Here is a 72,089-nt window from a genome sequence, read left to right as displayed (position 1 = left end):
ATTTGGAATGAGATAAATAAGTAAAAGAGTGATCGTTCCCCAAAACTAATGAGGATTGGAAGTGCTGAGTTTGAAGGCTTTTGTATGTCTGACCTCAAGGAACAATGGAGGGACTGATGCCGGGAATATTGGCTCAACAGCCATCATGGATAGGTATTGGATGCTGATGTTTATGTCCAACCCATGTTACATATATTATTATATTATACATAAGCTAAACATGTTCCTTGTACTACATGTGGAGCATTTCCAGCTTACCTCAGTATTTGGTAAAGCTCTTCTAGTAGGGTGGTGGTATTCTTTTATACCCTCATGGTCTTTATACGATGTAATTTTTATTAAAGTTTTATCAATAAGAAAGGAAGTATGAACATATCAATCAGGAAGTAAACAAGAGAGAAGAAATTACAAACATCCCATCAATTGGCAAGGAACAACACAACATTTATTTTTGTTTCTTCCGCGCTCTACTTTTGATAGGCTTTTGTCCTCCACAGCAGGTCAATCTATATTTTTTCCTACGTCTTCTAGCATGAGCACGTCTCTTCTTTCTGTGGAATCTTTTGGTAGGTGGTGGTGGTTTTTTGCATTCTTCGACCTGTACTGGTTGGACTCTTTGTACTCTTATGGGGGGCTGTCCTGGCCTTATAATGTATTCCCAGTCATCTATTTCCTCGTTGTTGTCTACAAATAGAGAATCCATAATGAGAAGCGTTTTAGATATTCAGTGTCCTTCACAGCAGATGAATTGATGTTTTTGGATTATTTTGGACATTTGAGGTGGGTTCAATTTCTGCTCTTCATATTGACCATTGTCAGGAGGAGTCTTACAGGTCATATATCACAAGGACAGTCATATATTGGGGTCACACACACAAATTTCTCAGGGTTATTAGTGATTCTTACCAGGATTGGGGATCTGCACTTCAGCTGGCATTATTTTTTTCTCTGGAGCAGCTACAACATAAAATAGAAACCATCAGTAAAGGATAGACATGTGTGTCCATTATATGGGACTCTGGGCTTGTCTTTATGTTTTTTGTCTTCTTTATACTCTGCTCTTTGGTATCAGTAAGTGTCTATTATTATTAGTATTGGCCAATGGAAATGCTTATAGATGTAGCAGAGCTGACTGCATAATCTGGAACATCTGCTCGTGGCACTATAAAGTATTATTACTGATTTTATATAGGACTGCAAGTAAATTCTCTGGATTCTTAGTACTCATAGTGATATTACTAACAAGCCCTGCTACATGTGTAGTACAGGGGGGAGCTATCTCTGTTATCCTAAACGACACCATTTTTATACTTAGAGGGAACCTTCTAATTTCTGGGCTATACTACATATCATATTTGCACCAGAGGTATAACTACAAGGGTGCAGAGGCCACAACCATACTTGGGCCCATTGACAGCAGTGCTATAAGTGACATGTCATAGTTGGGGTGCAATATACACCCGGTGTTAGGGTTATAGTCTTACCCGGCTTCTCAACAATAACACCTTTTAGGTCTTCCTCCTCTTTCAGGTCTTTGTATTTTTTACGTTTGCAGCTGGAATAAGAAGAAAAAAGAAATCATGAAATAAATCATTATGGGGTGAACCTAGAAGCCCTTCCACCCCTCATGTGTTACTATAGAGGGCATAATACAAGGGGCGCTAGATAGCACAGACATGATATGGATCAGATGTCATAGCACAAGCAGATTATTACCCAGGAGTCACATCGCCCCCTGTAGGTCTGACATGATATAACCCTCCACCTTGCACTACATTATCATGATATTACATAACTGCTGTATTGTGGATATGTCATGAGAAGATGCAAGAAACTTACCAAACGTAGATAATGGTGCCAACACTCAAGATTAGGAAGATGCCAACTAGTGGCACAATTGTATATACAAGGACTGGAAGGAAAGAAACAAGATGGTTGACAAGACATCATGTAACCTGAAGACTCCTCATATATATTGCCTCACACTACAGACTCCCTATGATTGTCCTGGTGATAAAACAGGTCTATAATTGTCAAGGCACGTTGGGAGAAGTCCCCAAACAGCCGGAAAGACACAAGTCAGAGATAATGGGGTAGATTTATTGTGCATTATAAAAGGCAGAAAAAGTCAAATTTATTTTTCTCAATGGTTAATTCTGCACTGCACTTTCCTGAAAAGGGGGCATGGTCAGGTTGTACTCGGGGTGAGGGGGCGGGGTTATCACATTTATCATCCTGTACGCTTGAAATCTGACATAAATGACCCAGGAAATCTTTGCCGGTTATGAAGTGTTAGAGATTTCCCCTGCAGGTACGTGGTGGTGCATCACATTTATAAGGGCATGTTCCTTACCGTATATGAAGCGCACCCTCCACTGGCTCAGGGGTTTTAGATATGGGAGATAAACATGTCAATCTTTATAAATCTGTCCCTAGTGAAGGTTTTGGGTGGGATATGTTCTCTACAGTATAATCACCACAACCGGAAATATACAACCAGCACTTACTACACATGTGCATAGGATGATGACTACTCACTTCTCTCCTTGTTGGTATCTGGGCGCAGGGTGGCCGTATAAGTGGTCACTGTCAGAAAGGAATAATACACAAAGGTGAGACGTTATGTTAGACCAAATGCCGACTTAATACACTTATCATGGAAGTGACAGGAGACCCCGCACTGAGCACGGCCCACCCCATAACCCTACACTACTAGAACATACACTGGACCCTCCATGGAGATCAGTAGACTCACACAGGAGGCTCTCCAGGTATAACAGAACTACAACTCCTTACAGTTACTACAACAGGTAACAGCCTATTAAAAAAAATCTGTAGTGGTAGCCAAGCCCTCTACTGTCCCAGGTCCTGTGGCAGCCGCTACCCTGGTAGTTACGCCCCTGCATTCAGGCAGTAATAGGATTATGGTTACATCCAGTTTCTAAACACTTGTACAACTGTAATTAATACTTTTCACTGCTGTGGGTTTGCTACAATACTTACAATGCACACCTCGTCTGCTGCAGAACCTCTTAGAAATAGAGCATTGCATTAGGAGGATAACACACAATAGGGAATTCCTGAACCCCGCTACCCTCCCCCTCACCAAACAGCCATCTGTAAAGCTTCCCAGTTATGAATGTCCATTACTGTACCTGCAGGTCTCATGGTCGCCCTCCCGTCCACGAAACGTGGGTAAATTGTCATCAAAATGAACAGAAAAATATTCATATTCATCAACATTGTCTTCATCTTCAAAACCCTCAGCTTCCTACAGTACATTCCGCATGTTATATAGATGTACAGTACAATGTGATGTCATTGGTTTTATGATGTCGCCAGAATTCTGAAGAATTCCAGACTATGATAATGTCATCTGAGCAAGTGCTGAGTGTATACAGTGATAACATGACTCTATATAATTGTCAGAGTATATTTACATCTATATTCTAATAAAATGGCATCCACTAGTAGTCAGTCATTTATTACAAGGATATAAGGAAGATGAAAAATTAATCCCAACTATATATGTATATATACCAGTATGGTCCATATCACTATAAACAAGAAGATGCATAACTTATACCACCTGATTATATATAATTATATACAGGAGATACAAAGGTTAAATCAGCATGGTCCATATCACTATATACAATATGTATAACCTATACCAGCTTTACATATATAAATATATACAGGAGATATGATTATATTTAACCCAATATGACTAAAAAGATGTGCCAAAAAGGCAAATTCCACAACAATGATTTTAATGAAATTTTATATTTTATGAAATGATTATTTATATAAAGATTACACATATATACAAATGAATGGACAAAATATATCCACAGTAATCATATGTAATGGAAATAGCTGAGATAATACATTGTATAACAACAATATGGTAACATACATGAAATTAATATACCCAGTGTTATATGGACTTTGCACCAAATAATATAAAGTACATAACACCAAAAAAAGTTTTCTCAAGTGGTATAACAAATATAAGGTGCAGTGGGAGGATCTAAACTTCCATTAAGTAATAAAAGCCATGTAAAATAGAGATGAGCGAACAGAGAAATGTTTGATATTCGATATTTGTTTTGAATGGCCCCTCAATATTCGACTACTCAATTCCCATTATAGTCTATGGGGAAAAAAGCTTTGTTTCAGGGGAAACTACTATTTGACTCAGGAGAGTCACCGAGTCCACTATGACACCTCAGGAAATGATGACAACACCTCTGGAATGCAACTAGGACAGTGGGGGAAGCATGACTGGGGGCATCTAACAAGCCAAAGACACTGTATTACGCCACTAATAATGTTGGAGCTGACTTTTTTCCCATAGGAATGCATTGACCAGCATTGATTAGCAAAATGCCATACAGTGTACAGCATTCGGCCAATCAATGCTGGTTCTGCCGGAGGAGGCGGAGTCTAAGATCTGTCCACAGCAGTCTCCATTGTGGTCCGATCTCAGATGTAGCAGAGTTCAGTGCACAGCTCTACCACATCTCAGGTATAGCAGATTTGAGCGCACAGCAGGAGCTGACTTTTTCCCATAGGAATGATTTGACCAGCATTGATTGGTCGAATGCCATACAGTGTACAGCATTCAGCTAATCATCGCTGGTTCTGCCGGAGAAGGCGGAGTTTAAGATCGGTCCACAGCAGTCTCCATTGTGGCCCGATCTCAGGTGTATCAGAGTTCAACACACAGGCAGTTCTGCTCCATCTCAGATGTAGCAGAGTTCAGCGCACAGCTCTGCTACATCTCAGATGTAGCATAGCTGTTTGCTAAACTCTGCTACAACTGAGATGTAGCGGAACTGGCTGTGCACTGAACTCTACTACATCTGAGATGTAGCAAAGCTGGCTGTGTGCTGAACCCTGCTACACCTGAGATGTAGCAAAGCTGGCTGTGTGCTGAACTCTGCTACATCTGAGATGTAGCAGAGCTGGCTGTGAGCTGAACTCTGCTACATCTAAGATGTAGCAGAGCTGTACACTGAACTCTGCTACATCTGAGATCGGACCACAATGGAGACTGCTGTGGAGCGATCTTAGACTCCGCCTCCTCACAGACGAGCCTCCAGCAGAACCGGCGTTGATTGTCCAATGCTGTACACTGTATGGCATTCGGCCAATCAATGCTGGTCAATGCATTCCTATGAGAAAAAGGCAGCTTCTGCATGTCCCAAGCTGCCAGGGATCCCGACTAGCATATAATGGGCTGCCATAAGATGTACTTGCAGGTGAAGTTTGAAAGTAATGAGACCTTTTTAGCCAGAGCTAAATTCGAGAGTAAGTTCAATGCAAACACATTGTGGCAGCGCACCATATGCTAGTCGGGATCGCTGGCAGTTTGCGGGAGCTGGCTTTATCCCATAGGAGTTCATTGACCGTACTCTTGCATGTATCTCAGGCTGGCAAGGAAGGTACATAGAGCCCCAAAGAGCTGTTTGAGTAAGATTCCTACCTAAATAAAGGTAATTCCTACCTAACCCTGCCAGTACATCTAACCCTGTCTAGTTCACAGTCTCATATGAACCGAATCTGAAAAACACTATTCATATAAATTGGAGGTCACTTGATTTAGACAGCCAATTACTTTTTCTGATTTTTTTTCAATGCCACGTTTTCCTGCTTCCTATCCCACCTCCCCTGCACAGTTACTGGTGCAAAAAAAGTGCCAGGGAAGGTGGGAGGGGATACAAATTTTTAGTGCATTTGCCATGTGGTATACCAATTCGATCGAACGCCGTTCACTCATCTTTAATGTTAAACCAAGAGAGTCCACAGCATTACACACACCGTAAGCTGAATGAAGTTTCAACTTTTGATGCCTACCCCATGCCCAGAGTCAATGAGTTAGTTGAGAGGTTGGGACATGCCAGGTATTTCACCACCCTCAATTTAACCAAAGGGTACAGGCAGGTGCCGTTCACTAGAAAGGCTAGAAAAAAACCTGCATTTGTCACCCCAGATGGTTTGTTTCAGCATGTGACTATGCCATTTATTTAAAAAGGGCTTCAGCAACCTCTAGAAGTTGATGGAGATTCCCGAAGCTCCATCAAAGGTACGCTTCAGTCTATCTAGATGACATTGTCATCTTTAGCGTGGACTGGGAAAGTCACTTACCAAAAGTTCAAGCCGTACTAGATTCCCTCTGAGCAACCGATTTTACAGCCAACCTTAAGAAGTGTGCTTTGGGACTTGAAATGGCCTATACCTGGGGTATTTAATAGGAAGGTTAACAAAGTTAAGGCCATTCAAAATTGGCCCTTAACCCTAAATAAAAGGCAAGTAAGAGAATTCCTGTTAATAGTTGGCTATTATCGTAGATTCATCCCAAACTTTGCAACCATTGCAGCCCATGGACAGATCTGACGAAGGGAACAAGTTCTGTAATGGTCAAGTGGAATAAAGAGGCTGAGGGGAATTCCAGGTGTTGAAGTCAATTCTCTATGACCAGCTGGTTTTGGTCACACCTGTCTTCAAGAAAAAAATTGTGGTACAGACCGACACCTCTGATGTAGTGTTAGGTGCAGTGCTATCCCATAGGATGGGTGGTGAAGAACACCCAGTCACCTACCTCAGTAGAAAGCTTACAACACCTGAGATAAATTACAGCATTGTAGAGAGGGAGTGCTTGGCTGACACTTTATGCTGGTGACTGATCATTCCCCTCTGACATGGATGCGCCGCGCCAAGAAACGCCAAGTGGTTTCTGACTCTACCAAATATTAGATTCACTGTGGAAAACAGGGCATTCAAGCTGCATGAGAATACTGATACCCTATCCAGGACCCATTTTTTAATGGCTTAGTGTCCGCCCCTACAGGTCCGGGGCACAAAGTCTCCTAGTAACCGATGTGTCTCTTACTAGAACTCTGTGTGGAATTGACCTGGTCTCTAACCTGAGCTGCTGTTAACCTGCGATTTCTGAGGCTGGTGACTTGGATGAACTTATCCTCCGCAGCAGAGATGACTCTTGCTCTTGGTCCTCATGTGAGCCAGTTTCTTTGTAGCACTTGATGTTTTTTTCAACTGCACTTAGGGACACTTTCAAAGTTTTTTTTTTCGGACTGACTGACCTTCATTTCTTAAAGTAATGGCCACTCATTTTTCTTTACTTAGCTGCTTTTTTCTTGCCTTAACACAAATTCTAACAGTCTATTCAGTAGGACTATCAGCTGTGTATCCACCTGACTTCTGCACAACACAACTGATGGTCCCAACCCCATTTATAAGGCAAGAATTCCCACTTATTAAACCTGACAGTGCACACCTGTGAAGTGAAAACCATTTCCAGTGACTACCTATTGAAGCTCATCAAGAGAATGCCAAGAGTGTGCAAAGCAGTAATCAAAGCAAAAGGTGGCTACTTTGAAGAACCTAGAATATAAGACATATTGTCAGTTGTTTCACACTTTTTTGTTAAGTATATAATTTCACATGTGTTAATTCATAGTTTTGATACCTTCAGTGTGAATCTACAATTTTCATAGTCATGAAAATACAGAAAACTCTTTGAATGAGAAGGTGTGTCCAAACTTTTTGTCTGTACTGTATATGCTAGAGGCCCTGCAAAGTAACCGGGTTAACATTAGGCATATACAGTAATAAGAGTAGTAATAATTTAGACATAATGCATCGTTATAACAAAAAAAGAGATCATTCTCTGATGGGTTAAGTTCACGATGGTCGTATTACATATAGGGGTCACAGAGTTAGTTTTTTCCTGTGAAGTCGGGGCATACATTTGTGTACTCACTGGGTCCAATAAAGACAGCAGCACTGCTGTTTTTTTCTGTTCACTATATATCACTGACTTAGCACTACAATATGTACTTGTAAGTGGGGTAGGAGAATATCAAAGATTCTGTCTTGTCCTTGTGATTCCTAGCTGTTTTTGATAGCCTGAACTCAATCTGCTCTTGCTGGTTTACAGAAACCTTTGTTATATAGTTACAATGGTGTTTGATGCACAGAACAGTCATCTGGGTAATATAGAGGAAAGGGTTGGAAGCAAAACCTAGTTATCAATTTTGCAAACTGGGCCAGATGTATCTTTTGTTAGCTGCAACTTTTTGTTCATTTATTTTCTAGCTTCTGGCCACAACTTTTGTAACAGTTTAACTGAGAAGTCGTCATTGGGAATATCAGCTTCAACTTCTAACAATAAAATCCTGGATTTAGCCTTTAGATATAAAACCCTAAAGTATAAAGTGCAATACATTTTGTAATTTAATGTGCATTATGTATTTTAACATGAACCTCATTTGTTTCCAATCTACTGTTGTTTTATGAACCGCTATGCCTCATTCATTATATTTTGGAAAAATATTATTGTAAGTTGCAATCCATAGAAAATTCTGTTTAGGTGAAAATGTTATTTTATCAAGGAACATAGGAGGTATATGATATATAGTTTCTGAATATTTTCTTTAGTATTCTTGCAGGTGTATAAATATAAAAGTCATTCACCGGCCAAATAATTTTCTTCTTGGTAAATTGAAGTTTAGTGTGCCAGAGATACAATTTTTCAAAGGTAAGTTTTCACATACTTTTTTTTTTATTTTGCGCTGAAGCTGAGGTCAAAGTAAACCTAGTGATAAGTCTAGAATACGAGTATGCTCATCTTTAACTATTGTAAATAAAAGTTATAGCAGAGATTTGCTATGTGAATATAATGTCCATAAATACTGACCATTCTCATTTAAGAAATAGACTTTCTAGTTCCAGCTCCTACTTCACAAAAGTATGAAGTTTGCAAACATTCTTACACTATTTCTTCTTCTCATATGTTCTATTGGCTATCTTTATATGTATTCCATTGGTATATGTTTGCCTCTCCATTTTTGCTAAAACTGGATCTTTAGTAGTTTTCATTGAAAGAATAGCTATGTAAAGCATTCTGTGTAACTCCACTGGTCCGTGGCCACCATCACCTTACTCTTCCTGGCAGTCACAACCACTGGGATACTCACAAACACAATTGTGCTACATCTTCTTCCCCACTATCACTCACATCCTCCTTCCTTTTACATTCTTTGCTCCTTCTTAAATGGTCAATGTGCATACTGGATTGTTTTGTCTCTGTCCAACCCTCCTGCTTATAAATAGTAGCTTCCACTGGAAGGTCCAAGAGCAATTCAGGATTGTTTCTTGCCAGTTCCTGTGATGTATACCTGAGTGGCATCTTGATTGTTTACCTGTATTTTACACTGGCTTCATACCTGACTCTGTTCTTGCTACCTGATTTCTGTTCTGCTTATTATGTTTAACCCATCATGTTCCTGACCTCCAAACTTGTGCAACAACAACTTTGCCTGGATCACTAACTTTGAACATATTCTGTCAGTCCTGAACTCAGACATCACTTCTGCCTTATTCCTAAGTGTTAAGCACCAGTGACTATCAACTCTTCTTGGCCAACCCATAACTACACTGGCACTACTCCAGGTGGTAATGAGTTAGTGGTCCCTGGAGTAAATGTGCATTTGCTGCTGCAGGAGATGTACTGCCTGTCATCACAGGTCCTAGGTTTCTTCTTATCAGTGCTTATGAAGGTATGCTGGTTCACTAAACTGTCTTAAGAGTAGGTGTCCCTTTCCTCATTGCAAGTAAATTGTTAAGCTCTCCTGGGTTTAATGGCCTTGCTAGTTGTTGCCACCTCAAGGAAGCCCTTACCATCAAGCTGATCTCCACTCCTACATGCTTTTTTCTCCTCCGACAGAGTAAGGGCATTGTCCTTAAATAGGATCTTTAGTAGCCTGACATCAAGAAGAACACAACTTCGTATTGTCTACAAGGAATTATTACAAGATCTAGTTCCATAAAATTGTAGAACACTGACAACATTATGGCCTGCACTAAATAAAGTAAAATGAGCATGTGTAAAACACATCCTTCAACTAAAGGGTAAAAGCCAGGGGACTACTACTTGGGAGTAGCCCAAACTTAAACCAGTTAGGTGACATTGTGGTTTAATTTAAACAATAAATACAAGGTAAACGGTTTATTTTAGGAAAGGTTTACACAGCATTTTTTGTGTCTGTGGATGCAACTCACAGGTTGCCAGGGGCATAACTACCAGGGTAGCAGCGGTAGTGGCTGCCACAGGGCCCGGGCCATTAGGGGATTCGGCGACAGCCGCTACTGCTGCGGTTTTTAACTTTTTTTAATAGGACGTTACCGTCTGGAGTTACTCCAGCCAGTAACGGGCCCTACTTACTTACCGACCCTGGTAGGGGTCGGGATCGGTAAGTGACACCACGGGCCCCACAAGCATCGGAGGCCCAGGAGAGGAAAGGAACATAAAAAAAGCAGTGTTATTTATCTCTCTGGGCAGGCTTCGGGCCTACTTGTGTGACATCCCTGACATCACAAGACCGGGACTTGCGTCCATATGCATTGCGACGCAACACCCGCATTCATATGATATCCTCCTGGAAGTCATTGAAGATGGCCAACAGTGGCAGAAAGTACAGCGGAGCCGGAGATAGATAAGTAACAGTGTTTTTTATGTTTTTATCCCTCCTGGGTCTCCGATTATTATATTCTTGGGTCTGAAAAGACTCCAGAGTATAATAATTGTTTATGGGTGCCCACAATGGAGCATAATACTGTCTGCAGGGGTCACTATGGGGCATAATACTGTGTGCAGGGGTCACTATCGGGCATAATACTGTGTGCAGGGACCACTATGGGGAATAATACTGTGTGCAGGAGCCACTATGGGTATAATACTGTGTGCAGGGGCCACTATGGAGCATAATACTGTGTGCAGGGACCACTATGGGTACAATACTGTGTGCAGGGGCCACTATGGGGCATAATACTGTGTGCAGGGACCACTATGGGGAATAATACTGTGTGCAGGAGCCACTATGGGTATAATACTGTGTGCAGGGGCCACTATGGAGCATAATACTGTGTACAGGGACCACTATGGGTACAATACTGTGTGCAGGGGCCACTATGGGGCATAATACTGTGTGCAGGGACCACTATGGGGAATAATACTGTGTGCAGGAGCCACTATGGGTATAATACTGTGTGCAGGGGCCACTATGGAGCATAATACTGTGTGCAGGGACCACTATGGGTACAATACTGTGTGCAGGGGCCACTATGGAGCATAATACTGTGTGTAGCATCCACTATGGGGCATAACAGTATGCGCAGAAATGCGGGCGGGGGGTGATCATTTGGTCAAGGTCTTCGGCGTTGGTAAGTTGGAGGGGGGGGGGGGTCAAGTTAAAAGTTTGCCACAGGGCCCTGCCATTCTTAGTTACGCCATGCAGGTTGCTATGACCATGACACTACAGTTGCACTTTTTGAGTCACAAAACAATCCCATTTACTTTTGTTATACTGATATAGTGTAGCATAATGATGCGTGGTTGACATGTGCTGGGGCCTAAAACGCTGCATAGCTCTAACCTAAGAAATATGTCTTGCTGCAAAACATAAAAGAATTATCCTATTAACTTATAGATGTGGTTATAGAAAAATAAACCAACATGATGCCAGTAGGTAAGCAAGGTTGAAGCAACTAACTGTAATAATTTTAGAGAGCTAGGCTCAAAGCTGAAGGGAAGGACCCCCAAGGTTGTAATCTTTGGATTGCTGCCTGTGCCATGCACTACACAGGAAAGGCAATGGGACGTTAAATGCATGGCTCAAATCTTGGTGCTGGAAAGAAGGGTTTGGTTTCCTACAGCACTGGACTGCCTTTTCACTGGGGTACAAGCTGATTTCCACAGATAATTTGCACCTTAATGGAATGGGGTCTGTTGTGCTGGGGGAGAGAATTCTAGCAGGGGTGGCCAAGCTTTTAAACTAGGAAAGTGGCGGGAGGAACACCTCCCCAGTACTCATCTATGGACCAGTACTATGAGGAGAGGGAGGAGGCGTTCCTCCCTGCTCTCACAGTACAGGGCTATAGGCGCTGCTGTGAGGAAGGGCGTAACTGACTGTCAGGAACGCTCTCCTGATGGTGAAGAGCGGTACCGGTACTGATAGCTCTTCACCTGGAGCACAAATTGTGAAAGCTGACAGTGCGCTGAATTCAGTATATAAAACCATATATAAATATATAACACCAGTGGCGTAACTACTGCCATAGCAGCAGAGGCAGCTGCCACAGGTCCCGGGACATTAGGGGCCCGGTGACGGCCGCTACCGCTACGGTTTTTTATTTTTTCTTAATAGGCCATTATCGGTTGGAGTTACTCCAGCCGGTAACAGACCCTATTTAGTTACCGATCCTGGCAGGGCCGGGATCGGTAAGTGACAACACAGGCCCCACAGACCCCCCAGACACCCACAGGCCCCCCAGACCCCCGAGTATAATGATCGGGGGCCTGGGAGAGGTAAGAAACATAAAAAACACTGCTACTTACCTCTCCACGATCCAGGCAGGCTTCAGGCCTAGTCGTCTGACATCTCATGACCCTGGCCTGCATCCTGGGTCATATGACGTCTGGCGTCATTGAAGATGAACTACAGCGGAGGCCGACAGCATAGGAGCTGGGAGATAGGTGAGCAACAGAGTTTTTTTTATTGTTTTTCTCCCCCTGGGTCTCCGATTATTATACTCTGGGGTCTGAAAAGACCCCAGAGTATAATAATTGTTTATGGGTGTCCACAATGGGGCATAATACTGTATGAAGGGGCCACTATTGGGGTACAATACTGTGTGCAGGGGCCACTAAGGGACATAATACTGTGTTCAGGGGCCACTAAGGGGACATAATACTGTGTACTGGGGCCACTAAGGGACATAATACCGTGTGCAGGTTCCACTATGGGGTATAATACTGTGTGCAGGGGCTACTATGGGGCATAATAGAGTGCGCAGGAATGGTCAGGGGGGGGGATGTCAAAAGTTCACCACGGGGCCCCGCCATTCCTAGTTACGCCACTGCATGAAGTGCAGTAGTGTACTTTGAGATCTCTGTCCCATCCCATAGCTTTTTAGGGTGATTTTTAGGCACCACACAGGGGTAAAACAAGAATTAAGAAGCTGCACAAGCACCTATTAACTCCTCCGGCTTCAGAATTGCCAATCTCTTTTAGCTACTACAGGAGGCCACTCAGACTTCCTCTCAGTTCATCTTCTTCTCGTCAGGAGTGTCACATGTCATCTCCCAGTGGCCTTATTAAGAGGCCTGCACTTCTGCAGCCTATAGAATGTGGATCGTAGACCCCCGTTGAGTGCCCATTGCTTGCCCATTCCACCTCCCCTGAATTTTACATACCTGATGACCTTCTAATACATCAGCCCTACAAAGGACGCACAGCAACCACTACACCTCATCATGGCCTAATTTGTGGCTTTTGTTCGTGAGGGATGTGCCCCTTACACCATGAAATGGCAATAGTGACTTTCCCTCAGGCCTAACTTAACACTTCCTCTCAAGATCAACATGGGTAGAATCTCTCTTCTTCTGTCATGTTTGAAATTAAAAAGGCTTGCAACCTTAAGGCTAAAGCCTCATGGGAAGATCAGAAAAATGCAGCAGGGATGCATCAATGGTTATTCCTGCAACTAAACAGAAACTTCGCTGAGTTTTCTTCCGTGGGCTTTATGTTACAGTTATATCTATGGGAAAGCTGCCGACGTTTCCGTAGATATAATTGACATGCTGTGATTTCCAAAACCACAACGGTTTTGGAAATCACAGCATGTTCGCGCTGTGGTTTTTGCTGCAAAGTGGGCATGGGATTTGCATGAATCCCATCCACTTTGCAATTACTGTAAAACGCAGCAATTTTTCCCAATGCGTTTACACCATTGGCAAATCACAGAGTTTCTGGCCTGTGGGGCCCCGGCTTACCACATCCTACTCCAGAAAATTCCCCCTCACCTAGGAGCAAAGTGGGAATATATGGAATTGAGATATCTTTATCATATCAATAAGCACTGCTTGAGCTTATATAATAGCATTTTGGAGAATCAATGGAGACTATAAATTATGAAGCTTTGTCTCTCTTTAAAATGACACAAGTGATGTTTTTGTAAATATATATAATTTAATACATTTGCTTTTAATTAAAAGATAATACAAACACCGTTTTGTTAAAGCATGTGCTGTGTAGATGGTGAATTGCTGAGCATGGAAAGCTAAATGACACATTTTGTTTATGGCCCAAGAGAATGGTTAATCATCCTGTCCTCATCCTAAACCAGACTACAGATGTCAAAACTGCCAGAGAGCATACATATTTCTATACTGTATTGCCATTTAGAAAAAAGAAAGGCTTCATATGGGAATGCTCCATAACATTTTATTAAGTGATTCTGGCAGCCTTTCAACAGTGCCTCTCAACAAGCCTAATGTGTATTTTATTCTAGTACTAAAAATATAGTAAAAAGAAAGAGACTTCCATACTGAATATAAAGCATTCCTTTTTCCATTGCTAAACACTGCTGCCATGAACTAGTCTGTAAGACATAAATAACTTTTTAAGATTAATTCTTAAACTATTGAAATGCTAAATATTTCAATGACAAGACACATGATATAAGAACATGGACAACAAAGTTGTAAGCAAACATACATAAATTAATGGAAGCAAAGTGAGAGGCAGTGGAATGAAATACCTATATGTGCAAATAGCTAATGCAGTTCGTAGATCAGAATTAGAGTCAAGAGACAAGATAAGAGATAAGATAATCCTTCAATAGTCCCACAGTGGGGAAATTTCAGTATGTTACAGCAGCATAGTAATACAGATACAGGATAATACACAGTAATATATTACGGAAGTAGACACACATATGCTGAAAAGAGAAGATATACTAGGAGTCCATAGCAGCTTAGGAATAGATGAAAGAAAGAAGGAAGACTTCATAATCATACTCATTTAGTTTTCTGTTCGGAGTGATCTTTGCTTGGTCTGATGTAGATTATACAGCCTGGTCGCGTTTGGAAGGAAGGACCTGCGATAGTGCTCCTTCTCACACTTGGGATGAAGCAGATGGTCACTTACAGTGCTGCTAATTGCCATCAAGGTCTCATACATGGGGTGGGATTTGTTCTCCCACATGGAGCTCACCATGGACAGTATCCTTCTGTCACCCACCACCTGTACTGGGTCCAGGGGGCTTCCCAGGACAGAGATGGCCCTTCGGATCGGCCTGTCAAGTCTATTTCTGTCCCTGGTTGAAATACTGCTCCCCCAGCAGGCCACACCAAAAAAGATGGCTGAAGTAACCACAGAGTTGAAAAAGGCCCTAAGAAGTGGCCCCTGGACTCCGAAGGCCCTCAGCCTCCTGAGCAGGTAGAGTCTGCCTTGACCCTTTCTGTGCAGTGCCTCCAGGTGATCAGCCTAGTCCAGATTATTATTGAGGAGCACACCCAGGTACTTATAGGTCTTGACTATCTCAATGCATGTCCCTTGGATCTCCACCAGGATTGGAGCACTTCTCCATTTACTAAAGTCCACCACCATCTCCTTGGTCTTCCCAGCATTAAACCTGAGGTGGTTCTGCTGGCACCATTCAACAAAATTCCAGTTTAAGTCTCTGTATTCCCTATCGTCACCATCAGTGATAAGGCCTACTATTGCAGAGCCATCAGAGTACTTCTGTAAGTAACAGCTAGATGAGTTGTGCTTAAAGTCAGCAGTGTACAGTATGAAGAGAAATGGGACAAGAACTGTTCCTTGTGGTGCCCCCATACTACAGATCACAGAGTCAGACATACAGTCCCGGGCTCTCACATACTGAGGGTGGTTTGTGAGGTAGTCTAATATCCAGTTCGACAGGTGATGGTCCACTCCACCAAGGTTCAGCTTCTCCCTCAATAGGTCTGGCTGAATGGTGTTGAATGCACTGGAGAAATCAAAGAACATTATTCTCACAGGTTTCTCCAGGTGAGAGAGCTCTGTGAAGAAGGTTAATGATGGCAAACTGGAGGGGGTCCAGAGCGGAACACACTAGAGGACATAGATTTGTCAGGACCAGTCTCTCTAAGACCTTCATCAGGTGGGATGTCAGTGCTACAGGTTGGTAGTCATTGTAGCCCATGGGGTGGGTTTCCTCTGTGCCAACAGATAAGAGTTAGGGGGAAGGGGTTAAAATAAAGTGAGAGAGAGGGGATGATGTAAGAATTAATAACTTACCAACTTTAGTGACTCCTGGTACTCATGGTGGTGGTGAAATATTCTGGATTTGAAGTCTTCATATAAAATGCAGAGGTTCTGTTTGAGTCTAGTTCTGTGAATCTAGATAGTTACATAGTATAAATCCAATATGAAAGGAATGGGGGAAAAAGGGGAGTCACAGCCACCCAAGCCAAGTTCGTAAACCAATGTGAAGCAGTATTATCGATGCAGACTTCAATGAATGATAGATAAATCACTAACCCGACTGTTTGTCTCCCAAGCTGAAGGACTGAACGCACAGACTCGTTCCACCGGTCAGGAACATGTTGAATACATGGTAGTGCAATAAAAAAAACGGCAATCCAGCGTCTCCTTGGTTAAAAAATTTTCTCTTCCTTTATTAGTTGCAAAAAAATCATTGTAAGTAAAAAATAGTGACACAGGATGGTATAGTACAATGCGGTAGATCCAGCGCTACTGACGCGTTTCGAGAGTATACCTCTCTTTGCGGTGGATCTACCGCATTGTACTATACCATCCTGTGTCTATGATCACTATTTTTTACTTACAATGATTTTTTGCAACTAATAAAGGAAGAGAAAATTTTTTAACCAAGGACACGTTGGATTGCCTTTTTTTTATTGCACTACCAGTTACATAGTATGGTTGAAGAAAGTCATATGTCCATCAAGTTCAACCAAGGGATGGGAAACATCATGACTGTCTATACATTTTCATAGCCATAAATTTTATTGTGCTCTAAAAAGGCATCTAATCCATTTTTGAAGCTGCCAGATGTGACTGCTCAACTAGGGTAGGCTATTCCACAGATTCTCAGTCCTTACAGTGAAGAAGCCTTGTTGGCTCTTGAGATTAAACCTTTTTTTTTTCTCCAGAAGGAGAGAGTGCCCCTTGTCTTTTGAGAGTATTTTGCATGGAATAGTTTTCCTCCATATTTCTTGTATGAGTCCAGTGGCATATCTACCTTGGTAGCAGTGGGGGCCCGGCAACAGCCGCTACCCCTGCGGGGTTTTTTTTTTCCATTTTTTTTTCTTAACAGGCTGTTCTTAACAGGCTGCTACCAGCTGGAGTCCAGCCAGTAACAGCATAGCTCCCTGCATGGCCCGCACTGCTGTCCCACGCAGCTCCCTGTGGTGTTCTACTTATTAAAAAACTTTCCCCCGCTCTTATAACAGACAAAATGTTGTAAATGCGATAAGAGCGGGGGAAAGCTTGTAGGACCTGTAGCTGAAAGACCTTTGTGTGATGTCAGCCGTCACATGACTTGGTGGGTGTGTCTTTATAGCCCGTGCAGTCCTGGAAGAAATGAAGAGAAGGAGAGATGTGGTGGTAGGTACTGAAGGGGAGGGGTAATGTGAGATGCAGGATGGAGAGTGTGTGTGTGTGTGTGTATGTGTGTGTGGTGTGGAGCAATTGAGGAGCAACGGTAACCTAGGGGCAGAGATGGAGGGGGAATATTATACTGGGGGGGAAGATGGAGGGAGGACATGAAACTGGGGGCAGATGGAGGGAGGGCATGAAATGTCATGTGACATCCGTGCGTTATTAAAGATGCCAACACCACCAAAGACTGCAGCGGAGCCGGAGACAGGTAAGTAACTTTTTTTTATGTATGTATCTCTCCTGGGTCTCCAATTATTATACTTTGAGGTCTGAAAAGACACCAGAGTATAATTGTTCATGGGTGTTCATTATGGGGCATTATCCCATGTGCAGGGGCCACAATGGGGCATAATACTGTGTACTGGAGCCAATATGTGGCATAATAAAGTGCGCAGGAATGTGGGGGGGGATTGGTCAGTAAAGGTCTTTGGTATCGGTCAGGAGGGGGGCGGGGCCATGTCAAAAGTTTGCCACGGGGCCCCGCCATTCCTAGTTACGCCACTGCATGAGTCATTTATATATTTATACAGGTTTATAAAATCTCCTCTTAAATGTCTATTCTCCAGAGTAAACAAATTTAACTCCTTAATTTTATTTTAAATTTGATTTTTATTGAGAAGAAAAGATTTTACATTATATGCAGAAACAAGAATAAAGGAAAACAAAAGAACCATCGGAAAGGCTAGGGAGTGTAAGAACAGCACTCCACATCAAAGGGCAGAATATACAAGCATACACTGTCAGGTAGTAAGGTAACAATCTTGCCCAAAAATAGGTATATACAATAAAACACAAACCAAAATATGCATGGAGTACATACTTATATAACATCCCGCCATATGCTTATTAGAGAGATTGGGTAGAGTCAGGAACGGGAAAAATTTAACTCCTTATGCCTCTCCTCATAACTGAAGTCATCCATGCACCTTATCAGTTTTGTATGGAAATTGGCCTTTTTAAAACCAAGGGATTTTGCCATCCCAACCTTTGTTATTTACATTTGCTTTTTCATCTGTGATACGCCAAGTCACCTGTTGCGGTCACTTCATGCATACTGACTGAAGGTTTTAAGAATGATACAATAAAAGTTGAAGGTTTTTATACTATATCCGGAGAGTGCTGGAGTTTTCTTCACAATTTGGCTCAAGCTGCCAAGAAGAATCCATCGGTATCCGTGCATTCCGGACTATGAAATTCAAATGACAAGTGGGTGAGCCAGCTATTTGTACATTTTATTTTTGTTATTTACAATTTAAGTGAAATCTGATTAGATTATGGTCAGTATTACCAAGATTTTCACCTACAGTGACGTATCCAATAATATCTAGTAGAGCATCCCCTCTAGTTGGAAATTCTACAAGCGGGAACGTAAAATTGTCCTGCAACAAGCTGATGAATTAACTTCCCTTTGCAGATGATGTGGTACCATGACCCTAGTCATCCGGATAGTTAAAATTTACCATCAAGACCATTGTACCCCCCCCCCCCCTCACCTGTGCCGCCCACTCAATTTCTTTTATGCAACTGACCCTCTAACCTCTCAGTTATGTTGGGGGGGGGGGTGTCTATAGTTCATACTAAAAAGTGTTTTATCAGTGAACACATGCTTATGCATTCCACTCACACGGATTCCACATCCTCACAATTATCACCAACATTTTATCCACATTTGCCTCTTTCACACCCACTTTCATGCCACTTCTGACATACATACACACACACACACACACACACACAAACTTTCCCTCCCTTCCTTTTAGCTTTGTCTTTATGAAAGAGTGTAAAACCCAGAATGTTGAAGAGGACCTCTCATCACTTGGGGCACATGCGGTTTTATACAGCGGCGTAAATAGGAATGGCGGGTCCCCGTGGTGAACTTTTCACATGGGTCCCCTAAAGACCCCAACCGACCACCTCCCCCCCCCCCCCGCATTCCTGCACATGCACTATTATGCCCCATATTGGCCCTTGTACACAGTAATATACCCTATAGTGGCACCTGCACACAGTATTATTCACTCATAGTGGCTCCTGCACACAGTATTATTTAATGTAATACATAATACTGTAATAAGTTTTCTGCCTGGGGAGGAAGGGGTTAGAATGCCACATTCTGTGTCAGTGAAGAGTGTTCTCGCAGTTCTCACTTAAACACTCTTCACAGACACTGAATGTGGCACTTGTAACCCCTTCTTCCCAATGCAGCAGAATGAGCAGAAGGCAGCTGCCAGCACAGTACTGTGTGCTGACAGCCTGCCCTGCACACAAGGGTTAAACTCACCAGTCTGCACTCACTCTTCAGAAGGCCTCAGTGCTGCACTGCTCACTCTATAAGTTGAATCCCTGCTCTATCTTCTTCCTGCACAATGTCTCCACCCCTCCCCCATTGTCAGGACACACGCTGAGGCTCTCCCCCACCTAGAACCCGACACCTTAGGTGGCCTCAGACCTCAAAAAGTAAAATGTCTTTTTTATTTCTTTTTTTGGCGTATTAACTAGTAAGGGGGCTCGGGCCCCCTAAGGTGTCGGGCCCTGTGGCAGCTGCTACCACTGCTACCGTGGTAGTTACGCCACTGGTGTATACATCTTGAATGGGAGCTATCACTTCTTTTTTAACTTTGGTAATAAAGTTTTTGATTTTTATTAGCCCGCTTTTGGTGACTTACCCTCACAGTAGTTGTTGTTCCCGTAGCAAATTAGAGGCAACATCCAAGGTAATTGGCTCAGAGATGCACTTTTTGGCAATATATTACCCTTGAATAGAAGCTTTAGTCTGGCCAAAATGTGCTGACCCTAGTACTAAAGAAGATGTATACACCAGTTTCTACATCATCTCCAGGGAGATGTGCTCTTAGAAGAGCGTACTTCGTGTGATCTATCTGAATTCTGACTATTTCCTAACTTGCAAATAAGCTAATCTCTGGCTGAATCTAAAAGCGCTGCTAGAAGACTGAAGAATAGAGATGAGCGAACAGTGTTCTATCGAACTCATGTTCGATCGGATATTAGGCTGTTCGGCATGTTCGAATCGAATCGAACACCGCGTGGTAAAGTGCGCCATTACTCGATTCCCCTCCCACCTTCCCTGGCGCCTTTTTTGCTCCAATAACAGCGCAGGGTAGGTGGGACAGGAACTACGACACCGGTGACGTTGAGAAAAGTAGGCAAAACCCATTGGCTGCCGAAAACATGTGACCTCTAATTTAAAAGAACAGCACCGCCCAGCTTCGCGTCATTCTGAGCTTGCAATTCACCGAGGACGGAGGTTTCCGTCCAGCTAGCTAGGGCTTAGATTCTGGGTAGGCAGGGACAGGCTAGGATAGGAAGGAGAAGACAACCACAACAGCTCTTGTAAGAGCTAAATTCCAGGGAGAAGCTTGTCAGTGTAACGTGGCACTGACGGGCTCAATCGCCGCAACCCAGCTTTCCCAGGATCCTGAATGGAATACACTGTCAGTGTATTCCCGTATACCCGATATATACCCCGATACCCGTTCCAACGGTGTGCCCCCCCACCTTCACCCCAGAAATACCCTGCAAGTCCCCTAGCAATATAATTGGGGCTATATACACCCACAATTTTTACTACTGGTATACAGTGCCATTGTCTGACTGGGAATTCAAAGAGTATATTGGGAATACAAATACCCTCATTTCTTGCTACTGCCATATAGTGCCAGTGTCTGACTGGGAATTCAAAGAATATATTGGGGTTACGTGCACCCACAATTTTTACTACTGGTATACAGTGCCATTGTCTGACTGGGAATTCAAAGAATATATTGGGGTTATAAATACCCTCATTTCTTGCTACTGCCATATAGTGCCAGTTTCTGACTGGTAATTCAAAGAATATATTGGGGTTACGTGCACCCACAATTTTTACTACTGGTATACAGTGCCATTGTCTGACTGGGAATTCAAAGAATATATTGGGAATACAAATACCCTCATTTCTTGCTACTGCCATATAGTGCCAGTGTCTGACTGGGAATTCAAAGAATATATTGGGGTTACGTGCACCCACAATTTTTACTACTGGTATACAGTGCCATTGTCTGACTGGGAATTCAAAGAATATATTGGGAATACAAATACCCTCATTTCTTGCTACTGCCATATAGTGCCAGTTTCTGACTGGTAATTCAAAGAATATATTGGGGTTACGTGCACCCACAATTTTTACTACTGGTATACAGTGCCATTGTCTGACTGGGAATTCAAAGAATATATTGGGAATACAAATACCCTCATTTCTTGCTACTGCCATATAGTGCCAGTGTCTGACTGGGAATTCAAAGAATATATTGGGGTTACGTGCACCCACAATTTTTACTACTGGTATACAGTGCCATTGTCTGACTGGGAATTCAAAGAATATATTGGGGTTATAAATACCCTCATTTCTTGCTACTGCCATATAGTGCCAGTTTCTGACTGGTAATTCAAAGAATATATTGGGGTTACGTGCACCCACAATTTTTACTACTGGTATACAGTGCCATTGTCTGACTGGGAATTCAAAGAATATATTGGGAATACAAATACCCTCATTTCTTGCTACTGCCATATAGTGCCAGTTTCTGACTGGTAATTCAAAAAATATATTGGGGTTACGTGCACCCACAATTTTTACTACTGGTATACAGTGCCATTGTCTGACTGGGAATTCAAAGAATATATTGGGAATACAAATACCCTCATTTCTTGCTACTGCCATATAGTGCCAGTGTCTGACTGGGAATTCAAAGAATATATTGGGGTTACGTGCACCCACAATTTTTACTACTGGTATACAGTGCCATTGTCTGACTGGGAATTCAAAGAATATATTGGGAATACAAATACCCTCATTTCTTGCTACTGCCATATAGTGCCAGTGTCTGACTGGTAATTCAAAGAATATATTGGGGTTACGTGCACCCACAATTTTTACTACTGGTATACAGTGCCATTGTCTGACTGGGAATTCAAAGAATATATTGGGAATACAAATACCCTCATTTCTTGCTACTGCCATATAGTGCCAGTGTCTGACTGGGAATTCAAAGAATATATTGGGGTTACGTGCACCCACAATTTTTACTACTGGTATACAGTGCCATTGTCTGACTGGGAATTCAAAGAATATATTGGGAATACAAATACCCTCATTTCTTGCTACTGCCATATAGTGCCAGTGTCTGACTGGGAATTCAAAGAATATATTGGGGTTACGTGCACCCACAATTTTTACTACTGGTATACAGTGCCATTGTCTGACTGGGAATTCAAAGAATATATTGGGGTTATAAATACCCTCATTTCTTGCTACTGCCATATAGTGCCAGTTTCTGACTGGTAATTCAAAGAATATATTGGGGTTACGTGCACCCACAATTTTTACTACTGGTATACAGTGCCATTGTCTGACTGGGAATTCAAAGAATATATTGGGGTTATAAATACCCTCATTTCTTGCTACTGCCATATAGTGCCAGTTTCTGACTGGTAATTCAAAGAATATATTGGGGTTACGTGCACCCACAATTTTTACTACTGGTATACAGTGCCATTGTCTGACTGGGAATTCAAAGAATATATTGGGAATACAAATACCCTCATTTCTTGCTACTGCCATATAGTGCCAGTGTCTGACTGGGAATTCAAAGAATATATTGGGGTTACGTGCACCCACAATTTTTACTACTGGTATACAGTGCCATTGTCTGACTGGGAATTCAAAGAATATATTGGGAATACAAATACCCTCATTTCTTGCTACTGCCATATAGTGCCAGTGTCTGACTGGGAATTCAAAGAATATATTGGGGTTACGTGCACCCACAATTTTTACTACTGGTATACAGTGCCATTGTCTGACTGGGAATTCAAAGAATATATTGGGAATACAAATACCCTCATTTCTTGCTACTGCCATATAGTGCCAGTGTCTGACTGGGAATTCAAAGAATATATTGGGGTTACGTGCACCCACAATTTTTACTACTGGTATACAGTGCCATTGTCTGACTGGGAATTCAAAGAATATATTGGGGTTATAAATACCCTCATTTCTTGCTACTGCCATATAGTGCCAGTTTCTGACTGGTAATTCAAAGAATATATTGGGGTTACGTGCACCCACAATTTTTACTACTGGTATACAGTGCCATTGTCTGACTGGGAATTCAAAGAATATATTGGGGTTATAAATACCCTCATTTCTTGCTACTGCCATATAGTGCCAGTTTCTGACTGGTAATTCAAAGAATATATTGGGGTTACGTGCACCCACAATTTTTACTACTGGTATACAGTGCCATTGTCTGACTGGGAATTCAAAGAATATATTGGGAATACAAATACCCTCATTTCTTGCTACTGCCATATAGTGCCAGTGTCTGACTGGGAATTCAAAGAATATATTGGGGTTACGTGCACCCACAATTTTTACTACTGGTATACAGTGCCATTGTCTGACTGGGAATTCAAAGAATATATTGGGAATACAAATACCCTCATTTCTTGCTACTGCCATATAGTGCCAGTGTCTGACTGGGAAATCAAAGAATATATTGGGGTTACGTGCACCCACAATTTTTACTACTGGTATACAGTGCCATTGTCTGACTGGGAATTCAAAGAATATATTGGGAATACAAATACCCTCATTTCTTGCTACTGCCATATAGTGCCAGTGTCTGACTGGGAATTCAAAGAATATATTGGGGTTACGTGCACCCACAATTTTTACTACTGGTATACAGTGCCATTGTCTGACTGGGAATTCAAAGAATATATTGGGAATACAAATACCCTCATTTCTTGCTACTGCCATATAGTGCCAGTGTCTGACTGGGAATTCAAAGAATATATTGGGGTTACGTGCACCCACAATTTTTACTACTGGTATACAGTGCCATTGTCTGACTGGGAATTCAAAGAATATATTGGGGTTATAAATACCCTCATTTCTTGCTACTGCCATATAGTGCCAGTTTCTGACTGGTAATTCAAAGAATATATTGGGGTTACGTGCACCCACAATTTTTACTACTGGTATACAGTGCCAATTTCTAACTAGGAATTCAAAATGCGCAAGGCTCCCGGAAAGGGACGTGGACGAGGCCGTGGGTGAGGTCGGGGGAATGGTTCTGGGGAGCAAGGTAGCAGTGAAGCCACAGGGCGTCCCGTGCCTACTCCTGTGGGGCAGCAAGCATTGCGCCACTCCACAGTGCCAGGGTTGCTTGCCACATTAACTAAACTGCAGGGTACAAACCTTAGTAGGCCCGAGAACCAGGAACAGGTCTTGCAATGGCTGTCAGAGAACGCTTACAGCACATTGTCCAGCAGCCAGTCAGACTCTGCCTCCTCTCCTCCTATTACCCAACAGTCTTGTCTTCCTTCCTCCCAAAATTCCGAAGCTTTACAGAACAATAACCCAAACTGTCCCTGCTCCCCAGAGCTGTTCTCCGCTCCTTTCATTGTCCCTCAACCTGCCTCTCCACGTCACGATTCCACGAACCTAACAGAGGAGCATCTGTGTCCAGATGCTCAAACACTAGAGTCTCCTCCATCTCCGTTCGATTTGGTGGTGGATGACCAGCAACCCACCCTCATCGACGATGATGTGACGCAGTTGCCGTCAGGGCATCCAGTTGACCGGCGCATTGTGCGGGAGGAGGAGATGAGACAGGAGTTGGAAGAGGAAGTGGTGGATGATGAGGACACTGACCCGACCTGGACAGGGGGGATGTCAAGCGGGGAAAGTAGTGTGGATGTTGAGGCAGGTGCAGCACCAAAAAGGGTAGCTAGAGGCAGAGGCAGAGGTCAGCAGCTTAGGCGAAGCCAGGCCACACCCGGAATCTCCCAAGATGTTCCAGTTCGTACCCAGCCCCGAAAAACTCCCACCTCGAGGGCACGTTTCTCGAAGGTGTGGAGTTTTTTCAAGGAATGCGCCGAGGACAGATATAGTGTTGTCTGCACAATTTGCCTCTCGAAATTGATTAGGGGCTCTGAGAAGAGCAACCTGTCCACCACTTCAATGCGCCGTCATTTGGAATCCAAGCACTGGAATCAGTGGCAGGCAGCAACGGCAGGACAAAGGCCGCCTGCCGTTCACGCCACTGCCACTGCCTCTGCCACTGCCTCTGCCTCTGCCACTGCCACTGCTGACTGTGCTGGCGATGCACTCCAGAGGACGAGCCAGGACACCACTTCATCTGCCTCCGCCACTTTGTTGACTTCTACCTCATCCTCCCCTGGTCCTGTCTTATCTCCTTCTCCTGCACCATCAAAGGCACCATCAGGCGTTTCTTTACAACAACCCACCATCTCTCAGACATTGGAGCGGCGGCAGAAATACACTGCTAACCACCCACACGCGCAAGCCTTGAACGCCAACATCGCTAAACTGCTGGCCCAGGAGATGTTGGCGTTCCGGCTTGTTGAAACTCCCGCCTTCCTGGACCTGATGGCAACTGCGGCACCTCGCTATGCCGTCCCTAGCCGTCACTACTTCTCCCGGTGTGCCGTCCCCGCCTTGCACCAGCACGTGTCACTCAACATCAGGCGGGCCCTTAGTTCCGCGCTTTGCACAAAGGTCCACTTGACCACCGACGCGTGGACAAGTGCATGCGGACAGGGACGCTACATTTCACTGACGGCACACTGGGTGAATGTAGTTGAGGCTGGGACTGCTTCCCAAACTGGCCCGGTGTACCTCGTCTCCCCGCCTAACATTCCTGGCAGGGACACGAGAAGAACACCCCCCTCCTCCTCCTCCTCTACCGCCTCCTCCTCCGCCACCGCCTCCTCCTCTGCCACCGCCTCCTCCTCCGCTGTTAGATTGACCCCAGCTACGAGTTGGAAACGTTGCAGCACTGGCGTTGGTAGACGTCAGCAGGCTGTGCTGAAGCTGATCAGCTTGGGGGACAGACAGCACACTGCCTCCGAGGTGAGGGATGCCCTCCTCGATGAGACGGCAATATGGTTTGAGCCGCTGCACCTGGGCCCAGGCATGGTCGTTTGTGATAACGGCCGGAACCTGGTAGCAGCTCTGGAGCTTGCCGGACTCCAACATGTTCCATGCCTGGCCCACGTCTTCAACCTAGTGGTGCAACGTTTCCTAAAGAGCTACCCCAATGTTCCAGAGCTACTGGTGAAAGTGCGGCGCATGTGCGCCCACTTTCGCAAGTCGACAGTAGCCGCTGCTAGCTTAAAATCTCTCCAGCAACGCCTGCATGTGCCACAACACCGGCTTTTTTGTGCGACGTCCCCACACGCTGGAACTCAACGTTTCAGATGTTGAATAGAGTGGTTGAGCAGCAGAGACCTTTGATGGAATACCAGCTACAAAACCCTAGGGTGCCACAAAGTCAGCTGCCTCAGTTTCACATCCATGAGTGGCCATGGATGAGAGACCTTTGTGACATCCTACGGGTCTTTGAGGAGTCCACAAGGAGGGTGAGCTCTGAGGATGCGATGGTGAGCCTTACAATCCCGCTCTTGTGTGTTCTGAGAGAATCCCTGATTGACATCAGGGATAACTCAGATCACACAGAGGAGTTAGGGATAGCATCCGATCCGTCACAGCTGGAGAGTAGGTCCACACATCTGTCCGCTTCACTGCGTTTAATGGAGGAGGAGGAGGAGGAGGAGGAGGAAGAAGAGTTGTCCGATGATGTGATGGTGATACAGGAGGCTTCCGGGCAACTTCGAATCGTCCCATTGTTGCAGCGCGGATGGGTAGACATGGAGGATGAGGAGGAAATGGAGATTGAACTTTCCGGTGGGGCCAGAGGAGTCATGCCAACTAACACTGTGGCAGACATGGCTGAGTTCATGTTGGGGTGCTTTACAACCGACAAGCGTATTGTCAAAATCATGGAGGACAACCAGTACTGGATCTTTGCTATCCTTGACCCCCGGTATAAAAACAACATCTCGTCTTTTATTCCGGTAGAGGGGAGGGCCAATCGCATCAATGCTTGCCACAGGCAATTGGTGCAGAATATGATGGAGATGTTTCCAGCATGTGACGTTGGCGGCAGGGAGGGCAGTTCCTCCAGTAGGCAACCAAGTTCTCACCGGTCCACACAAACGAGGGGCACACTGTCTAAGGTCTGGGACACCTTGATGGCACCCCCTCGCCAAAGTGCCGCCACGGAGGGTCCTAGTGTCACCAGGCGTGAGAAGTATAGGCGCATGTTGCGGGAATACCTTTCCGACCACAGCCCTGTCCTCTCCGACCCCTCTGCGCCCTACACGTATTGGGTGTCGAAGTTGGACCTGTGGCTTGAACTTGCCCTATATGCCTTGGAGGTGCTGTCCTGTCCTGCCGCCAGCGTCCTATCTGAGAGGGTGTTCAGTGCAGCCGGTGGCATCATCACTGACAAGCGCACCCGTCTGTCAGCTGAGAGTGCCGACCGGCTCACTTTGATAAAAATGAACCACCACTGGATAGAGCCTTCATTTTTGTGCCCACCTGTGTAAAGCACCCCAACATGAAACTCCATGTCTGTACTCAACCTCTCCAATTCCTCCGCATCCTCATACTCATCCACCATAAGCGTTGCACAATTCTGCTAATACTAGGCTCCCTCCAACATGATTTCCCCCAACTCTGCTGGTTAGAGGCTCCCTCCACCCTGATTTCCACCAACTCTGCTGGTTAGAGGCTCCCTCCACCCTGCTTTCCCACAACTCTGCTGGTTAGAGGCTCCCTCCACCATGAATTTGCCCAAACTGGGCTGGTTAGAGGCTCCCTCCACCATGAATTGGTCCAAACTGGGTTTTTTAGAGGCTCCCTCCACCATGAATTGGTCCAAACTGGGGTTTTTAGAGGCTCCCTCCACCATGAATTGGTCCAAACTGGGCTGTTTAGCGGCTCCCTCCACCATTAATTGGTCCAAACTGGGCTGGTTAGAGGCTCCCTCCACCATGAATTTGCCCAAACTGGGCTGTTTAGAGGCTCCCTCCACCATGAATTTGCCCAAACTGGGCTGGTTAGAGGCTCCCTCCACCATGAATTGGTCCAAACTGGGCTGTTTAGAGGCTCCCTCCACCATTAATTGGTCCAAACTGGGCTGGTTAGAGGCTCCCTCCACCATGAATTTCCCAAAACTTGGCTGTTTAGAGGCTCCCTCCACCATTAATTGGTCCAAACTGGGCTGGTTAGAGGCTCCCTCCACCATGAATTTGCCCAAACTGGGCTGTTTAGAGGCTCCCTCCACCATGAATTGGTCCAAACTGGGTTTTTTAGAGGCTCCCTCCACCATGAATTGGTCCAAACTGGGCTGTTTAGAGGCTCCCTCCACCATGAATTTGCCCAAACTGGGCTGTTTAGCGGCTCCCTCCACCATTAATTGGTCCAAACTGGGCTGGTTAGAGGCTCCCTCCACCATTAATTGGTCCAAACTGGGCTGGTTAGAGGCTCCCTCCACCATTAATTGGTCCAAACTGGGCTGGTTAGAGGCTCCCTCCACCATTAATTGGTCCAAACTGGGCTGGTTAGAGGCTCCCTCCACCATGAATTTGCCCAAACTGGGCTGGTTAGAGGCTCCCTCCACCATGAATTGGTCCAAACTGGGTTTTTTAGAGGCTCCCTCCACCATGAATTGGTCCAAACTGGGCTGTTTAGAGGCTCCCTCCACCATGAATTTGCCCAAACTGGGCTGTTTAGCGGCTCCCTCCACCATTAATTGGTCCAAACTGGGCTGGTTAGAGGCTCCCTCCACCATGAATTTGCCCAAACTGGGCTGTTTAGAGGCTCCCTCCACCATGAATTTGCCCAAACTGGGCTGGTTAGAGGCTCCCTCCACCATGAATTGGTCCAAACTGGGCTGTTTAGAGGCTCCCTCCACCATTAATTGGTCCAAACTGGGCTGGTTAGAGGCTCCCTCCACCATGAATTTCCCAAAACTTGGCTGTTTAGAGGCTCCCTCCACCATTAATTGGTCCAAACTGGGCTGGTTAGAGGCTCCCTCCACCATGAATTTGCCCAAACTGGGCTGTTTAGAGGCTCCCTCCACCATGAATTGGTCCAAACTGGGTTTTTTAGAGGCTCCCTCCACCATGAATTGGTCCAAACTGGGCTGTTTAGAGGCTCCCTCCACCATGAATTTGCCCAAACTGGGCTGTTTAGCGGCTCCCTCCACCATTAATTGGTCCAAACTGGGCTGGTTAGAGGCTCCCTCCACCATGAATTTGCCCAAACTGGGCTGTTTAGAGGCTCCCTCCACCATGAATTTGCCCAAACTGGGCTGGTTAGAGGCTCCCTCCACCATGAATTGGTCCAAACTGGGTTTTTTAGAGGCTCCCTCCACCATGAATTTGCCCAAACTGGGCTGTTTAGAGGCTCCCTCCACCATGAATTTGCCCAAACTGGGCTGGTTAGAGGCTCCCTCCACCATGAATTGGTCCAAACTGGGGTTTTTAGAGGCTCTCTCCACCATGAATTGGTCCAAACTTGGCTGTTTAGAGGCTCCCTCCACCATGAATTGGTCCAAACTGGGGTGGTTAGAGGCTCCCTCCACCATTAATTTGCCCAAACTGGGCTGTTTAGAGGCTCCCTCCACCATGAATTTGCCCAAACTGGGCTGGTTAGAGGCTCCCTCCACCATGAATTGGTCCAAACTGGGGTTTTTAGAGGCTCCCTCCACCATGAATTGGTCCAAACTTGGCTGTTTAGAGGCTCCCTCCACCATGAATTGGTCCAAACTGGGGTGGTTAGAGGCTCCCTCCACCATTAATTGGTCCAAACTGGGCTGGTTAGAGGCTCCCTCCACCATTAATTGGTCCAAACTGGGCTGGTTAGAGGCTCCCTCCACCATTAATTGGTCCAAACTGGGCTGGTTAGAGGCTCCCTCCACCATGAATTTGCCCAAACTGGGCTGTTTAGAGGCTCCCTCCACCATGAATTGGTCCAAACTGGGTTTTTTAGAGGCTCCCTCCACCATGAATTGGTCCAAACTGGGCTGTTTAGAGGCTCCCTCCACCATGAATTTGCCCAAACTGGGCTGTTTAGCGGCTCCCTCCACCATTAATTGGTCCAAACTGGGCTGGTTAGAGGCTCCCTCCACCATGAATTTGCCCAAACTGGGCTGTTTAGAGGCTCCCTCCACCATGAATTTGCCCAAACTGGGCTGGTTAGAGGCTCCCTCCACCATGAATTGGTCCAAACTGGGGTTTTTAGAGGCTCCCTCCACCATGAATTGGTCCAAACTTGGCTGTTTAGAGGCTCCCTCCACCATGAATTGGTCCAAACTGGGGTGGTTAGAGGCTCCCTCCACCATTAATTGGTCCAAACTGGGCTGGTTAGAGGCTCCCTCCACCATGAATTTGCCCAAACTGGGCTGGTTAGAGGCTCCCTCCACCATGAATTGGTCCAAACTGGGTTTTTTAGAGGCTCCCTCCACCATGAATTTGCCCAAACTGGGCTGGTTAGAGGCTCCCTCCACCATGAATTTGCCCAAACTGGGCTGGTTAGAGGCTCCCTCCACCATGAATTGGTCCAAACTGGGTTTTTTAGAGGCTCTCTCCACCATGAATTTGCCCACACTGGGCTGGTTAGAGGCTCCCTCCACCATGAATTGGTCCAAACTGGGGTTTTTAGAGGCTCCCTCCACCATGAATTTGCCCAAACTGGGGTGTTTAGAGGCTCCCTCCACCATGAATTTGCCCAAACTCTGCTGGTTAGAGGCTCAATCCACCCTGATTTTCAAAACAAATGTTGGTGCCAACCTCAACTTACTACAAGGGCCAAATTCACTGCTGGTGACAAGCTCTCCTCACTGCAAGTGCCAAATACACATGTTTCAAGGTGTTTTCCTACTGTCAGAGATGTGGTATTGAGTGTGTAAAGTGTGTAGTTGTTAGGCTGTGATGTTGGGGTAATAGAGGGTCTTTGGTGTGTTAGATGCCCCCAGACATGCTTCCCCTGCTGTCCCAGTGTCATTCCAGAGGTGTTGGCATCATTTCCTGGGGTGTCATAGTGGACTTGGTGACCCTCCAGACACGGATTTGGGTTTCCCCCTTAACGAGTATCTGTTCCCCATAGACTATAATGGGGTTCGAAACCCATTCGAACACACGAACATTGAGCGGCTGTTCGAATCGAATTTCGAACCTCGAACATTTTAGTGTTCGCTCATCTCTACTGAAGAACACTCCCTACATGTTTCTCCAGCAAAATAGATCTAGATCGCCCAGGGAATATAGTGACTGCATACACAAGCAATCTGAAATCAGCACCACTCAAGTACTGAAGTTTTTACTAGACCTCTCACAACTGTCCTTCTTCCTGCTAGATTGTCCGGCCTTATAATAAACATGTCCAAATCTGAAATTCTCTATTGCCATTTCCTGCCCCATACCCGTTAGCTTATTGATCTGACTTTTTGGTTTCATATCTATGAACACTATATCCCTTTAAGTATTAACCTCTGTAATTCTTTGAATACCATTTTTAAGTGAAATTACACCACCCGACTGCCTAATCTTATTTAGAGACCTAGGCAAATGGAACTGGCTGACACTGTCCTGGATAGGCAGGGGCCGTACAGTCAAAATGTACTATTTATACTATGTTTTCCTATAAAAAGAGTATAGCATCACCCACTAGAAAAATCCAGCCATGCTACAAATCTTCTAAAGACAGATATGCATGTAACTGCAACGTGAAGGTGGAAAAATTGGCAATTTTGTGTGGCACTATTTTGAATAAAAGAGTTAAAGGGTTTTCTGGGTAAACAATGTTTGTTTGTTTTTTAAATGTTTGCTGGAGCTATTAATGGGTTAATAAATGTAACTATATACATTTAGCCATGTTTTGAGGGATTTCTGGATGTCTATGGAAGCTCCTGGTTTCTCCTGCATTTGTTTACTTGCTTCAGCTTCCTGCTATGTAACATACTCACTAACCTCTCTCATCTTACTCCTCCCTCATTCCTCTCTTTCTCCATCCCTCCCATACACCCCTTTGGTATATCTCTAGCTATCCCACCCTTACCTACCTATTCAGCCCACCCCCCAACCCCATTATACAGTATATTTATCATCCTGTGAGGCGGTGCATGCTCTTCATCATCTCTGCTCTGTTCTATGCAGCGATGATCTACCTCTACTGCGTGTGCAGTAGAGGTGGATTGTTGGTAGCAGTGCACAGAGCAGCGATGGAGAAGAATGCACTCCTGCCAAATCAAGGAGGATCCAACCCCCAGGAAGGGACAGTATAATGGGGTGGATGGGGGGAGTAGTAGTGACACTGATGATCTGTTTCCGGAAATGGGGAAATAGATCATCACCGGATAATGAGAAAATATCCTTGGAGGGTCCAGTTTTGATTATATAGGTTATTTATAAAGTGTAGGGATTGCCAGTTATCCTGGACAACCCCTTTAACCAAAGTATAATTTATAGTGGTGTAAAGATGCTGATTTGTCAAATTGACACAAAACAGCAATTTTGGGTAGAATTGTATACACCAAAATGAGTGTTACCTTGTGTCAATTGTTACTATACTTGAACACAGAATGATTGAATGTAGGAATGATTTCTGATTCCCTGTGATGCAGCTGCTGACAGCAACAGCTACTTCCTTGTTGTCCCTGCCTAACACAGTTACCCTGCTGAGACTTCTATCTCTCTCTCTAAATCTTTTTCTTTCTAATTTATAAATTGTAATTAAATATAATATATCTTTTCTCCTCACTATAAAACACACTAATTCTGTAATATAAGTTGCTAATCTGTGTTTTGTTTTTTGTTTTTTTTACTTTAAATTACTATCTATCTGTGTCTGAGCTCTGAAGTTGTCTCCCTGTAATCTCTGTCCCCATGAACGGGAACATTCATGGTTGGACTTTTTATAATGGCTATAACTCAGTTGTCAGTGGTGTCATGCACATGGTCCCTCATGGTTTGCTGAGGTCTACCTGCAAAACATTTTGGAGGAGTCTACCACACAAGGTTTTCTCTGTCTTGTTCTGATCTCTAAAATGGCAGCCACATCCAAAGCAAAATTGGTTTGGACCAAATCGATCAGCCATCTCCAACAATTAAGCTCATTGTCTAAGGTTATACCTAGTGCTCACTACAAACTGGATTTGACCCAAATCTGAAAAAAATCGCTTGGTTTTTAAAAAAACTGAACAATTTGGGATCCATCTTGAACAAAATAAAATGGCAACCATGCCGTGATTTATAGTATATGATTATACTCTGTGGTTCTCTTCTGTGACTGGGCCTCAGTGGTGACATGGGTGTCATGACATCTGCATTGTGCAAAGGCTTTATTTTTTTCAGAAAAACCTGACATTTTTATTAATGTTATTTTGGGGAACATTATGCTCTTTAATCGTTTTTTTTGTGACACTTTTTCAGAGTCTGATAGACAAAAAGCGGCAATTCTGGCACTCTTACTATTTATTAGAGATGAGCGAACACTAAAATGTTCGAGGTTCGAAATTCGATTCGAACAGCCGCTCACTGTTCGAGTGTTCGAATGGGTTTCGAACCCCATTATAGTCTATGGGGAACATAAACTCGTTAAGGGGGAAACCCAAATTCGTGTCTGGAGGGTCACCAAGTCCACTATGACACCCCAGGAAATTATACCAACACCCTGGAATGACACTGGGACAGCAGGGGAAGCATGTCTGGGGGCATAAAAGTCACTTTATTTCATGGAAATCCCTGTCAGTTTGAGATTTTCGCAAGCTAACTTTTCCCCATAGAAATGCATTGGCCAGCGCTGATTGGCGGAACTCGACCAATCAGCGCTGGCTCTGCTGGAGGAGGCGGAGTCTAAGATCGCTCCACACCAGTCTCCATTCAGGTCCGACCTTAGACTCCGCCTCCTCCGGCAGAGCCAGCGCTGATTGGCCGAAGGCTGGCCAATGCATTCCTATACGAATGCAGAGACTTAGCAGTGCTGAGTCAGTTTTGCTCAACTACACATCTGATGCACACTCGGCACTGCTACATCAGATGTAGCAATCTGATGTAGCAGAGCCGAGGGTGCACTAGAACCCCTGTGCAAACTCAGTTCACGCTAATAGAATGCATTGGCCAGCGCTGATTGGCCAGAGTACGGAACTCGACCAATCAGCGCTGGCTCTGCTGGAGGAGGCGGAGTCTAAGATCGCTCCACACCAGTCTCCATTCAGGTCCGACCTTAGACTCCGCCTCCTCCGGCAGAGCCAGCGCTGATTGGCCGAAGGCTGGCCAATGCATTCCTATACGAATGCAGAGACTTAGCAGTGCTGAGTCAGTTTTGCTCAACTACACATCTGATGCACACTCGGCACTGCTACATCAGATGTAGCAATCTGATGTAGCAGAGCCGAGGGTGCACTAGAACCCCTGTGCAAACTCAGTTCACGCTAATAGAATGCATTGGCCAGCGCTGATTGGCCAATGCATTCTATTAGCCCGATGAAGTAGAGCTGAATGTGTGTGCTAAGCACACACATTCAGCACTGCTTCATCACGACAATACAATGCATTAGCCAGTGCTGATTGGCCAGAGTACGGAATTCGGCCAATCAGCGCTGGCTCTGCTGGAGGAGGCGGAGTCTAAGGTCGGACCTGAATGGAGACTGGTGTGGAGCGATCTTAGACTCCGCCTCCTCCAGCAGAGCCAGCGCTGATTGGTCGAGTTCCGTACTCTGGCCAATCAGCGCTGGCTAATGCATTCTATTAGCCCGATGAAGTAGAGCTGAATGTGTGTGCTTAGCACACACATTCAGCTCTACTTCATTGGGCTAATAGAATGCATTGGCCAATCAGCGCTGGCCAATGCATTCTATTAGCTTGATGAAGCAGAGTGTGCTCAAGGGTTCAAGCGCACCCTCGGCTCTGATGTAGCAGAGCCGAGGCTGCACAAGGGTTCAAGCGCACCCTCGGCTCTGCTACATCAGAGCCGAGGGTGCGCTTGAACCCTTGTGCACACTCTGCTTCATCAAGCTAATAGAATGCATTGGCCAGCGCTGATTGGCCAATGCATTCTATTAGCCCGATGAAGTAGAGCTGAATGTGTGTGCTAAGCACACACATTCAGCACTGCTTCATCACGACAATACAATGCATTAGCCAGTGCTGATTGGCCAGAGTACGGAATTCGGCCAATCAGCGCTGGCTCTGCTGGAGGAGGCGGAGTCTAAGATCGCTCCACACCAGTCTCCATTCAGGTCCGACCTTAGACTCCGCCTCCTCCAGCAGAGCCAGCGCTGATTGGCCGAATTCCGTACTCTGGCCAATCAGCACTGGCTAATGCATTGTATTGTCGTGATGAAGCAGTGCTGAATGTGTGTGCTTAGCACACACATTCAGCTTTACTTCATCGGGCTAATAGAATGCATTGGCCAATCAGCGCTGGCCAATGCATTCTATTAGCGTGAACTGAGTTTGCACAGGGGTTCTAGTGCACCCTCGGCTCTGCTACATCAGATTGCTACATCTGATGTAGCAGTGCCGAGTGTGCATCAGATGTGTAGTTGAGCAAAACTGACTCAGCACTGCTAAGTCTCTGCATTCGTATAGGAATGCATTGGCCAGCCTTCGGCCAATCAGCGCTGGCTCTGCTGGAGGAGGCGGAGTCTAAGGTCGGACCTGAATGGAGACTGGTGTGGAGCGATCTTAGACTCCGCCTCCTCCAGCAGAGCCAGCGCTGATTGGTTGAGTTCCGTACTCTGGCCAATCAGCGCTGGCCAATGCATTCTATTAGCCCAATGAAGTAGAGCTGAATGTGTGTGCTTAGCACACACATTCAGCTCTACTTCATCGGGCTAATAGAATGCATTGGCCAATCAGCGCTGGCCAATGCATTCTATTAGCTTGATGAAGCAGAGTGTGCACAAGGGTTCAAGCGCACCCTCGGCTCTGATGTAGCAGAGCCGAGGCTGCACAAGGGTTCAAGCGCACCCTCGGCTCTGCTACATCAGAGCCGAGGGTGCGCTTGAACCCTTGTGCACACTCTGCTTCATCAAGCTAATAGAATGCATTGGCCAGCGCTGATTGGCCAATGCATTCTATTAGCCCGATGAAGTAGAGCTGAATGTGTGTGCTAAGCACACACATTCAGCACTGCTTCATCACGCCAATACAATGCATTAGCCAGTGCTGATTGGCCAGAGTACGGAATTCGGCCAATCAGCGCTGGCTCTGATGGAGGAGGCGGAGTCTAAGGTCGGACCTGAATGGAGACTGGTGTGGAGCGCTCTTAGACTCCGCCTCCTCCAGCAGAGCCAGCGCTGATTGGTCGAGTTCCGTACTCTGACCAATCAGCGCTGGCCAATGCATCCCTATGGGAAAAAGTTTATCTCACAAAAATCACAATTACACACACGATAGAGCCCCAAAAAGTTATTTTTAATAACATTCCCCCCTAAATAAAGGTTATCCCTAGCTATCCCTGCCTGTACAGCTATCCCTGTCTCATAGTCACAAAGTTCACATTCTCATATGACCCGGATTTGAAATCCACTATTCGTCTAAAATGGAGGTCACCTGATTTCAGCAGCCAATGACTTTTTCCAATTTTTTTCAATGCCCCCGGTGTCGTAGTTCCTGTCCCACCTCCCCTGCGCTGTTATTGGTGCAAAAAAGGCGCCAGGGAAGGTGGGAGGGGAATCGAATTTTGGCGCACTTTACCACGCGGTGTTCGATTCGATTCGAACATGGCGAACACCCTGATATCCGATCGAACATGTGTTCGATAGAACACTGTTCGCTCATCTCTACTATTTATGAAACTTTTTTGAATAGGGATTAATGTGTTTAAGTGAATCTTTCACCAAGTACAAAATGGTAATTGCCATACGTTATATTATAGTCTTACTGTGTCCCTAAACAAGTTGCTGGTTTCTCTTTAAAAGCTTTCCAACCTTTAAAAGAATATGGACCCTGTAAGGTTATGTGAACTAGTTCTAATTCTCCATGTGTGTAAGAACCTTTTAAGTTTCTCAGAAAAATAAATAAGGTTACAGCCCACTTAAAGAATCAGTGCTAGTTTATATTTAACCTTCTAGGGATCATATATTTTAAATGGGTTGACAGATTTAAAAAAGAAAGGAACAGTGCAAATTAAATTATGTATTTTGTCGTTATGTACTCTGTGACAGGTCCTCACTAATGTGTGATTTTACTGTTTTTTTTTTGTATTTTATTTTGTTTTTTTGACACTTTAATTTTCAATATTCTAATTCATTTTCAATATATCGTTAGCTTTATATTAGGTCATGCCTTTGGTATGACCTAATAGAATTATACAAAGGCAGCCCTGGGGGCATTGGACCCCTGAAATCTCATTTGTAGGGGTGCTCTATGACTTCAGGACGGAGCCGCTGCCTCTAAAGCTCCTTAGATACAGTGATCACTATTGTCTGTGGTATCTAAGAGGTTATGTGCCCAGAATCTGTGGCATTAGTTGCCGGTCACCCCCACCTGACTGTGTAGGAGACCCTGCATTATTCTTCAGCAAGTGACCTAGAAGGTCAATTGCGATGGAGTAAGACCCATTAGTGACTGACGTAGAAAGTCTATACACTGGTCAATAATGGGTTAAATAGGGTTCAGGTGAGATTACCTTAGTTGACATCAGTTGTCACATCTTTATGCAAGGCCTTAGAGAATATTTACTCATTCCTTAGATAAAACATAGGCATATCTCAAAAATTGAAATCAGTGTTTTTAGAAATATATGTGCTGGATTTTCAGCAGGTCCTATTTCTGACTCTGTAATGATATATTTTTGTAGTGGAATCTACTTAAAATGCCTTGTCAGGTTGCTAAGGCAGCTTTAGAAACTAGCATTTCTAAAGCTGACAGGAATGATTCCATCCAACATCCTGCCGTTAGCATTCTATTTCCCTTGAGCATCCCTCTTAAAATCTTGGCAGCTCTGAAAACATTGAATGCAAGTGTAAAAATGCATACAAGCATAATCCAGGTGAAGGTACTGAAAACAGTTGAAAGACCAGACTATAGTAGATAGATATGACGGAATGAAGGAAGATCTAAAATTAACTTAAGGTACATTTGCCTATGTAAAATGAATTATTACCACTGATGTTGATAAAAACAAACAATACTGAACAGCATTTTTTTTTTGCTTTTATAAAGTATTTACTCTTTATTCCAGCAACAAATATATATACGTGTGTGTGTGTGTGTGTGTGTGTGTGTGTGTGTGTGTGTGTGTGTGTGTGTTAGATAATCATTCTTGCTTGAAACATCTTGAAAAAATTACACTGCAATGCATAAAATATTACTGGGTAATAATAAGGTTAGAATGAAAAGACTGTAATTGTCAGCTACCATAAGTGTGCTGCCACATGATGTATTGTGCAACACGGTAGCCATACTCCAGGATGGGGCTGCTGGCAGGGTCGGACTGGCCCGCCGGGAAACCAGGGAATCCCCCGGTAGGCCCGGAGCCTTGACTGTCAGTGCTCATTTCCTCAATGCAGAAGCACTGGTCAGGGGCCCGATCGGGATGTCAGGGGCTGGTTCGGTCCCCTGTCCAGTGCATTTGCATTGATAAACTGAGCACTGCTAGTGGCAGGGGCTGAAACAGTAAGCTCGGGGCCCCAGGCTGCTGGCAGCGCTGTAATGAATAAAGATGCCCGGCTGCCGGCAGTTTCCCAGGGCCCCGAGACTTACACCAAGGGGCCTCCTGCCAGTGCAATCTTAGGAAGCGATCTCTCTGCAAGCCGGGACTTCCCCCCCTCCCCCTCCACTTCAGAGTGAGTCATGGCTTACATCGGCCCGTGTGGGGACAGAGGAGTCTGCTGCTGCTGCTGCTTCACAAATGTGAGTATATTTTTTTCTTTTTTTTTTGGTAAAATGTAATATTTAATATGTATATGTGTACATTTGTTTAACCCTTAAGTCCTATCATGGTGTCTAACATACACCACTACCATACACATATCATTATGATAGACACCATGATAGTACTTAAGGGTTAAAGTATGTGTCTTGTATACAGTGTGAGGACTGTATGTTTGTATACAGGTATGTGTGTGTATATACAGTGTGCCATAATAATGTGTGAGTGTATGTAAATATGGGAGTATATATAGTATATATGGTATATGAATGTATATAAATGTGTATATGCTAGATATATATATATATATATATATATATATATGTGTGTGTGTGTGTGTGTGTGTGTGTGTGTGTATATGAATGTATATGTATGAGTGTGTAGGTAACACCTACAGTGTCCCTATAGGTATAATGGAGGCAGAAAGTCCTCAGAGCAAACCTCTGTGGAGTTTCTGCAAAAAGCGCTGCAGGAAAACTGATGTGTTACCGCCGGGGGTTTTCCTGCAGCGCTTTTTTGCTGCGGGACGCTGTGTTAGGTCTTATCCTTATTGTGTGATGTACAGTATATTGAGATGTTAAAGAGGAGCTCTTACCACCTGGGGCACATGCGGTTTTATATACCGCTAGAAAGCCGACAGTGCGCTGAATTCAGTGCAGCTTTCCTGTTCTGTGCCCCGGGTGAAGAGCTATCGGTCCCAGTACCGTAGCTCTTCACTGTCAGAAGGGCGTTTCTGACAGTCAGTCAGGAACGTCCTTCTTCCCAGCAGCGCCTATTGTGCTGTACTATGAGATCGGGGAGGAACGCCCCCTCCCCTCCTAATAATGCTCGTCCATTGACATGTACCAGAGGGAGGTAGCGTTCCTCACTGCTCAACGTCATCACTAGGCGTTAAGCAACGCCCCCTCACACAGTACAGAGCAATGGACGCTACTGCGAGGAATGGCATTACTGATTGACTGTCAGAAACGCCCTTCTGACAGTGAAGAGCTACGGTACCGGCACTGATAGCTCTTCACCTGGGGCACAGAACGGGAAAGCTGCACTGAATTCAGCACACTGTCGGCTTTCTAGCGGTGTATTAAACCGCATGTGCCCCAAATGGTGAAAGGTCCTCTTTAAGGATTAGGCGCAACAGTGAGACACAGTGTTTTTCATTGAGCTTTTGTCCCCAGCACCCCGTTATCCTCCTGCCTGTGTCTGTTTGGTCTCATGGCCTTATTTCTGGAAATCCTGTATCTAATTGGTCTTAGCAGTCACATGAGGTGCAGGACTCCCAGCAAGGAGGTGCCGGCACGAGACTAAATGGACACTGGCCGCGGACAATGGAGCAATGGGGACAGGTGAAGGCACTTTTTATTTTTTTATTTTTCTATTTTACACCTCCCACCAGGCAAATGGGTTGATCCAATTCCTGGTCAAATCTTTAAAGGGTTTATCCAACTTTATAATATTGATGGTCTGTCCTTAGGATAGGACATCAATATTACATCTGTGATGATACAACAGCCAGGACCTCTGCAGATCAGCTCTTCCAGGACAGCGTGGCTACAGGTAATGGTAACATTTCTAGGAGCCATGCTGATCACTTTCCATACATAGTGTAGCAGTAGGTTTAGGTAGTGTGTTGTTGCACATTGTATGGAAGGTGAGCAGCATGGCTCCCGAGATGGTATTACCTTTAGCTGCCCTGTCTCGGCATCGCTGGTCTGCAGGGTCCTGGTGGTGGGCCCCTAGAAACAATTCCACTGGTGGGCCCTAGACACCCCAGTCCGACCCTGGCTGCTGGTGCTTTCAAAAGGGCTTATTCACCATTTCAAAACTGAAAGTCTATCTTAAGATAGTCCTTGAATTTTAGATTGGTGGATGTTCAAATGTGAGTCTCCATCCAGATCAGCTGCTTCCTGGTGTGTGCAGCTCCTGCCATTATTTACTTTGAAGGACATAGACTTGAGTAATCGGTGTAGCGTTTGGACTGAAAGATAAGCCTCGCTGGGGTAAGAGGGGGAGGGAACAAGCAAATACTCTGACACAGGAGAGTAAGACATTATATCAAAAAATGAAACAATCAAAACAAAGGATAAACAGTAGAAGATGTGTAAACTAACCAGAAATAAGGGGGAAAAGGAGAAAAGAGGCATAGGGAAATTATGAGAGGAAGGAAAGATAGAATTACTGAGGGTATCATAAGGGAGGTGGGACAAAGGCAGTGTAACATCTTTGCCCGTCCGGGCTTTGGTGTCACGTCTGGCCGAATGCTGCGGCACAAGAGGCGTGTTCGGCTGTGATTTCTTTCCTTGGGTTCTTCTTGCATTGTCTGAACACTGTCCTATTCTTTCACCTTGGTAATTGATTTTCCACCACACCCATCTCCTTCACCTTCATTTCACTCGCCTCCTCTTATAGTTAATTTCAGTCTTGCCCTGTGATTGACAGCCTATCCGCCTATCACCCCTGGGGCGGGTTTTTCCTCGCTATTTATTCTAGGCTCACATTCATATTGGTGCTTGCTATTGCCTTGTGCATACTAGCTTTTTCTCTTGCTGTTTTGTTACTTGTATTCTCATCCTTGACCTGTGGCTTTCTCTACTGACTATTTTTTTAGACTTTGATTTGGCACTGCATTGCTTGACTGTTTCCTGACCCTTGGCTAGCTGGCCTCCCTTTGTTGTTGTTTCGTCTTGTCTGCATTTTGTGTATCATATATATAGGAAGGGATCATCTTCAAGTTGCCACCTATTATGTAGGATAGGGCCTGGCAATAGGAAGGGACAGTGGGGGGCTTCAGCTTAGGGCTCACTGTACCTTGTGCCCCACCCCAGGGTTTCCAGTAGCTACTAGGGAATTGCTGTCCTAGCAATTCCATTACATAATAGCAAGCCCTAAAAGAAAATTTTTCATATATTGTTACTGCACTGGAGCTATTGGGAACCAGCAGATCTGATGTAATATGAAGGAGGGTAAATAGAGGAGGGTGGTGTTCTAAATAAGTAGTGAAAAGGCCACATCAATCCACATCATAGTCCTGGATAACTCCTTTTAAATGCCGACCTCTGCTTGTTGTTCATTCTCCATCTATGCTTCTACCTGGGCTATGTACAACTAAAAAGGGCTACAAGGGCAAACAACAGGGAATCCCTTATCCACTTTGTGCAACGAGACTATGGCATGTGCTGAGAAGCTTAGCCCACAACACATTGCACAGGTGGCAGCTGCTCTGTAGATAGTGCAGCTTGGAGCTATTAAATAGTGACCGTGTAGGTTACATACTAATAAGTTATATAACAACTGATGACACAGATTTCAGGTCGAATCGAACCGATTTGCTCGTCTCTAGTTATTAGTTTACTTCAACCATCAATATGCTGTCACTTAAAAAAAATAAAAAAAATTAGAAATGTTTCTATCTTTTATGAATATATAGATACAGTCCTATGAAAAAGTTTGGGCACCCCTATTAATCTTAATCATTTTTTGTTCTAAATATTTTGGTGTTTGCAACAGCCATTTCAGTTTGATATATCTAATAACTGATGGACACAGTAATATTTCAGGATTGAAATGAGGTTTATTGTACTAACAGAAAATGCGCAATATGCATTAAACCAAAATTTGACCGGTGCAAAAGTATGGGCACCCTTATCATTTTATTGATTTGAATTCCCCTAACTACTTTTTACTGACTTACTGAAGCACAAAATTGGTTTTGTAACCTCAGTGAGCTTTGAACTTCATAGCCAGATGTATCCAATCATAAGAAAAGGTATTTAAGGTGGCCAATTGCAAGTTGTTCTCCTATTTGAATCTCCTCTGAAGAGTGGCATCATGGGCTACTCAAAACAACTCTCAAATGATCTGAAAACAAAGATTGTTCAACATAGTTGTTCAGGGGAAGGATACAAAAAGTTGTCTCAGAGATTTAACCTGTCAGTTTCCACTGTGAGGAACATAGTAAGGAAATGGAAGACCACAGGGACAGTTCTTGTTAAGCCCAGAAGTGGCAGGCCAAGAAAAATATCAGAAAGGCAGAGAAGAAGAATGGTGAGAACAGTCAAGGACAATCCACAGACCACCTCCAAAGAGCTGCAGCATCATCTTGCTGCAGATGGTGTCACTGTGCATCGGTCAACTATACAGCGCACTTTGCACAAATAGAAGCTGTATGGGAGAGTGATGAGAAAGAAGCCGTTTCTGCACGTACGCCACAAATAGAGTTGCCTGAGGTATGAAAAAGCACATTTGGACAAGGCAGCTTCATTTTGGAAACAAAAATTGAGTTGTTTGGTTATAAAAAAAGGCGTTATGCATGGCGTCCAAAAAGAAACAGCATTCCAAGAAAAACACATGCTACCCACTGTAAAATTTGGTGGAGGTTCCATCATGCTTTGGGGCTGTGTGGCCAATGCCGGCATCGGGAATCTTGTTAAAGTTGAGGGTCGCATGGATTCCACTCAGTATCAGCAGATTCTTGAGAATAATGTTCAAGAATCAGTGACGAAGTTGAAGTTACGCCGGGGATGGATATTTCAGCAAGACAATGATCCAAAACACCGCTCCAAATCCTCAGGCATTCATGCAGAGGAACAATTACAATGTTCTGGAATGGCCATCCCAGTCCCCAGACCTGAATATCATTGAACATCTGTGGGATGATTTGAAGCGGGCTGTCCATGCTCAGCAACCATCTAACTTAACTGAACTTGAATTGTTTGTCCAAAATACCTTTATCCAGGATCCAGGAACTGATTAAAAGCTACAGGAAGCGACTAGAGGCTGTTATCTTTGCAAAAGGAGGATCTACTAAATATTAATGTCACTTTTCTGTTGAGATGCCCATACTTTTGCACCGGTCAAATTTTGGTTTAATGCATATTGCGCATTTTCTGTTAGTACAATAAACCTCATTTCAATCCTGAAATATTACTGTGTCCATCAGTTATTAGATATATCAAACTGAAATGGCTGTTGCAAATACCAAAATATTTAGAACTAAAAATGATTAAGATTAATAGGGGTGCCCAAACTTTTTCATAGGACTGTATATATATATATATATATATATATATATATATATATATATATATATATATATTCCATATAACAGATTTGGCATTGAAAATTACATTTTAATGACTTTAGAGGATCAGCTTCATTAATTCCCATATAGTCAGTAATGTCCTTCTGCATCAGTTGTGCCAAACCATTGTGCTTACAGAGGGGATAACGGTATTGATTTTTTTCTGCATTCTATCAAAAACACTTTTATATAACTCACACATAAAAACACTCACATTTAAATAATAATAATAACTTTATAAAGTGCCAAAAACATTTTTTTGGCAGTTTTCAGTTTTTTATAATGATTTTTATTGTTCATTATAGTAAAAAGTAGCTTAATATTTAGCAATAGTGGAGATCTGTATCAAATTCAGCAAAATTCTAAAACATGTTTTAATAAAATATTTTTTAAAATAAAATTATAACAAATAATTTTTAGAAAACTTACATCAATTTAGAGCCATAGTTAAACTATGGTAGAACTCGCTTATGCTAGGTTCACACTAGCGTTCAATCTCCGTTCTCAGCTTTCAGTCTTCTGTATGCAGAAGACAGATAGCTGTCAGACCGGGTCCGGCCATGAGCAGCGGTGAGCGTTTTATGCTCTCCACCGCGAAACCGTTTTTTTTTAAACCGGACACAGAGAATTGCATGTGCAACTCAGTGTCCGATTTAAAAAAAAACGTTTTTGCGGCAGAGAGCATAAAACGCTCAACGCCACTCATGGCCGGACAACTTTCAAACCCATTCAAATGAATCGGTATGAAAGTCCTGCAGGTTTCCGTCTCCTGCCTCTGTTTTGTGCAGGAAATGGAAACCTGGAGAACGGAGACCGGGTGTAGATGTGAACGAGCCCTGAGTATTTTCTATATTGTTGTTTTTACTTTTTGTGCGCTACGTGCTCGCTTTTATTTGCATAGCCATTTGTACTAGCAAGTCTAGTTGGCACAGAGTGCACAGTAAGTACTTAATATCAGTGAAGGCAAAATTACATTGTAAGTCTTAATACTTTGAAACAATTTAACCATGAGGCCCCACATGGCATAAACACCTCAATTTGTCCATGGCAGAAATGCTGCAGAAAAAATTGCGGAGTTTTACAGTCAGAGCAAAGTGGATGGTATTATAGGGAATCCCATGCCCACTTTGCGGTGAAAACCAGTGTGCGGACACACGGTGATTTCCAAAAAATGGAAATCACAGCATTACAATTATACCTACGGAAATGCCGGTGGTTTCCCCATAGGAAACCTCTGCAAACTTTGTGCCGCAGGTTGCAGAAACGCAGCTTTTTTGTTGCAGATTTTGCTCCAGTTTTTTCAGCCAAAGTCAAGAATGGCTACAAAGGGAATGGGCAATATATAGGAAGTTCTTATATTTCTACCCTCTGCTAAATTCACTCCTGGCTTTGGCTCAAAAACCTTAACAAAATCTGCAACAAAAAAGCTTTGTTTCCACAATGTAGGACCTCAGCCTCATTGTGACAGACATAAACTGTGGCATAAATTATTGCAGTGCAGTCTCTATCAAAATTGATTCTAAAATTTTCTTCATGATAAAATCCCCCACACTTTTATCTAGCGACACACTACCTAGTTCCAGTTGATTTCCTTGTGCAAGATCGAAACATTATTTCATTCTCAATTTTTTTTAATTTGTAATGTTTTAGAATTTGAATAAAAACAAGAAAGAAATTCAACTAACACCATACAGGGAAAAGGACATGAGTTTAAACACATGGTGCAAGAATAGATTAAGTGGATAGAAAACAAGATCAAGTAAATTGCTGGACTGGCTTCCTACAAGATTCTTCTTGGTTATCTGTGATTTGTGTAAGTCATATATCTTATATATAAGCCACATCTTAGGCCTTGTTCACATCTGCGTCGGTAATCTGACATGGACCCCATAGACTATAATGGGGTCCATGTACTCTCCGCACAGTCTCCACACGAGTCATGTGGACAGGAAAGTAGATCATGAACTACTTTTCTGTTCACATGTTCTGTGTGGAGACCTGCGGAAAGCACACAAACCCCTTTATAGTCTATGAGATCCGTGTGCTTTCACTGCTCACTGCTTGTCAATGCATTCGGTAGGCTGTTTCGGGGGGAGCCCCATGCGTACTCCCCCAAACGGATTACCAATGCAGATGTGAATGAGGACTTAGGGCCCCTTCACACGGCGTATACGCTCACTGCTTTGCAGCGTGTAAACGTTCCGTAGCAGCGGCGTCTAAAGCAGTTCCCATTGGTCTCTATGGGAGCCGGCAGACGCGCGCTCCCCATAGAAATGAATGGAAAAAGCAGCCCATTCATTTCTATGGCGAGCGCGCGTCTGCCGGCTCCCATAGAAAACAATGCGATCTGCTTTTAGACGCCGCTGCTACAGAACGTTTACACGCTCCAAAGCAGTGAGCGTATACGCCGTGTGAAGGGGCCCTAAGTCTATATTCACACGACTATGAATAATGGTCGTGTGACATTACTGTCAAAATATATGCCATGCCTTTTATCCAATTTCATGGACCCCTTCATACCCCTCCATGAAAATGGGTTCCCTTTGAGCAAGATTGCCATGAAAAATGATGTCCATATTGCATCTCACTTGTATGAATGTAGCTATTGTAATGTCAACCCACTGTCAGTAGATTATTTAGTAAGCTGGAGTTCTTCTTTAAATGTATTGCTATACAGCTATAAAATAACACATCATACATAATACATAATAAAACTCTAGATATTATATAGCTCAAAAAACTTATCAAAGTACAGGTTGACATGGTAGAATATAATAAAATGATGACAACATCAAAATATATGACTGATGATGCATAACTGTACGAAGGAATACAAGCTATTATTTGCCCCTAAGACAAATTGGTTAACAAAATATAAGCATATATCATTTAAGAAAAAATCCTGAAATTATGTAAAAATAACTGGAATAGGAACATCTGAAAAGTAAGACCTTGGCTTCAAAAAAATCTTATTTTAGTCCCCTAATTTTTGCCTCAATAAAGGCACAGCGGTGTGTTTTGTGAACAGGTAAACTCAAAGCTTGTTCTCGGTAAAAAAAACTTTAGAATTCATGGAACATATTATCTTATACATAGCTGCATAATGTCATTTGCATACCAACATTTTGTTTTAATGAAGATTTGTGCTGTCAGTTTAGCGCTTGTTCAATATTAATTTTCTTGAAAAAATAACCACTTCATGAATAAATAAATAAATAAATGTAGTCACTTATGATTCATGCAAATGAAGAAGGAAATATTCATACACGTCTTAATAGATAAATGTGTATCAGGAGACAAAAGTTATTTTCATATATATTTTTACCATTTGCTCATGGAAAGAAAAGGAATGTCTTTAGTGATTAAACCCCTGACATCAAACAGATTTAAGTACAGATTATTTTGCCATATTTAATGAACTGTGCTGAGCTGCTCCCAGAGGGCTTGCAAAGTGTCTTACAACTGATTTTGATTAGCTCCTCATTAATATGTATGTGTTTTTTCCATATAATTTTAAAAACCACCCTCAATTCATGAAGTATTGAATGTTTTTTGCAGTCTTTAATGACAATAAACTCAAACCCATTAGCATAGATCCAAAATCCAGATTGAGTGAGTGATTGTTATTTTTTTTTTTTAAGTGTATAAACTGGGTCTCACTATAATACTATGCAAAAGAGGCCACACATAAAAAAGAAGAAAAATGATGAAGTGAAGAACGAAATAGAAAAACATTTAGATAAATGGATATATTAACTCTATTTTCAAAGTTGTGTCTGTGCATACAATTATTTGGATTAAGCAGGTACCTGGTGGGTAGGGGGATTAATTCCAACTTGTAGTCTCGAAGCTATTGTTGGCCAAATAACCATGTCTTATCAAACAGAAAAGAGCTCCAAGGCAGGGGCCCCATGAGCCGGAAACGCCACGATTTGGCCTCGGCGGAAACACCGCGGTAAAAATTTGGCGTTTTATAGTACTTTCAAAGTGGATGGGATTCATACGAATCCCATGCCCACTTTGCAGAAAAAATTGCAGCGTGGACACGCTGCAATTTCCAAAACCGTTGCGGTTTTGAAAATCCCAGCATGTCAATTTTATCTACGGAGATGCCAGCGGCATTACCCTAGATATAATGGTAAGAGAAAGTCCGTGGAGGAAATCTCTGTGAACTTTCTCTTCAAAGCACTGCAGGGAAAACCGCGATGTGTTACCGACGTGGTTGTTCGCACAGCACTTTTGCGCAATGGTTCCAGCCCCTGGGGCCTTAGTCTAAAGCTAAATTCCCACTGAGTTTTTTGGTCAGGATTTTGACACGGATTCCGCCTCAAAATCTGCCTTCAAAGAACACCTCATAATACAGTCCTATGTAATCCGCTTCTAACAATTTTTCAATTGGATTAATTTTAGAAAAATAAACCAGTGCCTAGATATTATTATCCCTACAGATGTAGTAAAGTTTATCTAACATTTAACCTGTTAGCAATGTTATAGAAATGGGTGAATCTCTCAAGATTTCTTTTGTTTTGGGTTTGGGTGGTTTGATCCAAAGATTTGATTCAGGTCAAAAAAGTTCAGTATGAACCATAGCTTTGATGGGCATAAACATAGTTTATGACACTGTCAGGGCTCCTAGGAACTTATCTACCCAATTTCTAGATCTGCAAGGCAAACACAACCAAAAGTTATGTCAAACTGAAAGTGACATGTATGTCTGTTGAAAAACGTATGGTAAGGATACAAACCATACACTGCGCTGCTACTTGTTTTAAGTATCTTAATTTAAAACACTACAAAAGTTGCACATGGTGGTTAAATTACAAAAAAAAAAGCATTGTATTTATAGAAAATTGATCCAAGTTTGATGACTTGTAAGTGCTATAGGGTTGTTATTTGGAAGATACATTTGTGACTTTGTAACTATTTGAAAAGTGATGAAGAAGAGACGTTACAAAACAAAAATCCATCAAACATTATACCTTCATAGCAGCAGATGTGAAATCAAAATGGAAATTGAATTAAAACATATAAAGTATGAATTATTACAATGGGCTAGGTCTCAGAACATGTCTGCTCTAACGCAGTGGTGGTAACTGTTGCAGTACTGCATGGAATAATGTTATAGATTGGGCAATGAGAGAAGATCTCTATCTGTTTAGGGATTGCAGGCAGCATCAGCAGTTGAGTAAATGGAACATGATATAGGGAGCTGGAGAAATGTGAAAATCCTTATAGATCCATGCCTGATTAATTTTTATTAACAAAACTAATTTTTTTCCATGTTAGCAATTGAAAGTTTGTTCCTTTTAGGTGTTACAATGCTAGCTGCATCAATAAACATTGCCTTGGTCATTACACTGGACAAGATAAAACTTCCATAGCAACTGGGCCACCTCTTTTCACTGCATTAAACTATTGTCACAGTCTGTTGGAATATAGGGGTACTCTACGTACGACTGTACCTTCTAGTGCACACAGTAGGTGTCAAGTGTCTGTTGTTGGTTTGGTTGGTGCTGCAAGTTGAAGACTTCTGGTTCTTTATGTTCCAGATACTGTACTGGCTGCTATTGTTGCTTTTACCCCTGATACTTATAGTTGTCGTACTTGCATTGTAGGTGGAGTGATGGCTGAGGTAGAGGTCAGCTGGGCACATGTTCAACTGGCACTTGCAGCGGTTTCCACAAAAAGCCTTGGCAAGCTAGATATAAAACATATCCTAATAATAGTTTTCGAATTTTGCTTCCCTTTAGGAGGCAGAGAAGAATTCCATCATTTTGGCTTTATAGCAAGGTTCTAAGAGCATTGCAATCCAGAACTCAACCCTCTACTTTATGCTAATATTCTTGTCACTGTGTAAAAGGAGCATACACCTGTGCCATGCATGCAAGTGTGTGCATCGACCCCTTTAAAGGACAACAAATTTGTCAGCAGGACCAACTGCAGCATCAACAATGTCATCCCTTTATTATATATCTTACATGAAACATTTACACTGATGCAATGAAGTTTGGAATAGGGAGAACATTTCCCTTGTCCATCATTTGGAGGAATATAAGAATCTGGGTCATGGTCATTTTGGAGGAGGAAATAGGACTTCAAGACAGAAGGAGCAAGACATCTATTGTTTGTATGATGAGGGTGTCCTTGATATGTCATAAGCAAAGATAGAGGACATCATTATGGGCCAATAGGTTTCAGCAATGCAAAAAGTTGTTCCAGTTGGTCATGGGAGTTTTATCTTGTTCAGCGTTAAATGTAATGGGGGTTGTTCCAAGGTGGCGTTGAAATACCAAGAACCAAACTGTCCATCATTAGCATGGAGAAAATAACTTTTGTCAAAATGAATCAGACATGAATCCATGAGCATTTTCATACACCTCTGACTGATACCTCCAAAGAGATCTGCCAGTGCCAATATTTCTGTGCATCATGTTCCATTTACTGTACATCTGAGGCTACCTGCTACTACTAAAATGCCAGACTTCATTTCTTGTGGTCCAGTCCATCACATTATTTTTTGCTGTACTGCCATTCATGTTGCCACAGCTACCACCACTCATCCAGACATGTCTTGTGGTCTGGTCTATCAGATTAATCCATAATTTACTGCTTGCTACTCATGCTACCACCATTTTCTCCACTCAGCCAGACATATCTTGTAGTCTGGTTCATTATATTATTCCATGCCATACTGACACTCATATTGCAAATGCTATCACCACTGCCACCACTCAGCCACATTCCACTGTACCATACTATTGGTGCCACAGTACTGGCATCAAAAAGTTACATTTAAAAAGGTTCCCACATAAAAATAAATAAATAAATTACATATTCTAATGCCAACACAATTTTGATTTCATATCTGCTGTCGTGAAGGAATCCTTTTTGATGGCTTTTTGTTTTGGAAAGTCAGTTCTTCTTCATCACTTTTCAGCTAGGCATACTGCCACAAACATTTCTACAAAATAAGAAGCCTGTAGCACTTGCAAGTCATCAATATACCACGGTGTTCTTTTGATTGCTTATAGCATCTAAGGTGTCCAGCACTGCTTGCAGTGAACTGAGGGGAAACAAGTAGTTATCAGCAATATCTACACCATGTTCCAAACTATTATTCAAAGCAGATTTAAGTGCCATAAAGATTTAGCTTTTTTGTTTTTCTTTCTCAAGTAGTTCAATACTTGGGAGAAGGTATAAAAACATTAAATATTTTACAAAAACTTAAGCATGATAATGGTACTGTCAAAAAGATTTGAGACTGATTCAGAGCAGATGGTTTGTGTAGGTAAAGGCATAAAGAGGAAGGTTTTTGCAAGAAAATATATCTCAGTGGCTGCAAAAATACTATTATAAAGCAAAAACAATTATTTGAAGCTGCGGATGCATCTGGATTCCAACAAACCACAAGGTGTAGGATCCATAAGTTTTTGCAATTGTGCATAAACCTACTATTCAGCCACCCCTAAACAGTGCTCACAAGCATTAATAGTGGCAATGAGCTCAAACATACATTAAGACTGAGTTTGAAACTGTTTTGTTTACTGAGTAGTACCGTGCAACCCTGGATGGTCCATATGGATGGAGTAGTGGATTGTTTTTGGGTGGCCATCATGTCCCACGAAGACTGCGATGTCAGCTAGGAGGTGATGGAGCCATGTTTTGGGCAAGAGAGCTGGTAAGCCCATTATCATTCCTGAAATTGTTCAAATGACCTCTGGAAAGTATAAAGAGTTTCTGATTGCCCACTTTCTTTGTTGGCACAAAAATAAGAACATTGCCTTCTATAGCACAATCATCCTCATGCATGACACTGTACCATCCCCTCCAACAAGGAATACCTGACAGTGTCAGATTCATAGGCCTAGGGGACACCAGTTGACGTTGTTCTACTGCTAATAGCCTACCCCATGGTTCCTTCACTGAAATCTTGCATATTTGCTAATTACACTGGTCAACAAATTTTCAAAAGTTGTTTGTTTCTGAAATGAAATGAGTCATTCCCTAATGATTTTTATGTGCTGAATTCAAATATCACTGAAAACTGTCAATTGGCTCTAGTTTCTATGATATCGAAGAGTTCTCATTTTACTGTTTTGTGAATTGTATAGAATATGATACATATTTATTACTTCTACAATAATAGAGGTGCAAGTTTACTGTTCTTAAAATTTTGGAAATATATTCTTAGGAAACTTAGTTCTATCTAAAATCAACTATAATTTATTCATACCTAAGAATTTTTTTACAAATGAAGTATGTTTATTGAACTGTGGAACGTAGATCCTTATTGAATTGCTATTCGGCTCCTTTACTCACGTCTCTTGTATTCAGACATGGGATTGTCTCTGATAATTGTCCAGCAGTAGTCTGCAAGCATTGATGGGTTCCATTTACCCTGATATCTCTTTTCCATAGTCGCAATTTCCTGATAAAATCGTTCACCATGTTCATCGCTCACCGCTCCACAGTTTGGTGCAAAGAAGTCTAGATGAGAGTGTAAGAAATGAATCTTTAAAGACATTTTACATCCCAGGTTTTTATATGCCTTCAGGAGATTTTCAACCAACTCTTCATAATTATCTGCTTTGGTGTTTCCCAAGAAATTAGTCACGACTAACTTGAATGCTTCCCATGCAGTCTTTTCTTTGCCACACAGCAAATGGTAAAACTCGTCATCTTGAAGAAGCATACGAATCTGAGGACCAATAAAGACTCCTGCTTTTATCTTCGCTTCACTCAACCTTGGAAACTTACAGAGGAGATATTTGAATGCCTCTTCATTTCCATCCATTGCCTTTACAAAATTCTTCATAAGACCAAGCTTGATATGTAAAGGAGGTAACAGAATCTTTCCTGCTTGAACAAGTGCTGGATGCATAACATTTTTAGTCCCTGGCTGCAGTGACTTTCTGAGTGGCCAGTCTCTTTTCTTGTAGTGTTCTGATCTTGCTTGACTGTCCCACTCACATAGGAAGCAGCAGTACTTGGTGTATCCTCCCTGTAGACCAAGCACTAGCGCTACCACCTTCAAGTCACCACAGAGGCACCACAGATGTTGATCATAGTTTATGCATCTCAAGAGCTCTTTCATGTTGTTATAGGTTTCCTTCATGTGAACAGCATAACCAATTGGAATTGATGGTAGTGCATTGCCATTGTGAAGTAAGACAGCTTTAAGACTTAGCTTTGATGAATCGATAAATAGCCTCCACTCATCGGGGTTATAGCTGATTTTGAGAGCATCCATTAAACCACAAACGTTATTGCATACAACAAGATCACCCTCCATGAAGAAGAATTGGACAAGAGACTGTTGACGGTTCCTAAAGAAAGAAATTCGAACATCATCTGCCAACAGATTCCACTGTTGAAGTCTGGAACCTAAGAGCTCGGCCTTGGGCAGGTCTAGATCTTTAACAAGATCGTTAGGTTCACTTTGCAATATAAGGTGCGGTTCAGTGGAGAGTGATGCAGGAAAGTCTGGATCTGATGAGGTAGATGGTTCATGACAAACTCCTTCTTCTTCCTCGTCAGTGGAATCGAGCGAGAATGTTTCTGGAGCATTTGGAACTGGCAATTCTTCAGAATGAGCTACTGGGCGTATCGCAGATGGAATATTCGGATACTGTAAAGTCCACTTCTTTCTTTTTGAAATTCCTTTCCCAATTGGAGGCACCTTGCAGAAGTAGCAATTATATCTATATATTATATTATTATATTATATATTATATTATATATTATTATATTATATTAATTATATCTATATCATGAAAAGTAAAGCCAATTTGAAAATTTTAGCATCAATTTCAATCTCAGCACCCCAAAATTAGTTAAGAACAACTGGTTTGATGCCCGAAACATTTTGGCTGTTAACCAGTGTTATCTGGTGTTACTGAATATTTTTACAGTGCCATCATTGTTCAATACCTGTTTCAAACACAGTATTTGATGGGGAATGACACGACCATGGAGTACCCCCATGCATGTGCCAGATTTTAGTGAGGGAGCTGTGATGCAGGAATAGCACTCAGGGCTGCCATAAGAAATTTTGAGCTCCCCTTTCTCCTTATAATACTCCACATGGCATTTAATGCTCCATGGTGGCCCTACACCAGTGGTTCTTAACCAGGGTATGAAACTGGTGGGTTCGGTACCTCAAACAAGGTTAAGAACCACTGCCCTACATAATATAATTTGCTCCTCAGAGCCCAAACACAGATTAATGCCCTACAGTGGCCCTACACAGTATATTATGCTCTCCAGAATCCGCCCCACCAAAGTATAATGCTTCACGGTGGCCCCATGCAATATAATATGCTCCTCATAGCCCCCCATATAGTATAATGCCTCACAGTTGGCCCACATAAATTAATATATTCCGTAGCATTCCCACACTATAATAGGTCCCCCAGTGTCTTCCCCCAGCATAATTCTCCACAGGATCCGACACAATATAATATGCTTCCTATACAGTACAATAATACGTTCACCAGCAACTACACACACTTTCAGTCTCAATATCTCACTACCCACTAGAGTTTCAACTGAGACAACCATCATTTTATAGACAATCATCTTGGCTTTCTCATACATAAATTTGACTTGCAACCATTTAGCATATGATTAGTTATGCAGATTCTTGTCATGTAATTGCATTGTTACTATTTTACTCTGGGAGCTGGAAAAAATTTTTTTTCTTGTATACTACAAATCACAACCTGATCTCACATTCCCTAATAACTCAGTGTGTTATTACGTTGATTCCCAAGCCTAAGTTCATTGGTTCAATTGGAGAATCAGCTATGAAGAAAATTTCCCAAGAAAAGAGAAAACACATCATCCAGCTCATCAATAGCGATCTATTGGGCAAGAAAATTGTCAAATGCATCATGTGAGTGCCATGACAGTTGGAAGAATAGAAAATTAAGTTCATCCCATCCATTCATTCAAAAGGTGGACGCCCAGTCAAAATATCGAAGTCAACAAGTCGGCTCATCACAAGGTCTATCAGTTCTGGCACAACAAACATTACAGTGGAGTTGGCTTGTATGTTTCAAAAGAGTGAGATCATAGACATCCATGCAATCACTATACAACACATGCTACACAAATCTGGATTGGTGGCTTAAAAAAAGTGAAGCAGCCTCAGCTTCAATATAAACAATCATTGTAAAGTATATATAAAAGTATATAAAAAAGTACAAAAGTAGACAGTAGAAAATTGTAAACAGGTGACTTGAAGTGATCAGATGAAATTCAATAGGTTGGGCTCTGATGAGTGCAAATGGGTCTGGAAGAATCAAGGGAAATGGGGGCTAATGGATCGAGAAAATAAAGGAACTGTCAAGCCTGGTGGAGGAAGGCTGATAACATGAGGTTGTTTTACAGTCAAAGGAGTTGCACACTTGACCAGGATTGATTGTGGTTTCACTTCTTTTTTAATTCAACAAGTTTTATTGTTTTTTTCAAAAAGTTTTATGGGGGTACAGAAAAAAGAAAAAGGGAAGGGAAGGAGGGTACAACATCAAAAACTAACAACTCATGAAAAGCGCACATAACATACACTGTGCACAGCAATATATGAAGAGCTAAGTAAGGTAAGCCTAAGAAATATAACTATCAACTGTATACCGAGGAAAATTCTGTCAAGATAGCCTTACTGTATAAGCGCACAGGCAATGCATAAGAGGGGGGGGGGGTATAAGGAGGTGGGTGAGGTCAAATAGGTGGACAGGCCGAAAAGTTCAGTCATTTCAGGGTGTATCAACCGCAGATGGGGTGTGTTGTTTTCCAGTAATTGTGCCATGGCTTCCAGATCTTGACATATTTGTTATGTGTCCTTCGAGACCAGCTGAGCAGTTCTTCCAGCCTCGAGATCTCGTTGACAGTGTTTTCCCAAAGTGACAAGGGAGGTGCAGCGGTTTGCAGCCAGTACCTTGAAATCTGAAGTTTAGCCGCAGCAAGCAGTAGCGTGACGAGCTTGTCTTTTTCAGGCTTATAGGTGGGATTCGGGTGAGCCAAGAACAGTGTTGCAGGCGTAAGGTCAAAGGGTGCCTCAATGACAGTTCTAATGCGGTCAGTCACTTCTGACCAAAAGTCCGAAATAGAGGGGCATGTCCACCACAAGTGTAGATACGTGCCTACTTGTTGGGAGCACCTCCAGCAATGGGGATTATCGCTTAGTCCACGCCTAGCCATCCATTCAGGTGTTTTATACCACCTCGAGAGGATCTTGAAATGATTTTCTTGCATGCGAACGCACGTGGACGAGAGAACTTCAAGATATGTGCGGTTTCTTCAGGGGAGAACTTAATTTCAAGTCTATCTCCCAGGAGGTAAAGTAGGCCGCTTGTAATTTGCTGGGGGTGCAACAAATCTGTGAAGCATGGAAGAGACCTTTTGTAACATCCTAGTACGTGAGGCTTAGACTTTCTCAAAAGCGGACAGGTGTATTCTCAAGTCCGGGGTATCTTTCAACTGAGTGAGAAAAAATCTGATGTGCTCCTTGTGGAAAAAAGACAATCGCGACAATTGCGGAAAGCGTGCCGGGTCAGTAATCAGCTCCTTTGCTTCATCATCCCATAAATCTCTCAGTCGAAGATCTCGAAGGGCAGTCCACGCTGAAGCGTACTGTCTTACAGGGTCACCGAATAGGAGGGTGACTGGCAGTAATGGTGAAGGGCCCGGGGCTAGTTCTGGCCCAAGGGAACGCCAAGTTTCGACAGCTCCCCTAAAAAGTGGATTAAGGGAGTCTGGGTGCGGTTTTCTCGTGTGGGGTAGCCACAGGTCTCTGATCAGGGAGGGAGGTAGACAAGCTGTGCTAGTGGAGATCGGGATCAGCAGATGTGACCACCATCCGAGTTGGATCGCTTGATAGTAAAGGCGGACGTCCGGGAGGCCTATCCCGCCTGGCGTTTTAGGTTTCACTAACAGCGAACATGCTATTCTAGGCGCTTTGCGACGAAAGATGAACTTTGTAAACATGGAGCGTACTGCAGCGAAAAAGTCTTTCGGGACGTAGATGGGGAGCATGGACAGTTTGTAGATGATTTTCAGCAGTAGATAAGTCTGTATAAGCGCTTTCCTGCCAAACCATGAGAGTGGCAGGTGCTGGTAGGAATCCAAGTCAGCTTTGAGTGACTTAAGGAGAGGCTGGAAGTTTGCCGCAAATAAATCTTCGATGGTTGGAGTGAGGCGAATGCCTAAGTATTTGAGTGAAGTGGTGGTTCATTGAAATGGTGTGCTAGCCTGAAGGAGGGATACACGGTGCTTCGGGAGCGAAACATTTAAGATCTCAGATTTCTCTAGGTTCATTTTGTATCCCGAGACTCTCCCATAAGCCAGTAGGATCTCCATGTTGCGGGGCAAGGCCTCTTCTGGATTAGAGATAACAAATAAGACATAGTCTGCAAAAGCTGTTGCTGAGGTGGTGACTTCTCCGGTTCGGATGCCCAGAACAGACGAGTCTTGGCGAACTCTCTGAAGGAGTGTTTCGAGGACCAGAATGAATAAGGTCGGTGAGAGCGGGCATCCCTGTCTGGTCCCATTGCGGATCTGGAACGCTTCCGATAGCGTCCCATTGACCTTAAGTCTGGCATAAGGAAACTTATAGAGAGCTAAAATCGCCTCAACAAAGGGCGGCGGAAACTTAAAACGGAGCAGCGTCTCTTTCATGAAGGCCCAGGAGACCCTATCAAAGGCCTTTTCCGCATCTACGCCCAGGAGTATGAGGGGGAGGTTGTCTTTTCTAGCCTTATAGATCAGCAGAAGTAAGCGCTTCGTGTTGTCCCTGCCCTCTCTTCCTGCTACAAAACCGGACTGCTCAGGATCGACCAGAACGGGTACCAATGGCTTCATCCTTAAGGCAAGTAGCTTGGCCCATATTTTCAAGTCCAAGTTTAGGAGGGAGATTGGCCTATAGTTGCCACAGAGGGTGCAGTCTCTTCCTTCCTTGGGGATGAGAGTTATGTGGGCTTCCAGCGTTTGAGTTGGGAGGAAATCTCCAGAAAGCAGTGCATTGCACATTTTGGCTAAGTGTGGTATCAGGGTGGACTTGAACTTTTTGTAGTATAATAGCGGCAGGCCATCAGGTCCTGGGCTCTTTCCTGTGGGGAAGCTGTTAAGAACGTCAGACAGTTCTTCGTGCGAGACCGGGTCTGAGAGCGAGGACACCGCGTCTGGAGACAGTTCAGGCAGAGCTAGAGAGTCTAGGAAATCTCTGATCAGGTTCTGCTGCTCCAGCTCCGCATGCGGAGCTTCATGGTCCGCTAAGTTGTAGAGATTGGAATAAAACTTAACGAATTCCTTCGCTATTTCAGGCGTATCAACGGTGGGGAGGCCTCGATCGGTCATGATGCTGGGGATGTAGGTTTTCTGTTAAGCCTTGTGGAGAAGTGACGACATGAGACGGCTGCCCTTGTTTCCATGGGCATAGAGCAGTTTTCGAAAATGGAGGTGGTGTTTGGCCGCTCTCATGTTGAGTATGTTCAGGAGAGCCTCTCTAAGACTTAACAGGTCCGAGAGCGCCGCTTCCACCTTGGTTCTCTTATGAATGCGTTCCAGTCTTGCTATATTGGCAAGAAGAGAGTCTATTTCCGTTTGCTTCTCTCTCTTCACTCTCGCAGCTAGAGAGATAAGTACGCCTCTGATGTAGGCTTTGTGTGCCTCCCAGACTATTGGCGGGGAGACCTCTGGGGTCACGTTGCGGCGAAAATATTCTCTAAGGTGTTCCTCCAAGAAATCTACATTCTTCTGCGTGTCTAGTAAGGATTCATTCAGGTGCCATGTCCACTGTCCCTTAGAGATCTGCCTGAGTTGAAGCGAGAGGAGAATCGCCGAATGGTCAGTCACTGTTATCGGACCAATTCTAGCGTCTGAGGAGAGGGGAAGCAGATCTTTTTTTTTTTTTTTTTTTTTTTTAAATTTTGAGTTTATTGACAAAATAGCAGAGAAATAAACAAATGCTAAAGTACAGAAGGTACACTGGAGTCACAGCTCCAGAAATCAAGATGGTGTAGAGATATAAATTTCAAAAACGTCCAATCAAATGTCATCGTGCATGTCAATAAACAATTTTTACATGTTTTTGGTTTTTAAAGAGGATAATGGGGGGGGGGTAGAGAGGGGGGGGAAGGGACGGGAGGGGCAAGAGAAGGGAGGGTGGGGGAAGGTGTACACAAATAAAGACATCACAAAGACATGGACAAGAGAAGAGAAAAACTAGTGAAAGAAAGAAAGAAGGAAAGAGAGAGGTAAGAAGAATGGTAGAAAAGCTAAGTAGAATGGATGGCTGTGGGCGTTCAGGATCTGGCGTGGCGTAGTCATCTGTTGTCCAGCCATGGCGACCAGAGGGAAAGGTACGACTTTCTGTTTCTATGGGACCAGCTCAAGAGTTCCTCAAATTTAGCTAATTGATCCACTTTAGCGAGCCAGTGAGAGAAAGAGGGGGTCTCAGACTGTTTCCACAAGGGGGGTATTAATGCCTTTGCAGCCGAGAGCAGGTGATAAATCAAACGTTGCGACTTAGCCGGTACGTTCGGAATCGGGAGGGAGAGAACGACAAGGGCAGGTGTAATTCTAAAGTCCTGAAAACCTAGGGATCTTATCTTGACTTCCACCTCCTCCCAGAAAGATCGAATATTTGAGCAGGTCCACCAAATATGTAGCAGCGTGCCTGTGTCTCTTTTGCATCTCCAACAGACTGCAGAGTCAATCAATTTATGTGCTTTTAACCACGCCGGTGACCTATACCAGCGTGTGAGGAGCTTGTAGTGTGTCTCTTGTATTCGAACACACGTTGAGGTGCCACACGATCTGTCCATCACAATTTTAAGCTGTTCAGGGGTCAAGGTTAACTCAAGATCCTTCTCCCAGCTGAGGAGGAAAAAAGGCTTCGCTACAGACGGAGGACGAACAACCTTGTTCAGAAGAAGAGACATCTTGAATTTGGAAGGATCAGCCTGAAAGTGGAGCTGTTCAAGGTAAGTTGGGCTACGTTTCCACTCAAAGAGACTCTCAAACTTTTGTTTGCAGTTCGTATAGTGAGAGAAGTGCAAAAAAGTAAGCGATCCTTTATGCTGAGAAAGAGCTGTTGAGTTTGCAACTGCTTCGGGCGTGGGTAAACCTTCTCCATCAAAGAAATCTGCTAACGGTATATGTAGAAGCCGGTCCCAAAAATCCGAAATAGGGTGAAGGATGTCTGGAATCAGATGAGGTATCAGGCCTGCAGGAAGGCATAGGGATGGAGTGGGTGCAGCTGTCGGTCGTACCAAGTCCCAAGCTTGAATGGCGCCCCCTAGCAGCAAGTCAGTCTTATTAAGCACTATACCTCTAGTGGTCGAACAACTAGATGGGAGCCACAACGCCTTGAGCAAAGTATTGCCATAAGTGGAGTGCAGTATGTCTCTGAGTGTAGACTCCAGAGGTGCAGACGTCACTTCCATCCAAAACTGGAGTTGAATGGTCTCGTACAGTTTCTGTATGTCTGGGAGATTTATGCCACCCTCAGATTTCCTTCTAGAAAGTGCGGAATAAGCTAATCGTGGTCTCTTTCCTCTCCACAGAAATTTAGAGAAAATGGACCTAATGGTTCTAAAGAACGAGATGGGGAGTTTGATAGGTAGCATTCTGAGGACGTAGGTTATCTTTGGGGTAATATAAGTATTCAACAGACTACGTCTCCCAAACCATGAAATGCATGGAATGTCATATTTCTTCAAGAGCCTGCGTACCTCCTGTATAAGCGTTTCGTAATTAAGCTTAAAAACATCTTTCAGCAAGCTCGGGATGTTGACCCCTAGGTATTTTATATGAGAATCAGACCAAGAAAAAGGGAGGGATCTCTTCAGGGAAACTACTTGTTGTGTTGGGAGGGAAACGTTAAGAATCTCACATTTATCCAGGTTTACTTTATAGTGAGACAACTCGCCATATATCTCAATGACATGTAACACTGAGCGGAGGCTCTCTTCAGGCTGAGTTAGGAGTAACAGCACATCATCGGCGAATGCCAAGGAGTGAAGGGAGCATCTATCAAATTGCAGGCCATGGATTAAAGGGTGTTCCCTAATAGTCTGCAGAAAAGGTTCAAGGGACAGGATGAACAGGGCGGGTGAAAGGGGGCAACCCTGTCGAGTTCCGTTTGAGATTTGGAAGGGAGAAGACAAGGTACCATTTACTTTAATATGTGCGCTCGGCCCGTCATATAGGGACAAAACTGCCGAAATGAAACCTGGTGGGAAGCCAAACTTCTCCAGGGTCAGTGTCATGAAGGCCCAGTTAATTCTATCAAACGCCTTCTCGGCATCTAAGCCGAGAAGGACTAGTGGGATAGAGGAGGCTGTTGCAAACCGTAAAGCATGCAATAATCGAGTAGAGTTTTGTCTACCTTCTCTCGATTTAATAAATCCTACCTGTTCATCATGAATCAAAGATGGTAGAAGGGGTTTAAGGCGTAAGGAAAGCAATTTTGCCCAGAACTTCAAATCTAAGTTCAGAAGCGATATTGGGCGGTAATTTTTGCAACACTGTGGGTCCCTTCCCTCCTTGGCAATCAAAGTAACGTGTGCCTCTAAAGCCTGTGATGGAAGACTACCACCTTGTAAGGCAGCATTCATAGATCTCGTAAGAGGGGAAAGGAGATTTTGTAGAAACGACTTATAATATATCAATGAATAACCATCAGGTCCAGGGCTCTTATGCATGGGGAAAGTGTTAATCACAGACTTTACTTCCGATTCGGATATCGGGTCAAGCAATTCTTCCGCCTTATCTGGTTCTAACCTAGGTAGTTTAAGTGGAGCTAAGAATTCTTTAATAGCTGACCGTCTAGATTCAGGGGTGTGATCGTGAGCAGCAGCGTTGAGATTATACAGAGTCGTATAAAAGGATCTAAAAGCTTCTGCAATTTTTGGAGTTGAGGAGACTACAGTACCCGAGCTGTCTTTAATAGAAGATATAAACGTTCTGGATTGTGCCTTTTTTATGAGGGACGTCATCATGCGACCCCCTTTGTTTCCATGGGCGTATAACATCTGCTTGTAATTTAACAAGTGTTTTGAGGCCTTTACGGAAAGAATCTCTCTAAGCTCTAACCTAAGGGCTAGCAACTTGCTATGGTAGGACTCCAACTGTGATCTCTTATGGAGAGTCTCTATACTTGCTATCTGCTTGAGCAAGGAATCTATGTGTTGTTGTTGTTGCCTTTTTTGTTTTGCGCCTTGAGAAATTAGAAGGCCTCTAATGTAGTGTTTGTGTGTCTCCCACACCACCGTCGGGCTCACATCAGGAGTTGAATTGATTTGGAAGAATTCAGAAAGGTGTTTAGAAATGTAGTCCCTAGTCTCTTCAGAATCTAGTAGTCTTTCATTCAGTCTCCATGTCATATCTGTTCGGGGAATCGGCGCTAACTGTAGATTACAATGTACTGGGGCATGGTCTGATACGGATATCTGACCAATGACAGATTTCCTACATAGATTTAACAGCTTCTTTGAAACAAAAATGTAGTCTAGCCTCTGGTATGAGGCTCTAGGGTTCGAGTAAAAGGTGAAGTCCTTTGTCGTAGGGTGTTGCGTTCTCCATACGTCTACCAGAGACAAAGATTGCAATAGGTTATATACTCTGCGTAGGGCTCTTTGTGAGGTCTGAGATCTCTTAGAAGAGGAGTCCAAGAGGGGGTTCAAGGTCAAATTTAAATCAGTCCCCAGCACAATCACCCCTTCTGCAAATAGTTGTAAAGATTCAAAAGTCTTGACCAACCAATTCACTTGGCCTGTGGTGGGTACATATAGATTTGCGAAAGTATAAACATCTGAAGCGATTTTCCCTTTTAGGAACAAAGCTCTTCCCTCTGAGTCTGCGAAACGGTGTTCACACTTAAACGGAATAGAGTGATGTAGTGCTATGGATACGCCTCTAGAGGCACCGGAGTCACTGGGATTATGGAACCACTGTGCAAAATAGTTGGTCGTGAGTTTAGGAATTTTACCTCTTTTGAAGTGGGTCTCTTGCAGGAAGAGGATCTTGGTCTGTGCTTTCCGGAGTAGAATCTGCACTCCATGTCTCTTCTCTGGGGAATTGAGGCCATGAGCATTGAGAGTAGATATCGTTGCCACTGCCATCTTGTAGTGGACTCCAGGAGAACTATCCACAGCCAGCCAGAGAAAAAGAGAGCGAAAGAGAGAAAAGAGGGGGGGGGGGGTAGGGGAAGAGCAGACGGGTGGGTGGGAGAAAAAAGGACTCTGGGAAAAAAGACACAAAGACAATTAGCAACAAATACACATCCAGCTAAAACAACTAAGCTTTTGGTTTCGAGTGGTAAGAACCAATCCGATGAATACTATAGGTGTCCGAGCCTGTAAGGACACTGCTACCAGAAGAACGGTTCCCTAATAAGAGGGGACCAGGTCAATAGAGAGGTATCCCAAAAGTGTACCAGAGTATTGACCACTTGGGGAGAAAAAAGAACTTGATAACATAAGGCAGAAGGAAAAAGAATGCCCACATAGATTCAAATGAGAAAATTATAATGACGTTTTTCCTCAGAATAACAAAGCGAATAACAATAGGGTCACCCGGCCTCCCCCCACCGAGGATAGCTGCAACAATATAACATCAGATACTTGCCATATCGACATAATCTAACTGAGCGAACCCTGCAAGGAATACAAAGTCCGCAGCCATCTAGCCAGCAGGCCGCCAACACGGAAAAACATTACGGTGGCCACATTGCAAGTAGAGAATTCAGAAGAAGGGGAGGGTGGTATACCCAGGTCGGGGAAAAGATCTTCACGGGGAGAGTAAGGCATGATGGAGGGCCCTCTTGGACTTTGGGGACTTAGCCCTTCTGGGTTTCTTCCAGGTCGCCGCGGGAGGTAAGTCTGGTAAGTCTGCCAGATCCGGAGTAGGCATCCAGGACGAGATGTCCAGCGGGGCAATATTTAGTTGTTCCCAAACATAAGGCAAATCAGCTGGTGTCTGGATCGTCAGTCTCTTACCCTTATGGTGGATCGAGAGTCCAAAAGGGTATAGCCAAGCATAAGGAATATTCATCTGGCAGAGTGTATCTAGTAGCGGGCATAGTTGTCTGCGTTTTGCCAGGGTGGAGGGAGCCAAATCTTGGAAAAAGGTAAGCTTATAAGTCTCAAATGTATAATCATTTTTAGCTCTGGCTGCAGCAAGAATGTCCTGAGCGTCCAAAAAGGAAAGCAAACTGCAAATTACATCCCTAGGGGGGTCTGTGGGTCTCGGTTTAGGCCTGAGGGCCCTGTGTGCTCTCTTAATCACCATCGAGGAGGCTCTATCTGGGCCTAGTAATTCAGCAAAGATGGCGGTTACCTTGTCCTTAAGGTCTGTCTGCTCTACATCTTCTGGCAATCCTTTAATGCGTACATTTCTCCGTCTCCCTCTATTCTCCTGGTCCTCCAGGAGAGTAAGGGTTCTGTCAATCCTGTGGAGCTACAGGCTCATGCGTCCACCTCGCTAGACGGTCAAGCTCCGCCCCCGGAAGCAGATCTTTTGTGATGAGCAAGTAGTCTATTCTGTGGTAGGTCCCCGCCGTGCTAGAGTAAAAGGTGTAGTCCTGCCCAGTAGGGTGTAGCATACGCCAGGAGTCTACCAAGTTTAGCTCTTGGAGAGCCCTATGGCTCGCGCTGATGGACCTCTGCGATAGGAGCGACTTAGGAGAGGAAGAGTCTAATACATGGTTCAGCGCAACATTAAGGTCTCCGCCTACCACCAGCTGTCCTTCTGTGAAGAGGCTGAGAGAGTGCAAGGTTCGAACAAGCCATGACGTCTGTTTTTTGTTCGGGGCATAAAGGGATGCGAAGGTGTATGGGACTGAGGCTATGCTGCCTTTAGCGAATAGCGCACGGCCATCTGAGTCAGCATGCTTTGCTTTGAGGATGAACGGCGTGGAAAGGTCTATCAGAATGGACACGCCTTTTGACGCTGAATTGGGGTGAGTACTGTGGAAACACTGATTGAAGGATTTACCAGGAAATTTGGGGACCTTTAAACCCTTGAAATGCATCTCCTGGAGGAAGACTACGTTCGCCTTCCATCGTCTGAGCAGGTACATAATGTGATGCCTCTTGTTTGGGGAATTAAGGCCATTGGCATTCAGTGTCACACATTGGAGTTTAACAGATGCGGATGTTTGTGAGGAAGGCATTCTGCAGCGTTGTGTTTGCAAGGCACCTAGGGGAGGGAAAAGAGCAGTAGGACAATGAGAGGTAAGGATAGGCTAACGAAGAGTGGGGAGAGGAGGAGGGAGCGAGGGGGAACAAGACAATTAGTGTAAACACAACAACAGTGAGGCAATAGGTTATGAATAACACAATCTACGTGACTTCAGCTAAAACGTAGTCAAAAGGAAATTTTCAAACTATGCCACTTAAGGTAGCTACAGTTAACTAAGCAGAATCAGGGTAACTCAGATCTATAGAGATCTCAAAAAACAGGTAATACCAAGAAGGACGCTGATGCGTCCACACCGGGCACACGTAAGTTAAAACACTACACTAAACATTGCAGTGGTATAGAAAAGAAGAAAATATCAGTCATCATCGGGACAGGATAGAACAATATCACCCAGATATGAAAGGTGAATAGGAATAAATGCGAAAACTAAAGTTTAGAGGAGGTCTTTCTCAGTCTGGGGTGAAACCGGAATTAAGCTAGGAAGCATATACAGTTCACAAAACAAGACAAAGGCAAACCGTGGTGTACGTGGTCAATTGGAGTCTAGTCCACGCATAAGCTGCTTCCTGGACCTCGGGGACCGGAGTCGACCTGGAGTGCGAGGTGGATCCAACAGGGGCAGAATGGAGGTCGGGTCCGGATCCCGCGGAATCGGCAACCAGGACGGAACCGGAACAGGAGGTATGTTGAGCACTTCCCAAACCTGGTCCAGGTCTCTGGGAGTAAAGACGTTGTATCTCCTACCATTCTTGGTGAACGAGAGTCCAAAAGGGAACAGCCAGGCATATGGGAGGTTATGCGCCTTCAGAACATCCAGTAGCGGGCGCATCAGGTGGCGTTTTTGTAGCGTGGCAGGGGCGAGGTCTTGGTAGATTTGTACAGGGGTGCCATCATGTGACAATTCCTTTTTGTCTCTGGCTGCTCGGAGAATCTCAGAAGCGTGAGCAGAGGATAAAAGGCTGCAGATAACATCTCTCGGCGGGTCATTGCCATCCGGGCGTGGGCGAATTGCTCTATGTATTCTCTCAATTAGGATAGACTGCGCCTTCTCCTCCCCAAGCAAAATTTTGAAAAGTGACCTCGCCACGTCAGATAAAGATTCCGGTAGAAACGTTTCAGGGAGTCCCCTTATACGGAAATTCTTGCGTCTGTTACGGTTTTCCAAGTCCTCCAGTAACAGATATGTTTTATTAAAATGTTCCGTGTGGGAGTCAAGCGTGGCCGACATGGTAGAAGTGGTTTTCTGAGTCTTCACCTGTTTTGATTCCAGGGAGTCTACTCTCTTTCCCAGTGCTTTCATATCCGCTCTAAGTTCGGCTATCTCGGAAAGTACCGGGACAAGCGCATGAGAGAGAGCCTCTTTAAGAAAACCTTGGGTTATGACCGTGGAATCAGTGTCCATGTTGAAGGATTTCTCCTCAGAGTCTGGGGCCCCGGCACCCTGAGAAGAGCTATCACTGTGCTGGTGTTTATGGGGTTGAACAGGACGTGGAGGGTTTTGCTTCTTCAAGAATTTCTGCATGTTAGCCGGGGAAACAGGCGTTTTCTGTTGTAACTTAGGATCTGAGGGTCTATCTTTCCCGATTTTGACCATATCTAGGGGTAGGGAGCTAAATAGGTGTGGAACAGCGTCCTAGAGCGGTGGTTACAGGCTCATGAAGGGTAATGAGCAAGCGGTCAGAGACAAACTTGAGAAGATATGCGAGAGTTAATGTAAAGTAGTGGGCAGCAGGAGAGACAGTCTATTGTGCAAAGTCCGGGGAGGTTGGGGGAGCCCGTGGAGGGGTAGTAGGTAACACGGCCTCAGGTGGAGGAAGAGCCAGAGAAGGGTGGCAGGGGGACCAGGCGGTATGAGGAGCTTCCCTGATGGTTGCGTAAAAGCTCTGCACTCTACCGCCTGGTAGCCAGAGTCCAGTGTCAGTGGCAATCGATGGCTGGATCTGTGGAAAGGTGAGGAGGCCTCAGTATACAGATGGCGCCAGAGGAGCGGGGGGGGGAGGAGGGGGGTGGAATGGGTGAGGAAGGCAGAGGTCTGCAGGGGTTAAAAGCTGCTTCACTTATCTCACGCTTGTATGCGCTCCCCTCCGCTTCCTGAGGTCGGCACTGGAGTTCAGGTGTAGCCAGGAGAAGGGATGCGACAGCTTTCTATCTCCTCCACGGCAGCAGGGAAGCATCTGAGCGGAGGCACTGCAAGGCGGCGGGACCGGAAGTGAGCTGATGCGGCGGTGCCATCGGGTGAGTCCGGGACGCGGGAGAAGCAGCCAAGAGACCAGATGAGGCGTCTTCGTCCGAGTATCCGGAGGGGTCGGAGGCAAGCGGTGCAGGTAGGTAGGTCTCTCTGCAGGTCCGGTGCGGTGTTCGCGCTCGCGGCGGAAGTTAGCAGCAGATGAATGCTGGGCGGCAGGGATGTGAGGTAGGCCGCAGGTTCTCCACAGCAGATCGGAGCCGTGAAATGAGGGAATGTCTCTAACCAGTTATGCTGGGAAGGTGGGGGAAAGGTCCCTTGAAGAAGGTCCAGTGAATGGTGGCACTGTAGAGGCAGATGAAGTTGGATTTTGTGCCGGTGAGTCTGGAGCTCCAGAAGCGCACATCCTTTCGCCTCGACAGTTAGGCCACGCCCCCGATTGTGGTTTCACTTCTGAGTTACATGTGAGTATCCTACTCGAGTTACTTCGTAGACTCCAGTACTATGAATAGGATGAATAGGATGACATAGTGTTCCAGCAGGACAATGACCCAAAGCATACATGAAGCTTAGCAGAGAAATGACAATGACAATGAAGTAGAGGAGTTGGATTGGCGCCCATAGTTAACCCAAACACTTGTGGTTCTAGTTGAAGAAAAAAACTGTATTCATACTCAAATGAATAGACCAGTATGCACCCACATTGGAAACGTGTAAAAGAGACCTGGGAACAGATTTTGCTCAAGGCATGCTTGAATCATACCCGTAAGGATTCAACCAGCGTTGAAAGCCAAAGGTGAATTTACAAAATATTAAAATTGAGATTTTTAGGAGCAAAACAGTATTAATGCAGTTACATGACAAGAATTTGCACAACTTCTCATATGCTGAATAGTTGCAAGCCAAATTTATGTATCAACTAGCCAAGACGATTGTCTATGACAGTTAGAGGTTCCTGGATTTTTGAGTGTCAAAGTGATCTTTTTTATGAAAAAGGAAAACAAACAGCATTTTGCAGAAAAAAAAAAAAATCAAAAAGGACCTTCCATCACCTCCAACAAGTCCAGTTCTTTACCTCTATTATTAGATGCTACTCCGCTCCTGACATTACAAAGCTTAAATAGTGCATCGGGCACCAAACTACATGACCTGCTTTTACTGTGGCTGGAAACGGTGGAGACTAGAGAAAAAAATTCCAATTGTGCTGAATTCAGTGGAGAGGTCCCTGTTAAAGGATACTAAGGAAAGGAGTTGGTGGAGATGGTGAAAGCAGAACAGCAAAAGCTAAAGTGCATTAAAAAAAGAAGTTTTACCCGTACAGCAGTGATATTTTTCACTATATCATAGTTTGGGTGCAGTGTTATTATGTTCATAATCCTCACTTGTTGAACTGCAACACACTTACTTCCCTATAGAAAGATTAGTAGGCAGTCACTGAATACTGTATATATATATATATATATATATATATATATATATATATATATATATATATATACACTCACCAGCTACTTTATTAGGTACACCATGCTAGTAACGGGTTGGACCCCCTTTTGCCTTCAGAACTGCCTCAATTCTTCGTGGCATAGATTCAACAAGGTGCTGGAAGCATTCCTCAGAGATTTTGGTCCATATTGACATGATGGCATCACACAGTTGCCGCAGATTTGTCGGCTGCACATCCATGATGTTCCACCACATCCCAAAGATGCTCTATTGGATTGAGATCTGGTGACTGTGGAGGCCATTGGAGTACAGTGAACTCATTGTCATGTTCAAGAAACCAGTCTGAGATGATTCCAGCTTTATGACATGGCGCATTATCCTGCTGAAAGTAGCCATCAGATGTTGGGTACATTGTGGTCATAAAGGGATGGACATGGTCAGCAACAATACTCAGGTAGGCTTTGGCGTTGCAACGATGCTCAATTGGTACCAAGGGACCCAAAGAGTGCCAAGAAAATATTCCCCACACCATGAAACCACCACCACCAGCCTGAACCGTTGATACAAGGCAGGATGGATCCATGCTTTCATGTTGTTGACGCCAAATTCTGACCCTACCATCCGAATGTCGCAGCAGAAATCGAGACTCATCAGACCAGGCAACGTTTTTCCAATCTTCAATTGTCCAATTTCGATGAGCTTGTGCAAATTGTAGCCTCAGTTTCCTGTTCTTAGCTGAAAGGAGTGGCACCCGGTGTGGTCTTCTGCTGCTGTAGCCCATCTGCCTCAAAGTTCGACGTACTGTGCGTTCAGAGATGCTCTTCTGGCTACCTTGGTTGTAACGGGTGGCTATTTGAGTCACTGTTGCCTTTCTATCAGCTCGAACCAGTATGGACATTCTCCTCTGACCTCTGGCATCAACAACGCATTTCCGCCCACAGAACTGACGCTCACTGGATGTTTTTTCTTTTTCAGACCATTCTCTGTAAACCCTAGAGATGGTTGTGCGTGAAAATCCCAGTAGATCAGCAGTTTCTGAAATACTCAGACCAGCCCTTCTGGCACCAACAACCATGCCACGTTCAAAGGCACTCAAATCACCTTTCATCCCCATACTGATGCTCGGTTTGAACTGCAGGAGATTGTCTTGACCATGTCTACATGCCTAAATGCACTGAGTTGCCGCCATGTGATTGGCTGATTAGAAATTAAGTGTTAACGAGCAGTTGGACAGGTATACCTAATAAAGTGGCCGGTGAGTGTATATATATATATATATATATATATATATATATATATATATATATATATATATATATATATGATGCAACAAACAGAAACATGCAATAATTAGAATCATAAAAGAGGAGAAAACATTTTTATTCTCTACTAGTAATATTCACATGATATTTTTTAGATAGAGTGCCTTATCAGTCCCATATTCAACCATATAGGCAGCGACAGTAGCACACCACACTGCCAGCCATACTGCCCCACAACAATGCTAGTGACAGTGCTCCTCCACAATGTCATAGATAACAGCTAAAACAGATCAGCTCTAGCTACTCAGGTCAGGAAGGGGGGACTGAAGTTAAAATATTCTAGTAGAGCGGTAAGTACACATATTTACTCTTTGGTGCGTACAAATATCTTCGTTATTTGCCTGCTGACATAAGAAAATACACATTCTATAATTCACTTCTCCTTCCATACAGTTCTTTGTGAACTGAGGGATAGGCTAAGCTAATAATGAGAAAAATGTTGGTTTTAGACCATAGTACCTTAGACTCAATTTAGACAATGTAGATAAGCAGTAGTCACAGATGCCATCCATGCTCTATTCTATATATGCCTTATACAGTATCATAAATACCTGGTTAGCTGCGCTAGTGGCTTAGGGGGCCTTAGGGGGGCCATTGGGCCCTCAATGCTTTTTTTTTTCTTCTTTAATAGTCTATTACCTGCTGGAGTAACCCTAGCAGGTAATGGGCTCTATTTACTTCCCAATCCCTGCTCCTGCTTAAGAAAAGTGGAGACAGCTGTGAGCAGAAGCGGGGATCAGTAAGTGAGGCCGCGGGCCCACAAACTCCAACAAATATTGCTATCATTATATTCCAGGGTCTTTTCAGACCCCTGAGCATAATCATCAGAGGGCCAGGAGAGGTGAGCGAAAATAAAATGCATAGTTACTTACCTCTCCTGCACTGCGGAGATGTCAGGGGGCCAGGCCGGCGTCATTATGCATTGTGATGTCGGCCTGGCTCACGTGACGCCTGTACCAACATTGAAGAGATCTGAAAGTTTCAGGGAGTGTGTTGGTGTCAGGGAGAGGTAATTAACAGTGTTTTTTATGTTTGTATCCTCCCATGGGTTTCTGATCATTATACTCTGGGGTTTGAAAGATCCCAGAGTATAATAATATTCCATGGGTGGGCCACTATTGGGCATAATACTGTGGACAGGGGCCACTATGGGGCTTAATACAGTGTGTGCAGGGGCCACGGTAGGGCATAATAGTGTGTGTGCAAGAGGCCACAGTGGTACATTATAATGTTTGGAGGGGCCAATATGAGACATTACACCGTGTAAAGGGACCGCTGTTATGGTCAGCAGGGTTATTAAAAAATAACTAATAAACAAAAACCTCTGCGGAGCTCAACTGGGCTCTGAACCACAGAAACACCCTAGTGTGAACAAGGTCTGCCAGTTAGCGTCACTGCCAGATCCCTACACCAACCGGGTGTGCTCTGTTAAATCACAGAGGCGGCCTGTGCAGCTCAGAGAAGCCGCTACAAAAAACAAGAGAGTCTAGTCAGGACCTCTGAG

This window comes from Leptodactylus fuscus, chromosome 1, assembly GCF_031893055.1.
Source record: "Leptodactylus fuscus isolate aLepFus1 chromosome 1, aLepFus1.hap2, whole genome shotgun sequence".
Classification (NCBI taxonomy): Eukaryota; Metazoa; Chordata; class Amphibia; order Anura; family Leptodactylidae; genus Leptodactylus; species Leptodactylus fuscus.
Note: the sequence above shows the minus strand (reverse complement) of the source record.